The 72,089-nt window shown below is 41.5% G+C and overlaps 2 protein-coding genes and 1 long non-coding RNA gene across 5 annotated transcripts; all 3 read right to left on the reverse strand.

The window, feature by feature from the left end:
- Positions 1-7,321: 7,321 nt before the first annotated feature.
- Positions 7,322-36,201, reverse strand: eif2d (eukaryotic translation initiation factor 2D). Of its 3 annotated transcripts, XM_034207619.1 has the most exons (15): positions 35,931-36,201; positions 34,562-34,752; positions 34,397-34,480; positions 34,216-34,306; positions 34,028-34,135; positions 33,394-33,665; positions 32,981-33,098; positions 32,858-32,903; positions 32,659-32,765; positions 32,379-32,534; positions 31,384-31,473; positions 30,060-30,155; positions 17,021-17,141; positions 16,430-16,604; positions 14,903-16,198 (listed from the first exon to the last, which is right to left on the reverse strand). In XM_034207619.1, the coding sequence occupies exons 1-15, from the start codon at positions 35,984-35,986 to the stop codon at positions 16,128-16,130; spliced, it is 1,782 nt and encodes a 593-aa protein (XP_034063510.1). In that variant the 5' UTR covers positions 35,987-36,201; the 3' UTR covers positions 14,903-16,127. The 3 variants fall into 3 exon arrangements, with proteins under 3 accessions (XP_034063511.1, XP_034063512.1, XP_034063510.1); XM_034207620.1 differs by lacking the exons at positions 14,903-16,198; positions 16,430-16,604; positions 17,021-17,141 and adding an exon at positions 7,322-7,580; XM_034207621.1 differs by lacking the exons at positions 14,903-16,198; positions 16,430-16,604; positions 17,021-17,141 and adding an exon at positions 10,797-10,965.
- A 29,811-nt stretch (positions 36,202-66,012) lies between these two features.
- LOC117540745 (chromodomain-helicase-DNA-binding protein 8-like) lies at positions 66,013-66,620 on the reverse strand. The gene is made up of 2 exons (XM_034207550.1): positions 66,398-66,620; positions 66,013-66,268 (listed from the first exon to the last, which is right to left on the reverse strand). Exons 1-2 carry the CDS (start codon positions 66,470-66,472, stop codon positions 66,068-66,070), a joined length of 276 nt encoding a protein of 91 aa, XP_034063441.1. The 5' UTR covers positions 66,473-66,620; the 3' UTR covers positions 66,013-66,067.
- A 139-nt stretch (positions 66,621-66,759) lies between these two features.
- On the reverse strand, positions 66,760-68,822 carry LOC117540746. The gene is made up of 3 exons (XR_004568211.1): positions 68,714-68,822; positions 68,428-68,526; positions 66,760-66,819 (listed from the first exon to the last, which is right to left on the reverse strand). It is a non-coding gene; the product is annotated as an uncharacterized LOC117540746 (long non-coding RNA).
- Between the last annotated feature and the right edge of the window lie 3,267 nt (positions 68,823-72,089).

Genomic DNA, 72,089 nt, shown 5'->3' on the forward strand with positions numbered 1-72,089 from the left:
GCCTAACGGTGCGTTTAAATCGCGCATTGAAAAGAACAGCTGACATTGAGCGTTTTCTTTTGATACGAACAGATCTACCGCGGCTCGGCCGTAACCCACCCACAGCTGACTCACAATTATTGGATGTAGAGTCCAGTCTGCATATAGTGGTGCACCTCTGGACAGCAGATTTCCCCCGAGGTTCATCACTCCTGGTATGTGCGTCGCTCTCAGAGAGAGGAGACGTCCGCAGCTCCATAAGATCAGTTTGCGTGCCAGCATGTGTAACTGGAGAGAACGCAAACCCCCTTGGCGGTTTATATACGATATTGTGGTCGTGTTGTCTGTCCTCACGAGGACATGATGTCCTCTGAGAAAAGGCAGAAAGCGTTTCAGGGTGAGGAACACCGCTAGAAGCTCCAGATAATTTATGTGTGACCGTTGGAGGTCTCTGCTCCAGAGACCCCTCACAGGTCGACCTTCGTATATACCCCCCCAGCCCGTCAGACATGCGTCTGTGGTGACCACCTTCCGCGATAGGACAGCACCCATAGGCACGCCCCGTACCAGAAAAGTCAGGTGCAGCCAGTGGCGCAGTGCCATTATGCATTTCATAGTGACCATCGCTCTCCGCGCGCCATGACGCACAGGGTCCAGTCTGAGGGCAGCTACCCAGCGCTGAAACTCCCTCATGTGTAAGCGTCCCAGTCGTACCACCAGGATGGCTGACGCCATGAGCCTCAGTAACCGCAGACATGATCGGAAGAGAACATATTTGCGTGGCTGGAAATGAGCGAGGCAAGCCCTGAAGGCTTTCACTCTCTCTGCTGACAGGCAGGCTGTAAAGGGCACCGAATTCAGGCGTAGGCCCAGGAAGAGTACAGTCTGGGCTGGGGACAACATGCTCTTTTCTGTGTTTATTACAAAACCCAGGTCGAGCAGGTGTTTTACGAGGACATTCGTCTGCGTAATAGCCTCTTGATCCGACTGTGCGAGAAGGAGCCAATCGTCCAGATAAGTTGCCAGGCGAATACCCTGTTGTCTTAACGGGGCTATCGCGATAATATACTGGGATGTGGAAATACGCGTCTTTCAGGTCGACTGATGTGAACCAATCGTTTTGGCGCACGAGACGCAACAGAGATGTGTGAGTGAGGATTCTGAATTTGTATCTTTTGAGATATTTGTGACATGTGTTTGTGTGACTTAAACGAGCAGCGGAGCTTGCTGTCTTTGATGTTAAGTCCTTTTCCCTCATGGCGCGAACTTGAGGATGACGTTCTGACATCACTCGAGGCGGCGGGAAGATGGGGGCATGGTTGCATCCCGGAAACACATGAGCATCTAACACTGGAACGTGTTCTGGAGCTGGAGAACAGGGAACTTCCAGCTATTTTATCGAGGAGAGGAGAGGAGGCTGTCAGGCCGCCCTTTTCTTCTTCCTCGTCTGGTGGCTGAAAGTCTGGACCGGCTGTGCCTGAGCGGCTGCTGCCGGAACCGGAGACTTTCTTGGCCAGCTCGTCTTCGCCTTGTGTCTGGGCTGGAGACCCGGGGCGGGCTGTGGCCCCTGCTGTTTCGGGATCTTGAAACGGGCAGGACGTGAGGCAGCCAGAGCGAAGGACTGCCACGGGGCCGTTGAAGGCGGCGGCTGGACCCTTCGGGGATGACAAAGCTGGAGAGCCTCATCCTCTTTCTTTTTGGATTCACACCGCTGCTGCATCGAAGCTAGAGTGGAGCCAAATATGCCCTCGGGAACAATAGGCATGTCCAAGACGTCCTCTTTTTCCCGGTCTGGAAGGTTCGTCAGGGTAAGCCACCTGGCTCTCTCCTGTACCACCATTATCCCCAGTGCTTTGCCCGTAGCTTGGACTGCACAGCGCTGCACACAGAGGCAAATGTCCGTGATCGCTGCGATCGTCCCATACGGCAGGTCCTCTCAGAGCTCCGCCTGGTAGGCGGTCAGCAGCGAGGAGACGTTGAGCGCCCTGGCGGACAAAGCTGCGGCTTTATAGGCTCGTTCGGTCATTGCTGACTGGAAGCGGTCTGCCTTTGCCGGTAGCGTGGGGTTCCTGCTCGGTGCCGAAGCCAGCCACGGTTGGAGGTGGGCTGCCACCAGCGGCTCCATGGGCGGCATGCGGAGCAGGCCGAGCTTCTCCATGCCGTCACAGTCCAAAGAGGAGGCACCCTGGATTGGGGCCTTGTTGCTGAAAGGGCGGTCTCTCCACGAGACCGACACCTCGTCCAGCATCTCTGGAAAGACTGGGAGAAGCTGCTTCTTCATCCTCGCTGCTTGGGGCAAGTTCTTCCCCTCATAGCGAGATCTGGAGGTCTCCTTGGTCACTTCAGGCCAGGGGATGTCCAACCTGGACGCAGCGTGTTGGCACACGGCCTGCAAGTCCATGCTGAGGCAGGGCGAAGCTGGTGTGCTTTCGCCCGAAAGAGCGGACATCAATTCCGGCTTGGCAGCCTGGGCAGATGAAACGAAGATGTCATCTTCGTGCTCATCCGAGTCGGATAAGAGGAACTCAGAGATATCCTCTTCATCCTCCTCCATATAATCCAGCTGTAGGACATCCTCCGCGGGTGGAACCACGGTGAGGTCCAGTTGGGAGCCCCAGCTTGACACAGCGCGGGGCTCCGCTCTCGCGGCTCTTGCCGCCACCGGGCCCCAGCCTGACACGGCGCGGGGCTCCGATTCCGCGGCTACCGCCGTTGTTGAGCCCCAGCCTGACACAGCGCGGGGCTCAATCTCCGCGGCGGTCGCTACCATGTCCAGATTGCCGGCCGGCGAATCAACGGACATGAAGGGGTCCCGTCCCGACAGGCTAGCTTGGCGCGCTAGCCGTCGGAGGCTCTTGATGGTGAAGCGGGCACAATGCCCGCACGAACCGGGGGTATCGATAGCTTCCTGGCCGTGTTCCAGCCCAAGGCAGGACGAGCAGACCTGGTGTGAGTCCGTGCCCGAGATCTTAAACCCGCAGCCGCAGAGCCGAGCCTCCGACTCCTCTGGTGTGAGGGAGAGAAGGGTCCATCCTTGTTTGCCGGGGTATCGGCGCGGAGGGACAAGCTAGTGACAGGTATGTTACTGTTTGAAGAAAAAAAATCAAAATCAAACCTTACCGTTATTTTGAAAGAAAAAACGGCGGGGCAGATTACAATATTAACTGGTGTGTTAATATTTGTTCAATTCTTCTGCAAAGCAAAAAAAGTAACCGGCAAGCGCCCGTCGACCGAATGTTAGCTTGGGTTCAGTCTGTGGACCGTTAAGCTAGCCCGGCTACTGATATTCGAGATGTGCTCTGAAGCGAGAAGAGGTGTTTGAATGACGCTGCGACGTAGCACAAGCTACTTAAAGGGTGGGTGGATTCCCTGACGTAGACGTCAAGATCACCAGCCAATCAGGATTGGCGTAATGAGATTGATGCTTCTGTTTGCATACGCGTTGAGGCGCATCCCATAGTGAGACATCGAACGGAGTGTTATGAATGAGAACACAGAACATTCACAGTATTAACGAGCACAACGAGTAAGCACAGCAAGAGGCTAGAGGCGTCTGTCTCACAACACAGAGCCTCCAGAGTGGTATTTGTCCTCAGGCTTTGTAGTCATCTGCAGCTGGTGTGCACCGGCTGTGCGCTGTGATTGGAGCACGTCTGGCCCGGCATGCTCTAATCACCATCTTCAGGAGGCGGACCAGGAAATGGGCAGCCAATGTTGTCAGGGCTACCCATGGATGTATAATAAGAACTGGATACAGCGTGGGAGGCGATGCCTCATTCATTCCTATGAGAGTTGCTCATTGGCGGATGATGATAAAATGGCCCAGCTTTTGAGAGAGTGAAACGTCACAGATTACCCGGCATGCCTGAGAAGTACCCGTATGTGCGCTCATAGCGCATGCGCAACTTTAACCAAAATGCTCGTTCACATCAAGCACGTCAATTTGCGTACACGTAACAGCACCGCGCGTTCTTGACAGCATGGTAATGATTTGTTATTATGATGGATTTGATATTAACGAGGCGGCAGTTAGCAGCTAGCGGCTAGCCAGTAATTATGTACACATCAATCGTTATTATGTACTTATATTACGCTGTAACAGGATCTAGTGATATCCAAGCAACAGTTTCATTTACATTTAGCATGAAAGAATTATTGCACTGTATATATATATATATATATATATATATATATATATATATGTGTATATATATGTATATGTGTATATATATGTATATATATATGTGTATATATATGTATATATATGTGTGTATATATATATATAGACTACTTTTAAATCCAGGCTGAAGACTTTTCTTTTTGCCGCTGCTTTTAATTGAACTATTTACATCTTAAACTGCACTGTAACTTTTATCCATGTATTTTTTCTTTTAATGTTTATTTTATTATCTTTTCTTTTTAATGACTGATTTTAAATGCCATTTTCTTAATGTCTTTTGTTTTTTGTAAAGCACTTTGAATTGCCTTGTGTTGAAAGGTGCTATATAAATAAACTTGCCTTGCCTATATATATATGTGTATATATATATATGTATATGTGTATATATATATATATATATATGTATATGTATGTATGTGTATGTATATATATATGTGTATTTATATATGTGTATGTATATATGTGTATGTATATATATGTGTATATATATATATATATGTATATGTATGTATATGTATATATATATATTTTTAAACTTTTTATTTTAGTTTTTTATCAACAAACAGCCAGACAGACAACACAATAGCAGTTGGCAAACAAGTTAGGATGACAACAGTGTGATTTGAGTCCGACAGGATACAAAACAGAGACAAAACAAAAAATAAATGAATAAAACAAAACAAAAAATGGACTGCGACAGGACAAAAAAAACAAAAAAACAAAGTCAGAATCTAAAGGCTCTGAGTCTAAGTCCATTATTAATTCCATAATGCAATTTAGAGATCAAATAATGTGTATAAATGGAACAAAAAGACCAAGTGTATATCAAATAAAATAAAAACACAGCACTTGTTGGTCAGTCAGCCACCCGCTAATCACAGTTTAACACCGCAGGTCCACCACCCTATTGTACAGAGACATCCGGCATGTCCAGCTCCCGTATATACTTGTAGAAGGGGTTCCACATCTTGTGGAATTTCCCCAAGGAGCCCCTCACTATGCACCTTATTTTCTCGAGTTTGGCTGGATTTAGGACTTCTTTTAACCACGAGGTGTGTGAAGGGGATGTTGGAGACTTCCACATGAGCAATATCAGGCGTCTGGCTAGTAAGGTAACAAAGGCTATGTAGGCTGTCTCCAGAGAAGAGAGTGGGCATGTGGGTGGGGTTACACCAAACAGTGCAGTCATGGCATTAGGAGTGACCGGTTTTCCAGTAATTTCTGACAGTGATCTAAAGATGTCAGTCCAATAAGAGTGTAAGACCGGACAAGACCAGAACATGTGTGCGTGACTCGGCGGTGCTTGTCTACATCTGTCACAAGTTGGGTCCACTTCCTTATATATTTTAGAGAGCCTAAGCTTAGTAAAGTGTGTGCGATGTACTACTTTGCACTGAATCAGTCCATGTCTAGCACAAATAGAAGATTTGTGTACATTAGCAAGGGCTTTTTCACAAAGTTCTTCTGAAATCTCCTCCCCAAGATCTGTTTCCCAAAGAGATTTAATGGAGTTCAGGGTAACCAAACGAAGAGAGTAAATCTGAGCGTAAATACACGTCATCATTCCCTTCAGAGGTAACGGCCTAAGGAGTGTGTCTAGCGGCGAATCAGTTGGGTGATTAGGAAACTGAGGAAATATATTATTAATAAAACTGCGAATCTGTAGATAGGCTACCTGAAGAAATGTTGCCTAGGTAGTATATGTATATATAGTGCAATACGCTTCTTAGTGCAATAAGAAGCTACAGGGACGTTAATCTAACGTCGGTAATATTAACTTTATTTAATACAAAATTACGGTACAATATTTAATCATACAGCCCATGTAGTATAATAATGAATTACAGCAAACATGGGCAATATATCCATTATTACAGCTCCGTGGGATGGCAGTAAGACGATATGGGTCCGTTCTTATTGTGCATCCATGGGTAAAGATAAACGCAACTCACATTGGTTTCTCATACAGCATCTCTGTAAACTACATGTATTGTATTCACTGAATGTCACTCTCTGCCTTTAACGGCTCGTTGTAGCTCCAGCCCCCACCCTCCCTGTGAGCACAGTGTGCTCTGATTGGTCGGGACCATGCTGAACACGTAACGCCGTTTGGCCACCACGAATATTTTCATCTGAGTCCGGCGCACTTCCTGGGGGCTTGGGGCTACCGCACAGCTCATCCACATGTCACACACACACCGCTGAAAACACTCACAGACAGATGACCGAGCAGATAGAAAACAGAGTCCGTAACACACACACACATGGATTAACATCGATTTAATACATTAATGTAGCCTTTGTTTCTGCTAAAAGAGGTGTCAACCAGCTGGGGAAACAAGAAAATCGGCGAAATCGAGCGTGACTATTAAAATATAAATAATTATTATATTAATATTGACAATAACATCGGGGAGCGTTCTCATGGCGTCGATTATCAACGCTATGGGAGGTATATGAAGGTCTATGGGACGCCCTGCCCGTTGAAAACTGACTCTCAAGGGGTACCCTGTCCGAGTGATGGGGAGGGGCCCTGACCGACCGTCAATATGTGACGGGTTGGGAGTGAGAACGTGTTGGCAGAAAATATAAAGCTGACGTCAGCAAAGGTAAGCTCACGACTGTTTAAATCAATGGTTAAACAACATGTTTAACCATTGATTTTTCAATTAAGGGCACTAAAGCACAATCAAAATGAATAACTGTTCACCATAATAGAAACCATTTGCACAACCCTGTAAAGAAATACCATCAGTGTAAGATTCACATTATTCATATAATGCTATTAAAATGTTTGGCCCAGTTCCAACTTGTAATGTTTTCAAAAGTCCTTTTATTACAGGCAAGGAAATATTATTGTTCGGGCCTTGTGAAAACTAACGCTGCGTGTACGATTGCTTCTGCTGCTTTTGGGATTTGAACCGTAAAGAGTTCCTGCGGTGCTGGCTGATGACCAACAGATGGCGACACAGACTGTGTCTGCTAATTCCCAAGCTAATCACTGTGGATTTTTAGCTCCATTTCATTTAATTACCTTTTACTTACAGTAGTTCATAGTCCTAGTGCAGGTGAACACACTTATATTTTATGCTTCGGTTTTCTTGTAAACACATTTTTCAGGTATTTTATTCATGCTTTGTTTGATATTTGCTCCCTGTGAGTTTCTGTATTTGGGCCCTCAAGACAGCGTATTTGAATACGTTGTTGTTTTAAGACAAGACACAAAACAAATACATTCAGTGCATATGATATATGTATTGGCCCTTTTTATATTAAACGTATAGCTTTTAGATTTCCTGCAGATTTATTTTATTAGCCACATGAAACATATTTCTTTTTATCTCATGGAAAATAGCCAAGTGTCTCCTCAGCATTGAAGCAGATGGGGCATCTGGTGTGAGAGGGGCTTGATTGGGAGCCTCTGGAGAGAGAAAGCAGATTGATTGTGAGCCTTAAAGAGAGAGTTCATCTTCGTCAAAAGAGTGTGGAGAATAGGTCGGTTCGTCAAATATATGTATTATTCGGCTTGTGGCCCCTCTGTCTGGCTATTTCTAAAGTTAACAGATGTTTAGGTTTTCCAGCACCAGACAATGATGATGTTTTCAGCGAACATAATGTGAACAGCGGTGGGAAAAAAATGCTCTCCACTTACTGGGGTTTATCCTAAAAGTCAACTGTTTTTGCAGAGCTAATCCAAATCAGACCTCCAAATATAACGATAATGGGATTGGGATGGGTTTTGTCAATAAGACATCTGACTCAAAATTAGGCAGCCCTGTAATTAGGCTAAATCAATTGTCTCAGACAATGAATGAATGTCAGACTTAAACTTTCTAAGCCAATTGGCATTTCCAATGTACAGTTCCTCGGCTGACTGTTGGCCTATACAGAGTTTTAGCCAAATTGGAAAAGACAGGTTGGAGCCATTTGGGTTTGAGGTAAACAGACAGACCACAAAAAAACAAAAACTGTAGAAGTGCATTCCTGAAGTGCATGTTTGATAAGCATTAGGAAGAATGGAACCAAACACAATTAATGGTGAATTTTCTGGGAAGATAACAGGACCATCTTCTCTAACATAACAAATGTCAACATAAGGCAAGGCAAGGCAAGGCAAGGCAAGGCAAGGCAAGGCAAGGCAAGGCAAGGCAAGGCAAGGCAAGGCAAGGCAAGGCTATTTATATAGCACTTTTCAACACAAGGCAATTCAAAGTGCTTTACAAAAAATGAAAGACATTAAGAAAATGGCATTTAAAATCAGTCATTAAAAAGAAAAGCTAATAAAATAAACATTAAAAGAAAACATACATGGATAAAAGTTATAGTGATAAAAGTTACAGTGCAGTCTAAGATATGAATAGTTCAATTAAAAGCAGCGACAAAAAGAAAAGTCTTCAACCTGGATTTAAAAGTAGTCAGAGTTGCAGCGGACCTGCAGGTTTCTGGGAGTTTGTTCCAGATATTTGGAGCATAATAACTGAACGCTGCTTTACCATGTTTAGTTCTGACTCTGGGGACAGAAAGCTGACCAGTCCCTGAAGATTTTTTAGCCAGCAGTTTAAAATCTCACGATACATGGCCCCATTCATTCTTTCCTTTACACGGATCAGTCGTCCTGGTCCCTTTGCAGAAAAACAGCTCCAAAGCATGATGTTTCCACCCCCATGTTTCACAGTAGGTATGGTGTTCTTTGGATGCAACTCAGCATTCTTTCTCCTCCAAACACGTCTCGTTGAGTTTTTACCAAAAAGTTCTATTTTGGTTTCATCTGACCATATGACATTCTCTCAATCCTCTTCTGGATCATCTAAATGCTCTCTAGCAAAGTTCAGACGGGCCTGGACATGTACTGGCTTAAGCAGGGGGACATGTCTGGCACTGCAGGATTTGAGTCCCCGGCGGCGTAGTGTGTTACTGATGGTAGCCTTTGTTACTTTGGTCCCAGCTCTCTGCAGGTCATTGATTAGGTCCCCCCGTGTGGTTCTGGGATTTTTGCTCACCGTTCTTGTGATCATTTTGACCCCACGGGGTGAGATCTTGCGTGGAGCCCCAGATCGAGGGAGATTATAAGTAGTCTTGTATGTCTTCCATTTTCTAATAATTGCTCCCACAGTTGATTTCTTCACACCAAGCTGCTTACCTATTGCAGATTCAGTCTTCCCAGCCTGGTGCAGGTCTACAATTTTGTTTCTGTTGTCCATTGACAGCTCTTTGTTCTTGGCCATAGTGAAGTTTGTAGGTGACCAAATACTTATTTTCCACCATAATTTGCAAATAAATTCTTTAAAAATCAGACAATGTGATTTTCTGGATTTTTTTTTCTCATTCTGTCTCATAGTTGAGGTATACCTAGGATGAAAATTACAGGCCTCTCTCATCTTTTTAAGTGGGAGAACTTGCACAATTGGTGGCTGAATAAATACTTTTTTACCCCACTGTATATTCTTTAGGTGATAGTAGGTTGATTTAGTAACTGTTTTAATGTGACTGTTGAAACTCAGGTCAGAGTCCATGACTACACCTAGATTTCTGGCTTTATCTGTTGTTTTGAACATTGCAGACTGAAGTTCAGCAGACTGAAGCTCAACATAAGTAAAATATGTTTTGCCTTACTTATTAAGAGGGAGTAAAATAAAAAAACCTTGACCAACAACATCACCAAAAGAGCATGGACTATCTCTAGCAGCCATGGGAATCCCCTCTAAGTACATAATTGAGTGTAAAGCTTTTTGCTGATTTATCACAAAAATACCGGTTTTATTATGCAGTTAATTGAAAAGATAAGTGTGTTAGATCTTAGTTGGATGCCTTTATTGACACAAATATTTTTCCTAGCCAATATCATCACCGTTTTAAATTATCTGCATAATCTCCTGGCCTAGCACCTTGTAGCTGATGGTCATTGCTGTGGCTGAAAACATTGTTCTGATCTTCATTGTGGTTCTTTAGCTTTTTGACCACCAGCAGGAGCCATTTTGAAGTGACTAGCCATGGTGCAGCCTGAGGGACATTTACAACTAAATAGCGTACAACGGCTCAACGTGGCTGGCGTGACGTTTTTGTTGTGATTCACACAAGGAAATTGAAAACTAAAATCTGCACTTCAAGATGTGCAGCATGGACTTGGACAGCAGCAAGTTTTCTCTTAAATCAGCTTTTTGACCTTCCTTACTGACTGGTCTAATTCCCTAAGTCTACCAGAACAACCACACCTGATGTATTTACAAACTGGAGGCCCAGACTCAACACATTTTTGCTCTGGGTTGGCTTCAAAAGCTGCAAGCCTATTGCTCTTCCTCCCACTTAAAAGGTAACTTATTATGCAAAATCCACTTTTTCATAATACATAAACATGTGTCCCCTCTGTGTAAAGAGATTCTGAAAGTTTCAGGAACAAAAACCCCCTCTCTTTTTGTCCTGGTCCATTTATATTAAAAACCTGTCTGAAAATTAGCTGAACAGATTTTGGCCACTTTATGATGTCATAACGATTTTTTGGCTTGTGTAACCATTAGCCGATAACCAACCAAGGTAATATTAGGGTATTCATTATTCTCGCGTCCAGGAGAGAAGCTTTAAAAGTAAGAGACAATGGAGTCTCTGAGAAAGGTTCAAATGGGTACTTTAATTAAAAATGGCGCGGTAATGTTACAGGCAGAAGATGGTTTTGAGAAAACAGCTGTGTTCTCGGGGTCTCGAGAGCGAAGGAGAGAGACCCCAAACACGCACGTCGGCTCGTTATGTACCCTCCGTTAGCTCCTCCTCATCTGCCGGATGACGCAGTAGGGGGTCTTCCCTCCTCCGATCTTCAATGTCCGTTGTTGCGCATAACAGAGGATTCAGACATTGTACATTCAATACATAACTAAACACAACACGCCTTTTCTCCTCATATTCTCTTTCATGACTTTTCATTTATTGCATTTTAACGGCTGTAATCGTTTATTTTAATAATACTGGAAATACTTTACGGCAGTTATCATTTACGGTAGCCCCGGAAGTCGTCATATCTACATCATGGATGTATAATAAGAACTGGATACAGCGTGGAAGGCGGTGGCCTCATTAATTCCTATGAGAGTTGCTCATTAGCGCATGGATGACAAAATGGCCCTACTTTTGAGAGAGTGAAACGTCACAGATTACCCAGCATGCCTGAGAAGTACCCGTATGTGCGCTCAGAGCATGCGCAACTTTAACCACGCCCCCCAAAAGGCTCGTTCACATCAAGCACGTCAATTTGCGTACACGTAACAGCACCACGCGTTCTGGATTGTTATGATGGATTTGATATTAACGAATAACGAGGCGGCCGCGGCAGTTAGCAACTAGCAGCTAGCGGCTAACTAGTGTAACGTCCGAGCCATTAGTAATTATGCTAATGTGGACATACATCGTTATGTACTTTTATATTACGCTGATGTAACAGGATCTAGTGATGGTTTTGTTCAGCATTGCCAGCTTCACTGTTGAGCTTTATGTTGTGCCCAGCATTCTCCTGTGCTCTGAAATCAAAATGTGGATAAGCATAAAACAACACTAAAATAAACACTACAATACAACTTGTTATTTGACACACACAAGGTTGTTCATTTGTGTGTATAAATATACAATGTCAAAGAATATTTCTGTCTTTACTTTAGATATTTAACCTATTCTGTGTGTTGACGTTTAGGACCAAACCCTGGCTCTGTTATCTCTCTTAAGGAATGGGAGGCTCCAGCTATCTTGATAAACCAGTTCAACTCTCGGTCACAAAATGGTTTACGACTGTGAGAACGCTGGCTTTCTAAGCTCCACAGATGTGAGAGACATCTCCGGTGTCTACAGATGTTTATGTCTCCCCCAATATGCTCATTAACTCTCTGTAAACTAGTTAAAAGGTCTATCGAGAGAGAGGCTGGTCAGAATTGACATGACAACCCACCCGTTTAGTCAGAACCTTTTGCTGCTGTGACTTGTGATATGAATTCTCCGGCCGTTGACTTGTAATAAACATCATTGTTTGACATCAAAGCTCCAACTCTCCTCGTGTCTCTCTGAGTCCTGACTCTCCATTGCTGCAGAAGTTTCCCTTACATACAACACAGGCTATATACATATATATATATATATATACAAGTATAATTAATACAACTGTTAATTTGATTAGAGCTTTGACACATATATCTTTATTTATATATGTATAAGTATGACGACTTCCTCGGGCGATATCATATGGTATAGCTAATTAATCTGGGTCAAAACGTGTTGTGCCCACATGCAAAGGTTGTAAACTCTGGCTTATCCCTGCGTGGTATTATAGTAATAGCAAACAGCAACGTTCAACTCCTTTAATGGTATATTGCAAGTGCAATAAGAAGCTACAGGGACGTTAATCTACGTCGGTAATATTAACTTTATTTAATACAAGATTTACATCATACAGCCCATGTAGTAGAATATTTCACAAATGATGAATTACAGCAAACATGTGCAACAGGGGCGTCGCCTGGACCTGAAAACATTCGGGGCTTAGCCCGCAATGGCGGCGGCCGTGGCGCTACAGTGGAATTTTCTACTGCAACACTCCCCACACGCACACACAGTACACCCGCGACTGTTACAATGAAGGCTCGATAATCAGCTCACGGCATATAGGCAGGGGTAAAGTGGTATTTTTTTATGAGTGGGGGGCGGACCTCACCTCCTCTAGGGGGGTTCCCGGGGCATGCTCCCCTGGGAAGATTTTTTTTAAATATTGAAGTTAAAAGCATCAATCTGGTGCACTTTGAGAGCAACATTAAGAGATCTATGGATACATCTCAACACCCATATGAAACAGAACTGTAAACAGATTTTCTTTTTCTTTATGGATATTTTACAAATCACTCCTCTTTTAAACTCTATTCTTGTTTTACTGCCATATAGACTATAATGATCATATGAAGGTGTGCCGCGGAAATAATCTTTTGAATAATTTGTGACCAAACCGTTTGAGACCCACTGAGATAACGGCGCATTCACACCAGCCTTTTATAGTCCAGTTGAATCTAACCCTGGTGCGGTTCATTTGGGTCGGTGTGAACGCAGTCCGAGACCTCTGAAGTGAACTAAACAACCGGACTCTGGTCCGCTAAAAGAGGTGGTCTTGGAACGCTTGCTTGCGAACTCTGGAGCGGTTAATTGCTGGTGTGAACGCAGTCCGCTCCAAAACATAGGAAGCGTAGTATTTACGTGTCACAAGAACGCGGATATCTTCAAAATCTTTAGCGAATGAGTCTTTCAAGACATCCGCGGTTGTTAATTTAAAGAGTGAAGCAGAATTAAGTGTTGAACAGTGTCGTGTAAAGTAAAAATGCTCCGTCAACTACATAAAAGTAAGAATACCTGTCGTCGGTGAAAGGCCCCTCCTTACTGCAGAACGTCTCTCATTATGTTATAATGTTTTTTAACGGACGTTGTCTGATTATATAATCATATGCGCGGCAGCGTGGGCCGCTAGTGTCTGTTGATCTCCAGATTAACAGCAGCATGAGAATAACCTGCCGAAAGTGCCGATGCTCCATGGCGGAGGCTCCGGTAGAAATTGCCGGGATTTGCGTTTTTACCCCCTTAATGTCTCACCAATTGTTGAACAGCATTTCCGTGCACATGACTTGTGTTTAAAGTTTATAGTCCGTTTTACTTTTGCCCGTGTGAATGCAAACCGAACCTTCTGAAAAATGAAACAATGTAACAAACTGTCGTCTGGTGCGCACCAGAGAAGCGGACTATTAGGTGTGAATGCAAGACTAAAGTGAACTATCTAAACACTCAGAGTCCTTTAGCTCACCTGAGTCTCTCAGTCTGAGAGGAGAGGATCCTCCTCCAGCTTGTTGAACAAACAGCTCCTTATGTCCGTTAGTGCAGCTAGCTAACCAGATGCTAACAACACGGTCCCTGCTGGCACCGGTCCCTCTCTCCCTCTCTCTAGAGGCTTCTCAATTCTTAAATGTTCCCTCCTCGACTCCCCTCCTCGAGACTTAGTCCCGCCCACAGGAGATGCGAGCGGAGGACTGAGGAGGGGAACCGAGGAGAAAGGAGGGGAAGCAGCAGGCAGTTAGAGAAATGAGAACTCCTCTCCTCTGAGAGGTCATTTTAAAGAGACGTCCATTAATGATGACAGAAGGCACAGCAGCCCTCTGTCTGATGGACAGATGTGTTCATGACCACTTATATATTTACTTTGAATTAATTGAGAGTGCGGTATATTTGAGACAATAACAGGCTACAGATGTGGACACACACACAAATGTTAGCTTGTTGCTTCTGCCCTCGACTACGGTCTGGGAGCCAACAGGAAAGTTCAACACACAGATGGCCAGACCGTCCCTTTGTAGCATATTATTTCGATGAGAGATGAGCAGATCGCCACTGGGCTTTCAACTAAATATACAGTCACGCAAAAAATGCGGCATTTGGGACATGTAGTTTATGGGCAACCTGCTTCTGTAAAGTGGCTTGTAACCGTATAATAAACGTATTATATTCTTTGCAAGCTCTTGCGGGGCCACATAAAATGAAGTCGCGGGCCGGATTTGGCCCCCGGGCCTTGAGTTTGAGACCCCTGATGTAAGGCCTATATTTTTCTAATTATTTTTGACTCTATATTACAGTGCTGCCATAAGGGAGTCATTAATGCCCTCTCCCAAGTCACCTGGTCACAAAACTGTATTTTTCCACACAAAATAACATTTTTTTAAAGAGGCATCAGACATCATCTAAAATTACTTCATTTATTGCAATCATTACTAATCACACCATTTTTTTTTAACACAAAAATATTACCAAATCTACAATAGGTACAATTTGATTGGGGCGGTAAAGTATCATGGCTCAACAATCCGTAATTGCTGATATATTTTGAGGAAAATTAACTGTAAATAAAAAGTATTTGGGGTGCACGGAGTAAAAACAGCTTGTATTCTTTTGAGGCTGCATAAAGCAACCGCCATCTAAAGGCAGGGCAGCCGAAGCTAAAACAAAAAATAAGTAAAAGTCTGCACATTATTTTAACCACTTGCTCCAGGATTTCAAAAAGTGAGGGAAATATGCTTCCCCCATCCCCTGCTTAGACTATGGTTGTTCAGGATCTACACAATAAATACATCTGGATTGCATACAGGGAAAATATTGGCACTCTTCTCCCAACATCATCATCCAAAAAACCACTAACATGATAAAGACTTGGAAAGCCAATGTGCAGATGGAACACTAGCCTGGTCCCCAGAGGCCTGACCTCAACATCAGCAGTATAACTGCACAGAGCCTTAGTTTATCTATCCATCAGAAAAAAGAAAAACCCTTACAAAAACAACTTTGATGCGGTTATGTAATACGTATGTTTGATGCCGTTGCCTTGCATTCTAAGAATAACAGCAGAAAAATCGCTTGGTTAAAACAGGTTTGTTACTTTCGTAATTTTTTATTTACATTTCTTTGTTGACTGCAGTGTTTTAAACAAAACAAAAGCTACAGATCTTGAAATGTGTTTGTAGTTGGCCTACCAGCCCAGGTATAAACCACAGTTTGCATCAAGCTTTCACATGTTGTTGCCCATCTAGCCCTCACTTCCTGTCTGTCATCTCTCCACTGTCTGTAGATGTCTAAAAATGCCATCAAATGTCCAAAACGGTAAATGGGGTATAAACAATTGATTAGTTTAACTTAATGCTTATCTGATTATACTGATCTATTAACCTTGTAGAGGAGTTTTCTCCAGAAATTCTCAAATCACTTCACAGGGAAACAATGCTGGTGAGGTTTAATTGATCCCATCAGTACCCTTTTTCCAATATCTCTGGGAGCCAATAATAATCGCACAAAAGATTACAATAAACCAGCTTTACTAACGGTTCATGAATAGCCAATAGTTGGTCGTTGTTATGTTGACATACAGTTAAGCAGCAATAAAGATAGTAGATGGTTAGTATAGCAAGTTGAAATGTTACTTCTTCTTTCCACCTTTCGGAGCTTTTTCTAGTCCATTAATGTACTTGCGAGGAATTTGATAATGATCTGAAATAGAACAAATAAATATTAATAAAAAGTATTTGCATAAATAAAGCAATTTATTTATATGAGTATTATATTAAAAAATTATGAAAGTCAAAAGTCAAAGTCAACTTTATAGTCAATCTCAAAATATGTCTGTACACACAGAAAGATCGAAGATGTTTCCCACAGTCCCGAGGTCTAAAATAACATTAAAATACAAGAACACTCAATAATTACAAAAACTTTTCAAACCTAGCAGCAAATTGCCAGCTTGATGAATCTGGTTGCCTTGGATCTGGACCAGGACTTTGTCCTTGGACCCGGGGATGGGTTGTAAAACAGAGCTGGCCTGAACTCTGTGCTGCAAAGCCGTGGCCACGACCGCAGGATCCAAACCGTAAACTTCCAGATTCTTTATCAAAGTCACCTATAGTAAGCATATGGAAACAATTAGAGCTAGAAAAATACAATATCAGTTTACCGCATGTGTCAGCCAGTGAAAAAGATATACTGCAGTATAAACATGCTAAATGTATGTTTAAGGTCACAATGTCTCATTACAATGTTTGTCCAAACAAATGTAAACAGATCATTTCACAATATAACACACTTGACTAAGATGGTAAACATGGCCGATGATATCTGCTAAACATTGGCATGAAAGCATGTTTATTGTGAGCATGTTAAAATGAGAATTTAGCTCTACTTCTGTGCCATCGTTCAGCCTCACAGAGCAGATAGCATTTCTCTAGACTCCCTTAGCTATCCTTCATCAGTTTTGGTAGACGTAATCCCTGCTAATCTACAACTTAGAATTCAGGATATTTCAGTAAAGGTTGTAACCTTCTTATTGGAGCCTCGAGAAGACACAGCAATGTCTATGGGCTCGATGTGGCCCTTCTTCTGTATGGGTCTCTGTCCAGGGTACACAATTTGATAGCACTCCTGCATTCTTCCCAACGTCCTGTGAAAATGAGGAGGCATTGTTAAACCTACAGCAAAAGTTAGATGATGGAAAGATGGATACATGGATGGACAGGGAAACCATTGAATTGGGTAGTGATGTACAGAAAATGATCACCAAAGACATAGTAAACATAAGCTGTATTTTTACATTGTATATTCACTTGCACATTGAGATCAACAATGTGAAGGTTTGCACAAAAAATGTCTCACAAAATTCTAATGTTTCAAAGAAGATAATTACTAAGCCACACGAGTAACAAGTAACAACCGTAATGTTAAAGGTGTTGCTAGATCAAATACAGATTGGGTTGGTTTTACTAAGAACAAAAATACACAAAAATACACCTTGATCCGTGTTTTCATCTTCATCACCAATTTCTGCTGCTGACCAATAACCGGAAAAACCTGTGGCAGCTATTTAGCACCCAAAACGTCTTTTTTTCTTTGCATGCAATTATAGTGTTGCTTCAAACACTGCAACACCTTAATGTAGATGTATACATGGCATTTTCTACCTAAAATGTGAGTCTTACAGTGTTGAAAAAAGCAATGCAAGGATGGTGTTTTCCTTTTCCCCTACCAGTGCCTCAAATTCCTGCTGAGATTTAGGTGCATTTACACCACACCTAATAGTCCGCTCTCTGGTGCGCACCAGACGACAGTTTGTTACATTGTTTCATTTTTCAGAAGGTTCGGTTTGCGTTCACACGGGCAAAAATCAAACGGACTATACATATGGAGTCAGATTTGGGTCAATATTCTAGCGCGCAAAACAAGCTACTCACGAGTGGAAAATGTGCTTTTACACGCGCATTATTAGACTCCCGCGCGCAGATTAAACCCCCGCGAGCGGCTATGCGCTCGCTCGCGAGAGAGACAGCCCTCTTGCTCGCTCGCTGGAGTGTCAGCCTCACTTGCTCGCGGAGTCTGTCTACGCACGCGTGAAAAGTTTCTGACACTTTGGGGCGGAGCCACTAGACTTTGATTGACAGCTGCCAGGAAGCCCGGAGTTGCCAGGTTTGATAAATGCCTGAACTACCAAGAGCCGAGGAGTGACAGCTGCAAGATCAATTGGACGAGACTGAATGGTAAAGTTGTCCATAAAAAACTATTATATTCGTAATTTATATTCGTAAAGTGTACAGCTACATATATATAAATTAATTTGATATAAAAAAAATTACACATTAATTCTAGGAATGCAATACTTTTACAAACACTATAGTAATAATATGCATTCATTATGACAACGTCATAGTATTACTATAGGAGTGTTCTATAGTGTGTTCAAAAAACAACTACAGAAACACTATATATTATACTATAGTTATACTATTTAAAATAATATAGGAATACTACAAAGATCTATACATAGTATTACTATTGAAATATTATAGGGCTACTATAGCTAATAAAATGGCACTACATAAAAAACTATAGTAATACAATAGCTGGTGAAAAATACAAACTTACTAAAGGACACTATACAACTCTTATAGTATACTATAGTAATACTATAATTCATTTATAGTTCATTTCGTAAGGGAGGTGCATACAGCAGACAGCAGTTTTCGACAGATACAGCCCACTCAAAAATATATTGTTTTATATAAAATTCATTAAGATATATATATATATATATTAGCTGTACACTTTACGAATATAATAGTTTTTTATGGACAACTTTACCATTCAATCTCGTCCAACTGATCTTGCAGCTGTCACTCCTCGGCTCTTGGTAGTTCAGGCATTTATCAAACCTGGCAACTCCGGGCTTCCTTGCAGCTGTTAATCAAAGTCCAGTTGCTCCACCCCAAAGTGCCAGAAACTTTTCACGCGCGTAGACCATGGATGTATAATAAGAACTGGATACAGCGTGGGAGGCGGGGCCTCATTCATTCCTATGAGAGTTGCTCATTAGCGCATGATGATAAAATGGCCCAACTTTTGAGAGAGTCAAACGTCACAGATTACCCGGCATGCCTGAGAAGTACCCGTATGTGCGCTCATAGCGCATGCGCAACTTTAACCAAAATGCTCGCGGCTAGCTAGTAATTATGCTAATGTACACATCAATCGTTATGTACTTCTATTACGCAGGATCTAGTGATATCCAACAGAGCTTCATTTAGCATGAAAGAATTATTGCACTGTATATATATATATATATATATATATATATATATATATATATATATATATATATATATATATATACACACACAGTGCAATAAGCTTCTTAGTGCAATAATAAGCTACAGGGACGTTAATCTAACGTCGGTAATATTAACTTTATTTAATACAACATTTACGGTACAAGATTTAATCATACAGCCCATGTAGTATAATATTTTACAAATGATGAATTACAGCAAACATGTGCAATATATCCATTATTACAGCTCCGTGGGATGGCAGTAAGGCGATATGGGGCCGTTTTTATTGTGCATCCATGGGTAAAGATAAACGCATGTAGTGCTGAACACGGAACATGAACGTGCCGGGCGGCGCGGTACCGTGGGTTAGATGCGCGTTCATAATGCAGAGGGAAATAACTCTCAGCATAACGTTATTAGCACATTTTTACAACTTGAGGAACAAATGTTTTTAATAAGGGCTATACAAGTGTTCATACTGGGTTGTTTATTTAGTTTAAAAAAAATTATCCAACAAGTTACAGACCACTCTTTCCCAATGTAAGTCAATGGGAAAAAGTGTTTCCGGGCCCAGCAACCTAAAGAAAGTGTAGTACCGCCGTTTGGCCACAACGAATATTCTCATCAGACTCCGGCGCACTTCCTGGGGGCTTGGCGTAGACAGACTCCGCGAGGCTGACACTCCCGCGAGCGAGCAAGAGGGTTTAATCTGCGCGCGAGGGTCATTTTATGCGCGTGTAAAAGCAAATGTTCCGCTTGTGAGTAGCTTGTTTTACGCGCTAGAATATTGACCCAAATCTGACTCCATAATACACTTTAAACACAAGTCATGTGCACGGAAATGCTGTTCAACAATTGGTGAGACATTAAGGGGGTAAAAACGCAAATTCCGGCAATTTCTATCGGAGCCTCCGCCATGGAGCATCGGCACTTTCGGCAGGTTATTCTCATGCTGCTGTTAATCTGGAGATCAACAGACACTAGCGGCCCGCGCATATGATTATATAATCAGTAGGGGTGTAACGGTTCACAAACATTTCGGTTCGGTACGTACCTCGGTTTTTTGGTCACGGTTCGGTTCGGTACAGCAGAATTTTTTTTCACAAAACAAAACATATATATACATATTTTTTTATTATTATTAAACTGTGAATAATGTATTCACTCAAATAAATACAAAATATAATAAAATAAACATTAAGGTGCAGCATTTCGATGAACTGAAATAATCTGTATTTGAACTTTACTGTACTAGTACTCACAAAACATAAACTATTAGTTTTGGGTTTTTAATTATCAGGGTTTCCCACACATAGACTATACTTGGGCGGGCCGCCCAGGTATATTAACGGCCGCCCAAGTATATTTTACGACCCATTTAGTTTTAAAAAAAAAAAACTAAATTAATAAACAAGTTTCAGTGTTTTTTTCATATTGGAAATGGGATGTTGTTGGTTAAGGCCTTGATTTTATGATTATTGAAATGTATACAGTTCTGTTAAATATAGGTGTTTCCATAGATCTAGTCTCTTTATTTTCCCCTCAAAATGCACCAGATTGATGCATTTAACTCCAAAATAAAAAATAAAATCTTACCGGGGGGGCATGCCCCTGGACCCCCCTAGAGGATTTGAGGTCGACCCCCACTAAAAATCACATGGATAGGTTCCTAAATACATTAATAAATACATTTATTTGTTTAAATAGTAACCCATTTCCATATGTTCATGTGCGGGTAGTAGATTTAAACTATAGGGCTATCATTATGGACCCTGCCTGTACCTGTTCGCTCTGCCATCGCGTGAAGGGTCTGCTAACAAGCGACCAACAGAAAGGTTAATGTTGTTGCACGTCACCTCAACCCCCCCCGCTACCACCACCCCCCAAAGTATATTTCAGATCTGTGGGAAACACTGGCAGTTAATGGACCAGCACCAGAGGCATTCCCATACACACAGGCGTTGGAGCTGTTCTTCATGAAATCCCAGAAGGATGAAGTGCTCTGACAAACAGTGCCATCTTTGCGCAAAATGATTATACAGGAATGAAAAGTCAATAAATAATGTTGTTAAAACTTTTTTTTTTTACTGCGCCCTCTCAATGAAACGAAATACTTCGGGAATCGTCGGGAATCTTCGGGTGATGACGAGAGCATAGGAAGACGGGCACAAACAATGGCGGACATTCAATAGCATTTGCATGTGAATAGCCGAGTATATTGCCATAATATATGATTGATTATCAGTAAAAAATTCTACGTGACACAACGACATTGGATTAACCTTAAAATGCGTTTTTATTCCGTTGAACACAACTTTTGATCACAAATCAAAAAAGGTAAGACGTAATTATTGTAATATTTTTGGAACCGGATGTTGTTTACTTTCTCTTTTCTGGCTGATAGCTATAGGAATTCGAGGTCTTACAGTGATGACATTACATGTGTGGAGTCTCAGCTTTAAATCGTATATCTTGTTTGTGCAGTTAAGATAGTAATAAGGGCATTTCTACCGTGTGTTGTGTGTAAAAAAGCGTTAGCATTAGTTAGCATTGTTTCGCTCAATGCTAATTCAAAGGCTTGGTATTACGCTTGTGTTTTTTCTAGCTAACAATTGTTCTTATTGTCAGTTAGCGGAGTTTCTTACCTTTAAAAGGGTATGAAACATTAATAGTTTCATAAATGTTAAGAAGCCCTGAGACATGTGAGAGAAAAAAAACTGTGGGAGGGGTCCACTGGGGGGACCTTCGGGATTAACTGGTTAACAATGATTAATATTTGTAAAGGCTACAGGTGATCTTAAGATGCGTGAGCTATGCTTAGGGACCTACCAGTCAAGATTATTTGTGCGTAGGGGTGCATCATCTGGCGCCTGGTCCTGGTCATCCTCGCCATTGCCCATGCCGTGAACCATCACCTCGGGCTCGAACAAATAAGGACGTAATGGTCCATCGTCTGGCTCAATATTGTCATCGTCGTCGCTTACTGAACCGGATTCAGATTCAGTTCCTAAAACGACATTTTCGTAGGAAAGCCGAGAGGATGTTTCTGACTCGCTATCATCACTGGATACCTCGTACAATCCTTCTTCTTTGTCTGGTATATTTGCCCTTCCACGTTCATTCTGCATAGACGCCATGGTTTGTTATCGTATCGTCTTCCTAAGTTTTCGTCACTTCCGGTTTGGCTGAGTCGAACATTTCGTTTCTAAAAAACTTCGGGGAGGAAGCTGCAATAAAGTGCTTCTAACATGCGTAAGGCATTTATTATATTTTTTTAATCAGGTGTGATTGTTTTGGTACGTAATTATGCTTGTATATAAGTTAAAAACGAAACTATTGAGGTTCCATTTCCACTATCCCTTTAAATGCTAGTGGGAGTTGGGTTTGCACTTCAGTCTTTTTTCTTTTGGTACCGGTGATATTCACGTTCGAGTGATGCCTTTTCAAGAGTGTGCAAGTTTGATGTATTGCCAGCCGCGTAACCAATTTTAGTTGAACAATGCCGACAAACAGCTTTGGTTCAGTCCACCTGTCTTTGTCCGTCATCCTTGTACGTAACTGCAAAACCAAAATGTTCCCAAACCGTACTCTGAATGCTGCGACGCAGCACCTGAGATTACTTCCAAAAAGTTGTTCACGTTCTCAATTTTTTACGTTTAACGTTATATTCGTTCGGTACACACCTGTACCGAACCGAAGGGCCCGTACCGAATAATTTCGGTACGGGTACGTGTACCGTTACACCCCTAATAATCAGACAACGTCGGTTAAAAAACATTATAACACATAATGAGAGACATTCTGCAGTAAGGAGGGAAGTTTCACCGACGACAGGTGTTCTTACTTTTATGTAGCTGACGGAGAATTTTTACTTTACACGACACTGTTCAACACTTCATTCTGCTTCACCCTTTAACTAAACAACCGCGGATGTCTTGAAAGACTCTTTCACTAAATATTTTGAAGATATCCGCGTTTCTTGTGACACGTAAGTACTACGCTTCCTATATTTTGGTGCGGACTGTGTTCACACCAGCAATTAACCGCTCCAGAGTTCGCAAGCAAGCGCTCCGAGACTACCTATTTTAGCGGACCAGAGTCCGGTTGTTTAGTTCACTTAAGAGGTCTTGGATTGTGTTCACACCGACCCAAATTAACCGCACCAACCGGATAAACGCACCGGGGTTCGATTCAACCGGACTATACAAGGCAGGTGTGAACACACCCAATTGTTCCCATCAAAACTAGTTTCTAATTAAAGTCTTAGGGTGCATTCACACCTAATAGTCCGTTTTCTGGTGCGCACCAGAAGACAGTTTGTTACATTGTTTCATTTTGCAGAAGGTTCGGTTTGCGTTCACACAGGCAAAACTCAACGGACTATAAACTTTAATCACAAGTCATGTGCACGGAAATGCTGTTCAACCATTGGTCAGACATTAAGGGGGTAAAAACGCAAATCCTTGCAATTTCTACCGGAGCCTCCGCCATGGAGCATCGGCACTTTCGGCAGGTTATTCTCATGCTGCTGTTGATCTGGAGATCAACAGACACTAGCGACCCGCGCATATGATTATATAATCAGACAACGTCCGTTAAAAAACATTATAACACATATAATGAGAGACGTTCTGCAGTAAGGAGGGGCGTTTCATCGACGACAGGTGTTCTTACTTTTATGTAGCTGACCGAGAATTTTTACTTTACACGACACTGTTCAACACTTCATTCTGCTTCACTCTAACTAAACAACCGCGGATCTCTTGAAAGACTCTTTCGCTAAATATTTTTAAGATATCCGCGTTCTTGTGACACGTAAATACTACGCTTTCTATGTTTTGGTGCGGACTGCATTCACACCAGCAATGAACCGCTCCAGAGTTCGCAAGCAAGCGTTCCGAGACCACCTATTTTAGCGGACCAGAGTCCAGTTGTTTAGTTCACTTGAGAGGTCTCGGATTGTGTTCACACCGACCCAAATGAACCGCACCAAGCGGCTAAACGCACCAGGGTTCGATTCAACCGGACTATACAAGGCAGGTGTGAACGCACCCTTAGACAGTGGATGAAGTGGATTTTACTTAAGGCAATAGGAGAACAGAAAACATTACGGGATGTGTCCTCGTTTCTCAAATATGGCATCTTGTTTTTTCATAGCAGCGGTTACAAACCAGATGTTTTGATGGAAAGACTTCAGAGCAGCTGAATTATTGTTTGTAGATCAGATTTGGATTACATATTTGTATTAGGATGATTATTTCATCCTGCGTCCTGCAATAACGATGCTGAACCTCTCCCTCAGCCCACATGACAGTGTATTCTATGGAAGCAAACAAGAGACAGAAGTATTTTAATTTTATTAGACACCGAATTTATAGCATTGAAAATAAATACTTTGAAAATCATGTATCTCAATGTTTTTGCTCCGAATTTGCAATCAAACCGACTTCTGGCCTATCAGAGCACGGCTTTGTCAGTCATGTGATCACAACAACCCGGGATGACGGAGAACAGTGGGGCTCGCCGCTCGGTTAAGTATCAGTTTGTGTTCTTTATTTTACAAGCAGTGAGGGCTCGACAGCATTTGTATCTTACATTAGCTAGCTAAATGAGTGAAGTAGTCTTGTGCCTTGCTGTTAGCAAGCTCTGTAGTTATCATTAATTGAAGTGAATCACAACGTTACCGTGTCCTTTTGTGTGTGTGTGTGGGGGGGGGGTTGACGGTTTGCAAAGTAACGTAACGATCACTTCGGTTAGATAAGTCAAGTAGACCATGCTACACTATACGAAATACTCTCTTACAAAAGCCCTGCATTTAAACATGTGAATGTTACTTTAGTAAAAGTATGCTAGTATAATTAGGAAAGTGTTGTTAAAGTATTTAAAGTAGACACAAGTTATACTATTATATTATAACATTTGTTGTATTGTTATTACCGATGCAGTTGACTTAACTGTGTGTAGTCGGAGCTCATTTTGAACAATGAGCTAACTAATGATTGCTTTCATAATGGTTTAATGTGCTGATTATTTTCTACATTAATAGATGCAGGTCTGGTTTGTTCAAACTCTCAAAATAGTAGGACATGCTGTCATAATTACCCAGAGTCCGAAGTGACACCTTTACAATGTTAAAGCTGTTAGATAAATGTAGTGATGTAAAAACTAAAATATTCAAGATAGTGTAGTGGAAAAGAGATAATGTTTTTAATTTTTTTTTACTAAAACAAAATCTCTTGCTTTGGACTGACAGTAATGATTCAAGAAATAGTAGATAAATAAATACACACATCAATCTGTGTGCATTTGTTGTGGATGGAACACAACAAATGGTGCTCTTACCTGTGTTGCCTCCTCCAAACATTATAACCAGACTGTATCATTCAAACTATAAGTAACAGTTCTAGCTACTTGACTTTAGACAAACAATTAAAAAGACAAAATCAAACACAATTTATTGAAAGACCAATCTTTATTTTACGGTGCCTCTCCTTTTGTTTGTATTATTAAACCCTGTAAATCTAAAAAAAACTGAGCAACTCAACAGTTAACTTTATATTTCTTATTGTCCGAAGCATCTATTACACTATTTGTTCCCCTCTCATATTCACAGGATGGATCATTAGAGACTTTGGGGGAGACCTCAGCTTTCTGAACGTCCCGTCTGTTGCTTTGGCCAGAGAGGGCTGAGGGTCTTTCCCTGCGAGGAGGACCAGGCCTGATGGAGGAGGACCTTACCAGCTGCACCTACATAACTTAGCCCATGCTGGGCATAGCTGTTACCACCTGCACAGGCCTAGCCTGTCACTTTATTTGACAAAATGTGTTTACTTATCAATTAACAGATTAACATTTAGTGTAACTTAAGTATATTATTTCGTTTTTATTTAAAAAAAAATTATGATGGTTCATGCTTGATAACTTTTAGTTCACATTTCAATAAATTGTATTTGCACTCCTTTTGTCTGTTATTCTTACTGAAAATGTTAAATTACACATTCACATCTGACTGAAGATTGGCACCATTTATTTGGGTATACCCAGTCTCTGATAGTGTTACGTTATTATGAGAGTGCTCTGTTTGATTCTGAAATTGTATATATTTATATAAATATATACATAGGCTATATATATGTGTGTGTGTGTGTGTCCCCGCATCTGTAGCCTGTTATTGTCTCATTATACCGCACTGTGAATGAATTAAAAGTAAATATATAAGTGGTCATGAACACATCTGTCCATCAGACAGAGGGCTGCTGTGCCTCCTGTCATCATTAATGGACGTCTCTTTAAAATGACTGCTCAGAGGAGAGGAGTTCTCATTTCTCTAACCGCCTGCTGCTTCTCCTCCTCTCACCTCGGTTCCCCTCCTTGGCTCCTCCGCTCGCATCTCCTGTGGGCGGGACTAAGTCTCGAGGAGGGGATTCGAGGAGGGGAATTAGTGAAATGAGAAAGGGCCCAAGTGTCTCATTTACCTCATTCACAACAACAGTGTTTCAGGGCCGGTTCGGAGCTGGAGCTTGAAAAGCACCGGGTTTTCCTGTTCACACCGCAGCGGAGCAGCCTCTTAGCTCCGGAATCCGGTTCGTTTCAAGCACCAAACAATTGTCCGGCTAGAACAAAAGCACCGCATACGTCACGCTTACGTCGAGGCGGGGCAAAAGTTGCAGATCAACACCTGAACAACAACAAAAAGCCGGTGTTTTATCCAGTTTGTACACAACGATGGAAAAACTTAACAAGCAGTAGTGGTCCACTGAAGAGACCAGCTACCTACTGGGAATCTGGTCTTCCGAAGAGGTACAGAGGAAGCTGGAGCACAATCGGCCATTGTTGTTGTCTGTGTCAGCTGTGAGGGGTTTCCGCTTGGTTTGGCTTTATGAAGCAGGCACGCAAACGGTTACGTCATGACGCAAACGATGACGCAATGACGCAGCACCAGTCGGACTCTGGGCAGTGTGAAAAGAGCCGGAGCTAAACCGAAGAACCGGTTCTGAACCTGAAAAGCTCTAGCATGGAGCTTGAACTGGAGTTGCGTGTGAATGAGGTATTAGTGAATGTCCTGTACTGATCTTAAATCTCATAACATCAGCTTTTCCTTTCCCTCTTGGATGTTCTTCTCGACCCTCAGAGAAAGAGAAAATGGTGAAGCAGTCCTGTCTCTCAGGCATGTCCTTTCCTAACAGAAATATCAAAAAACATATTATTGCAGAGCAAGTGTGTTATTTAAGATAGGTGTGTTTGTTTGTTCAGGGGCTATAAATATAATGATTTTTTTATTTTAATGTGTTTTTTAAATCCAACAGTGTACTACAAAGATAAACAGATTATGAATAAACCGTTCTAAATTCATCAACATTGAAATAAATGTATTATTAAAATAATATTTAACTGTTATCAAAACTTAGTGCAACTGTAGAAGCTTGCTATGTTCGGTTGTCTCACTGAAATAATCACTTTTAACATGTTTTTTACAGTCAGTATGCAGAGACAAAGGGTCGCAGTTCTCATATGTTCAATAATATTTGCCTTAAATACATTGAAATGTGAAAGTTGAACAAAAAAGTTAGGTTGCTTGGTAAAATGTAAATGTAACCTTTTGCTAAGAAAGTACACTCAACATCACTGATGTGTAGGTGATCTAGTATTCAGTCATGTTTAATGGAATGTATATCAGTGTATTAGAGTCATTACTTTATGCATTCTTTGTAAAGTATGAAAAAGGTGTATGTACCTTGGAATCCGTGCTGAAGTTCTCTGCTGTTAGGAATCCAGATCTGTCTCTCCTCCTCTGGTCCAGCCTGTCTGCATCACCTTAAGGAGACTTTGAACAAACAGATGTAAAGTTACATGCGTGGGTTACAGACTTCTTTACATGCAAACAACGTTTTATCTTTTAAAAACAGGTCATAATCTTATTGTTATACTTAAGAAATTGCTGGATATCACAGTCCTTATACTGTATCAGTTTGAGTAGGTCCTTTTTATTTTGGATGAGTTTTTCATGAGTCAGTCAAATTAATTTTTTTTCATATGCCATATTCATATGTATCACACACGTAAGGGTAAGACACAAACCTATTGAACAAATGCAATGCAATGGATAAGCTTAATTTTCACTGAAGTCACAGATAACGTCATATCTAATATTTAAACAAATAATTTCCTTGTCACTAAAGCATTGACTACGCTATTCATCGTCCTTAAATGCAGGAATTAAGTTACATGTTCCGTTCTACAGTCACGATAAGGCTGTTTCTCAAGTGTGATGATAATACAATTAAAAGAGGCATTGGTAATAATATTAAAAACAACAATGTTTGGGTCGTTCGTCGGATAGGCGGTTAGCTGCAATAAATAACTCCAGTTCAACAAACCATATTACAATATCTAAGGGAGCTTTATTTCTGGATCATCTTGAAATGTGACGTTCATATTTTAAAGAGACACACATTTCATTGTGAGGTTGATTTAATATACACTAAGCCTCTCTTCAACAATACGTTGACGTTAGCTAGTCTATTGTATGCTATAGTAGAGCATAGCGAATTTAAACGAACCAATGCATACAGTAACCTAACTAGCAAACTAACTATCTAACGTACAAGGATGACCTTATTTTAGCAACCTCGCACAGAAGCCTTTTGGTATACAGTAGTATCCCACTTAATGTTTTACACTCTTGGATGCTACGCATAGCATCGTTAGCACAGATGGAGCTACGATTGCTCAAATGCTAAGCCAACTCTAAACATTCATTAACGTTAGCTTAATAAAAATACCAGTAACATAACATAAAGTACGCAGGGTTGACTTACCGAAGAAACTGCATTCATGGACGGTCTGTTTTAACCGCAGATAAATCCTATATTTGCATGACGAATAGTCCACCAGGAATCAACACAACGAACACGGCAGAGTTCAAGTAGTGTTCTCCTCATGAGCTGATCCCCTGTAGCATCACGGAGCCAATGGAGCTAACGGAGCTAGCAGTGAGACAGAGGAGCAAGCAGCAGCAGTCCCGTTGTCATGAAGGGGGAATCTAACTATACAGAATATGTTTTTGTAGATCCAGGCTAGAAACATGTTCATTTTCTGATGTTAAGTTGGACATTTTAACATAGGGTCTACGGGAATGGCTCCCATCTGCATCCATCGCCTACAGTTTGCAGCATTGGGCTTCACCGCACTGTCCCAGGGTTCGCCGCTTGGCTCTGATAGGCCAGAAGTCGGTTTGATTGCATTCGGGCTCGATTGCTTATCCTGTCTGAGTAGCCCGGATGATGCTGCATCGCAATTTTTTACGTCGAATTTTATACACCGAATTTTTTGACATTGAATTTTAAACACCGAAATATTTTTTTCACTTGAATTTTTGGGATCTGAATATTCAAATTTTTTTAACTTGAATTTTTACATTTTTATTTCACATAGGTAAATTCGGAGCAAAAAAAATTCAGATACATGATTTTCAAAGTAATTATTTTCAATGCTATAAATTCGGTAAATTTCAATTCTGATAAAATTCAAATACTTCTGTCTCGTTTGCTTCCATAGTATTCACATGTTCGTAGAGAGGATCAATGGATTTATTTGTATTGATAAATAGTTAATCTATACAAATCCACATTATAGGTATGTATACAGTCCTATATACAAGACTTTAAGCATGTGTGATAAAACTCATGAAATGACAACAATTGGTGTTTTAGATTGCAAAAAATACCTAAAAAACTGACAGATATAAAATGATTAATCACCTGCTAAAAAGGTCATCCCACTTTAGGGAGCCGATCTCCTGGTATTCCGATCTCTCCAGCAAGCAGTCACAGAGAATAGGGTCAACAGTCACGTAGCTGTTAAGATGGGAGAAAACATAAAACAAAAAAAACATTGGCTTGATGGCACTTGACAAGAAATGCTCTGCCTTGTAAAAGGGATAGTTCCAGTCTAATGGAGCGGGGTTGTGTGAGGTACTCATCTATATTATTTCAGTCGATGATGGTTGGAACCAACCTGGTTTTAAAAAGCAGGTAGGAGTACCTACAATGAAACTAACAACTGATGTGTACAGATTTAGCACCAACAACATTTAAGCCACCTAAAAGTTTTGTGTATACCATATTTACTTTATTTTTGCCTTGCCATCAGACAGCCTTTTCCAATGAGCAACTGAAGGCGTTATATCCGTTGATGCTCTTTAAAGCCACCAGACTCCATTGATACCATGCATAACAAGAGTTGCTGGTGTACCGCTGACTCAATCAGTTAGTTAGTTAGTTATTGGGTAATCCAAACAAACTTCTACAACACTTAACTCACACGATAACAACAAGTATACCAAACATAAAGCGGTGACCTCCTGTGTTCTGTGAAGAGTCTGGGGGCTTTACATTAACATAAATAACGGCTTCTGTTCCTGGTCAGAAATAGCAGAGTAAAGGCGAGGTAAAGATTATAAATATAAAAAATATATTATACATCTTTATTCCTTGTTTTAGGTAGTTAAAATATGTTTAGCTGTTCCCCCCTGCCTCAGTACATTGCTCTCCTTCCGTGCGGTAACTCCCGTCTGCCTCTCAAACAGAGGGGCATGCAAACCGCCGAATACTGAAGGTTGTACATTGACTACAGTTAGGTACCTCATAAAACTTCAAAACATCTAAATGATCCCTTTAAGCTATGCCAGTTGCATGGCAGCTTTTATTCAATTTTCTCCCATTCCTGATGATCAATTTGTTTCGGAAGATGCACAATTTCCACTCCCTAAAAGGGAAACATGAGATGTCTCTACTTCATCCAGTCACATTTTATGCATTTTAGTTCATTATGATAACATCACATGCTAAGCTTTATATTAGCTCAGTGGCCATAGATGCTGCCTTTTTAGCATTGCAAAAAGTATTAACTAGGAGAGCTGGTACGGTTTTTATGTTTCAAACTCAAACTACCCTTAAAGTCAGCTAACTAGCACAAAGTTTGGTTGTGAGATCAATTAACATATCCTTATGATTTATGAAGTCAAACATTAAATGGTACCAAATCATAGCTTTACGAGATGTTCTGAAATCTGTTCTTACTTACTTCTTATTATTTTCATCCACCAGTTCATTTTTCTTAACATACTCTGTGACAAGATGTTTCACTTCAGCAGGCTGCAGTATTGTTCCTTTCCTGTCAGGACATTAACACATAAGTACAAGAGTAAATGTGCACATGTAAGTAATGTAATATTGTTTTCAGCTTAGAGACTTAATAAAAACTGTTGTCATGCTTCTGCCTTTTATACCAATTCAAAACAATGACACAGTTAACCAAAACAGATCCTTTACTTTATTTTTGTCAACGTTTATTACTATAGGGAGAAGCAGCCTATACCACAGAAGTTAGAATGATACAAAGAGATAGCACGCCTGCTATTTACCACTAAAAAAACACTCTTCCCGTAATAAAACTTAAAACAAATGAATAAATTACAACTACTACTCCTCCGTTGTTTTGAAAATACAGATCATATGAATATGAAAATATGTTTAATTACAAACGTTTTAACAATTAGTGAATGAATTGTTGGATTCATTCAATATAGCTGCTTGAGCATGCTGGTTTAAGACACTAGCATAGAAAAGAGCCATTGTTAAGGTTACACGTGCGCTTATGTACTTTCTTTGCTCAATATTCAATCATGTTTCAGAGTTGCCAAAACACTACAGATATCAGTGAAGACGCGAAAGGATGATGATGATTCATGAGTGTCTTACAAGAGGATTTACTGATAAGGAGAACACAATTTAGTGTCTTTTGGGAGAAGTAAAGAGACGACAAGGGAGTCATTTCAATAATGGTCTAAGATTAAGTATCCTATGTCATGAGAAAACTGTCTTATCCTCTCACGGGGAGGTCAGCTACAGAACAAACCTCCTGGAGTGGCTAGGGATTCAGTGTTATATCCAAGTGAACATCAAATGGATGCAAGCTAGCTGATATACTAACTTCAGCTCTCCCTGCTGAGGCCCTGCTGCCCTAACCATGCAAACATGTTGATGCATAAAGTAACCGGGTTAGGAAAACAAACACACCTCTTCTGTACATCGAGAAACAGAGGCTCCAGTCGAGAGGACACAGAGTACATAGTTGTGATCTCAGGAGGATGGTACAGAGATGTTCCTTCCCCTTCATCCTGCACCGGAGCCACCTCCCCTTCTGTCTCTTCAGGAACATGGAAGGAACGCAGTCTATAAAGTGTTAAAAGTAAGAAAAAAAGAAAAGAAAAAAGGGCTAGTCAGTCTGAATGTAGGCGGGTTGCAAGTTTGAATCTTCACCAATCATTTCTATAAGTTAGGACAGGGTTTGGCTCACTGTCGATTTTTCCAGTCGACCTCTACAATGCTCTCCACACCCTTTGTCAGTTCTTTCATTCGCACAAGGTTATGCTGCTTCTGCATGGCCTGTAGAAACTTGGACAGCTGCAAGGAATAATCATTGAATAAATGCATACAGAGTTATAAATGAGTGTATTTTTATGTGTAAATTGTCACAGTCTAGACATTTAATATACCTTTTTGTAGCTGGATTTCTTGATATCAATTTGCTTTCCACTTGGGCTGAAATAATACAATATGTTCTCAGTACTGAATTTAAATCCTTCTCAACATGTCTTGAAACATTAATTGTACTTTACCAGCAGGCGAACATGTGGTTCCGGAGAAATGTACTGGTCAGCAAGGGGAGCTCTGACTTCTTCACCTTGCTCTTGAGAGCATGGAGAAAACACTGCAACAGCAGGGCATCCATTGTCTCTGTGAAATCAGGGCATGACCTGGGTCACATCCTCTTCTCTGTGAACAGGCTCCAATTTTGCCAATCAGATTTTTTCCACAGTTTTATCAACAAAACGCACCCATATGGGCTCTAAGTTAATTCAATGAGCAAGCTCTCATGCCTGCCCTGCAATCATTTAGTAGTGAATGTCTACATTTAATTTGATCAGGGATAAATGCTACCAGGACTGAGTTAAGTACTTCAATAACTTGACATAGTTGTTATTTTAAATACATTGTAACACATATGGTGGGCGTGTAACTAATTTGGTACCTTGTGGCATTTTCTGGTCATCCTGGTTACCATCCTCTTCCTCATTGTCCCCTTTCTCTTCCTCCTGCTCAGCCAGACTTAGTGCGTCAACACCAGAGCAGGCTTGATCTGTGACCGTTTCACCGGGACATTGCTCTTCCTCCACACATTTTTCCACCACCTCCTCTTCCTCCATTTCCATCTCATTAACCTCATATTCCTCTTCGTACTCCTCTTGTCCATCACACTCTGCATTTGGTAAAGAAGGAGGACCTGACTTATCTCCAAAAGCCCTAAAAGGGGGAAAAGAAACATGTGCAAAGTTTAGGGCTTCATAATGAATCAAAAGACTGTGATCATAATTGGAAAAAGCTGTATTGAGATGATTTACTTTAAAAGAGGTACTGAGCATTAAATCAAAAAGAAATAACTGGAAAATATGTATCAATAATACTGTGATATAAATAATAAAGGAACTGATGATAAATTGGAGAACATGCTCATCAGACTTCTTGCAGGGAGAACGAGATGAGAAGATTGATTTCACTCTTTGACATTAGAAGCAGTCAATCTAACTTTTCATCCAACGCCCTTTAAACCAGAACCTGCTCAAAAATATATTATTGCAATCTCCAGAAAGATGGATATTACTCACCAGAGATGATCCATGTACGTGTGCAGAACACACACTCCTCTTCCTTTCATGCCCAAACTGTGCATCTCTCCTGTGGAAACTGCAGCCGTGCCAACTGCAACAGGAGCTCTGAAATCAGCCAGGAGTGTCATACATAAATCTGTGATGAACGTGCAAGATATCTTTCCAAACATTTTATAATAACTTACCTATTGTTAACTAATGTAACAGAACAGTAGTCACCGTGTTTCACATCGGGGAGACCACTTGAAGGCACCACTACACCCGGCAGCATGAGATCTTTGGGGAACGACATTATTTGTTACTTGATATCAATCTAAATGTAAAGTATTACACATCTTTCCGGGTCTTGATCGTAAAAATGTATACCTGCCCCTCCAACCATCTTCTGCAGCACAGGAGGCCATGTCATGAATGTTGGCAGGAGAGCAGGGTAGCGCCAAAGAACATATACTGAAAACATAATATGACAACACACAGTTTAAATAAGTTACTAAAAATAATTTGTATGTAACTTAACAGCTAGCTTATTACCTGTAGGATAAAGGCGTTTCTCCAGTTCAAAGAAAAGTGGATTTTTGTGAAGAACATAAAGGGTCACAGCATCTCCCTTATGTGCATAAATCTTCACTACATTCAATTCCTCTTTGTTGGGAACCAGCTCAGACAGCTCATCAGCAGACAATGAAGGAAAGGCTGTAGACAGGTCAGCTTTCAGTTTTCTCCTAAAAAGTAAAGACAAAAGTCTCAGTCAATGGGTAACGTCATACAAGCAAAAACCACTGCTACAGATATATAATAGATAAATGCAGCATGTTGAATATCTTTTATTTTAAAAAAGTGTCTTGCAATATTTATATTTAACCGAACACGGCACACATTTAACAGGCAGAAATAATTGTTTGCATGCCATGTACTGTATGTGTATTTTCTTAAATTGCAACCCCAATATTGTCACAATATCATTTGAAGTATTGGTTAGAAAAAGTTTGATATTTGATTTTCAGCAATAGACTGATTAGTAATACAGTCTGGGGGGTTCTGACTGATAATGGCTTGGCAATGTTGGATTAGATTAATGCAGAGGTGTCCAAACTACGGCCGCGGGCCATTTTGAATCGGCCCTCAGCAAATTAAAAAAGTATAATGGAATATGGCCCACAGATGAAACTTGTGCTTGTCTTTTATTGTACTTCTTAAACATATATGTACAAATATATTATAGTATTCATGTGTTAATAAGACCACTTTTCAAATAAGTTCAGTCAATTAAAGTTGGAAACATGTTCTAACATATCTTAGTTGATAAGCAAAAAGGCCAATGACTTACAGTATTTAAATAACAAGCTTGAAATACATCCTTCCTATTTCTCCTTATTATAATAAATCTGAGGCTTCTGTTTTAAGGAATGAGCTGCCAACACTCACAAGCATAATTTCCCTACATGTGATTGATTTTGCCAACTTATAACTGAACTTATGAGGCGATATACCTCTAGTGAGTTGCCCAGCCCTTCGTATATTCTTCTGTATGTGGCCCTCAGTGAAAAAAGTGTGGACACCCCTGGTGTAATGCATGAACAAAAATACCAGTATACTATTTGTACACTCAGTATCTGGCATTCAATGGTAATTCACAACAGCTAAAATTAGCTCACTGAGAAAGTGATATACTCCTGGGGTCTTGATGCTTCCAGAGGGGAACATGTTACTTAACATTAAGAAACATTCTGATTCACGACAAGTGAGGTCTAATATCTGGGCAGGTCTCTGAAAGGCTTAAAGTTGAGCTTGAGTAATTATAAACAAACCACTAAATACATAAAATAGAAATAAACGGTATCATGTAATACATGGAGAGAAGCACAGAAATAGTTTTGAGTTGACAGCAGTTCTTACTCACCTGTCTGATCCTTTGATTGCTGTATTGGATTTAACACGGATTGGTCTGGCAAACATCTTCTCAGATAATAAACAACTTCTGTGACAAATGCAGGATGTTCGCCTCCAAAATAATATAAATGTTCATTACATCAGGGCACACATTCTCAAACGACGTCTAATTATTTGCGAAATAGCCTAATAATTATGTATTTTGGGCTTTACAGTACTCAGATATTCCTCGTTGGGTACGATGGTCCGACACATATTTATGTCCGACGTGAAACTACCGCGGCAGATCTAGGGAAACGTTAGTTCCGCAGTGCGAAATAAGCACATGGATGTATGATAATTAAATGATGATAATGTATTATTTTTAGACCCGTCAGTAATAACTTGAGAAGGGTGCATACGCTAGGAAAACTTTAAATTCACACTCGGAGTTGCCTACTTCAAATTGCTAATTCAATTGATCCAGCATTTAGGAACCAGCCAGCAAAGAGATAAATTAATGACAATGTGTATTGACCCCCATAACCCTGTTCATGTTTATGTTCATACTGTGTATGTTATAGCACGTTTGAAGGTCAGTGAGGCCTGCCTCTGTATTATCCACAAATATGTAAGTTTGATTTGTGACTTCACTGTTAACTAAGGCTTACAGATAATACTATGGAAGCAAACAAGAGACAGAAGTATTCGAATTGTATTAGACACCGAATTTATAGCATTGAAAATAATTACTTTGAAAATCATGAATCTGAATTTGTTTTGCTCCGAATTTATCTATGTGAAATAAAAATGTAAACATTCGAATGTTCAAATTCAGATCCCAAAAATTCGAGTGAAAAAAATTCGACGTCAAATATTTTGGTGTTTAAAATTCGATGTCAACAAATTCGGAGTGTAAAATTCGACGTCAAAAATTGCGATGCAGCCTCATCCGGGCTACTCAGACAGGATAAGCAATCGAGCCCGAATGCAATCAAACCGACTTCTGGCCTATCAGAGACAAGCGGCAAACCCCGGGACAGTGCGGTGAAGCCCAATGCTGCAAACTATAGGCGATGGATGCAGATGGGAGCAATTCCCGTAGACCCTTTGTTAAAATGTCCAACTTAACATAAGAAAATGAACATGTTTCTAGCCTGGATCTACAAAAACATATTCTGTATATAGTTAGATTCTCCCTTCATGACAACGGGACTGCTGCTCCTAGCTCCTCTGTCTCACGGTTAGCTCCGTGATGCTACAGCGGCTCAGCGCATGAGGAGAACACTACGTGAACTCGGCAGTGTTTGTTGTGTTGGTTCCTGGTGGAATATTCGTCCTGCAAATAAAGGATTTATCTGCGGTTGAAACAGACCGTCCATGAATGCAGTTTCTTCGGTAAGTCAACCCTGCGTACTTTATGTTATGTTACTGGTGTTTTATTAAGCTAACGTCAATGAATGTTTAGAGTTGGGTTAGCATTTGAGCAATCGTAGCTTCATCTGTGCTAACGATGCTATGCGTAGCATCCAAGAGTGTAAAACATTAAAGGGATAGTGGAAATGGAACCTCAAATAGTTTCGTTTTAACTTATATACAAGCATAATTACGTACCAAAACAATCACACCTGATTACAAATATATAATAATTGCCTTACGCATGTTAGAAGCACTTTATTACAGCTTCCCCGAAGTTTTTTAGAAACGAAATGTTCGACTCAGCCAAACCGGAAGTGACGAAATCTCAGGAAGACGATACGATAACAAACCATGGCGTCTATGCAGAATGAACGTGGAAGGGCAAATATACCAGACAAAGAAGAAGGATTGTACGAGGTATCCAGTGATGATAGCGAGTCAGAAACATCCTCCCGGCTTTCCTACGAAAATGTCGTTTTAGGAACTGAATCTGAATCCGGTTCAGTAAGCGACGATGGTGACAATATTGAGCCAGACGATGGACCATTACGTCCTTATTTGTTCGAGCCCGAGGTGATGGTTCACGGCATGGGCAATGGCGAGGATGACCAAGACCAGGCGCCAGATGATGCACCCCTACGCACAAATAATCTTGACTGGTAGGTCCCTAAGCATAGCTCACGCATCTTAAGATCACCTGTAGCCTTTACAAATATTAATCATTGTTAACCAGTTAAGCCCGAAGGTCCCCACAGTTTTTTTTCTCTCACATGTCTCAGGGCTTCTTAACATTTATGAAACTATTAATGTTTCATACCCTTTTAAAGGTAAGAAACTCCGCTAACTGACAATAAGAACAATTGTTAGCTAGAAAAAACACAAGAGTAATACCAAGCCTTTGAATTAGCATTGAGCGAAACAATGCTAATTAATGCTAACGCTTTTTTACACACAACACACGGTATAAATGCCCTTATTACTATCTTAACTGCACAAACAAGTTATACGATTTAAAGCTGAGACTCCACAGATTCCACACATGTAATGTCATCACTGTAAGACCTCGAATTCCTGGAGATATCAGCCAGAAAAGAGAAAGTAAACAACATCCGGTTCCAAAAATATTACAATAATTACGTCTTACCTTTTTTGATTTGTGATCAAAAGTTGTGTTCAACGGAATAAAAACGCATCTCAAGGTTAATCGAATGTCGTTGTGTCACGTAGAATTTTTTACTGATAATCAATCATCATATTTATGGCAATATACTCGGTATAAAGTATTGACACATCTATTCACCATAATAAAGGTCGGCTATTCACATGCAAATGCTATTGAATGTCCGCCATTGTTTGTGCCCGTCTTCCTATGCTCTCGTCATCACCCGAAGATTCCCGACGATTCCCGAAGTATTTCGTTTCATTGAGAGGGCGCAGTAATATTGAAAATAAAATGAAACTAGGCCCATGAAATTAAAAAAAATTGTTTATTATGCTTATTTTTAATAAAAATACATAAGTTAAACCCAAAATTCGGGGATTTCCACTATCCCTCTAAGTGGGATGCTACTGTATACCAAAAGGCTTCTGTGCGAGGTTGCTAAAATAAGGTCATCCTTGTACGTTAGATAGTTAGTTTGGTATTTAGGTTACTGTATGCATTGTTAAGGTTCATTTAAATTCGCTATGCTCTACTATAGCATAAAATAGACTAGCTAACTTCAACGTATTGTTGAAGAGAGGCTTAGTGTATATTAAATCAACCTCACAATGAAATGTGTGTATCTTTAAAATATGAACGTCACATTTCAAGATGGTCCAGAAATAACGCTCCCTTAGATATTGTAATATGGTTTGTTGAACTGGAGTTATTTATTGCAGCTAACCGCCTATCCGACGAACGACCCAAACATTGTTGTTTTTAATATTATTACCAATGCCTCTTTTAATTGTATTATCATCAAACTTGAGAAACAGCCTTATCGTGGCTGTAGAACGGAACATGCAACTTAATTCCTGCATTTAAGGACGATGAATAGCGTAGTCAATGCTTTAGTGACAAGGAAATTATTTGTTTAAATATTATATATGACGTTATCTGTGACTTCAGTGGAAATTAAGCTTATCCATTGCATTGCATTTGTTCAATAGGTTTGTGTCTTACCCTTACGTGTGTGATGCATATGAATATGGCATTTGAAAACAAATTAATTTGACTGACTCATGAAAACCTCATCCAAAGTAACAGTAAAATAAAAAGGACCTACACAATAATACTCAATCAAACTGATACAGTATAAGGACTGTGATATCCAGCAATTTCTGAAGTATAACAATAAGATTATGACCTGTTTTTAAAAGAAGATAAAAAGTAGTTTGCATGTAAAGAAGTCTGTAACCCACACATGTAACTTTACATCTGTTTGTTCAAAGTGTCCTTAAGGTGATCCAGACAGGCTGGACCAGAGGAGGAGAGACAGATCTGGAGTCCTAGCAGCAGAGAACTTCAGCACGGATTCCAAGGTACACCTTTTTCATGCTTTACAAAGAATGCATAAAGTAATGACTCTAATACACTGATATACATGCCATTAAACATGACTGAGTGAATACTAGATCACCTACACATCAGTGATGTTGAGTGGACTTTCTTAGCAAAAGGTTACATTTACATTTTACCAAGCAACATCACTTTTTTGTTCAACTTTCACATTTCAATGTATTTAAGGCAAATATTATTGAACATAGTGAGAGCTGCGACCCTTTGTCTTTCAGTGAGACAACCGGACAGAGCAAGCTTCTACAGTTGCACTAAGTTTTGATAACAGTTAAATATTATTTTAATAATACATTTATTTCAATGTTGATGAATTTAGAACGGTTTATTCATAACCTGATTATCTTTGTAGTACACTGTTGGATTTAAAAAAACACATTAAAATAAAAAAAATCATTATATTTATGAACAAACAAACACACCTCTTTCTTAAATAACACACTTGCTCTGCAATAATATGTTTTTTGATATTTCTGTTAGGAAAGGACATGCCTGAGAGACAGGACTGCTTCACCATGTTCTCTTTCTCTGAGGGTCCAGAAGAACATCCAAGAGGGAAAGGAGAAGCTGATGTTATGAGATTTAAGAGCAGTACATGACATTCACTAAGAGACACTTGTATTGTAACACAAAGATCTGCACACTGAATAGTTTTCTAGTCTAACAGGAACTTCATTTGTGTTGTTTTGTGTTTTACGTTGCACCTCAGAGACAGTGTGATTATTGTCAGGCCTATAAAGTTTGGCAAAAAAAAAAAGTCAGCTGATCAAATGCATTTGCCTCACTTTGAGCTTCACATCACTTGTGCCTTGTACCGCAGAGTTTGCAAAGTCATAAATAAATGGTGCCAATCTTCATTCAGATGTGAATGTGTAATCTAACATTTTCAGCAAGAATAACGGACAAAAGGAGTGCAAATACAATTTATTGAAATGTGAACTAAAAGTTATCAAGCATGAACCATCACCATTTTTTAAAAATAAAAACGAAATAATATACATAAGTTACACTAAATGTTAATCTGTTAATTGACAGGCCTGTGCAGGTGGTAACAGCTATGCCCAGCATGGGCTAAGTTCTGTAGGTGCAGCTGGTGCAGGTCCTCCTCCATCAGGTCTGGTCCTCCTCCCTCAGGCCTGCAGGGTCTTTCCCTGCGAGGAGGGAAATACCCTCAGCCCTCTCCGGCCAAAGCAACAGACAGGACGTTCATAAAGCTGAGGTCTCCCCCAAAGTCTCTAATCATCCATCCTGTGAATATGAGAGGGGAACAAATAGTGTAATAGATGCTTTGGACAATAAGAAATATAAAGTTAACTGTTGAGTTGCTCAGTTTTTTAGATTGACAGGGTTTAATAACACAAACAAAAGGAGAGAAATAAAGATTGGTCTTTCAATAAATTGTGTTGATTTTGTCTTTTGAATTGTTTGTCTGAAGTCAAGTAGCTAGAACTGTTACTTATAGTTTGAATGATACAGTCTGGTTATAATATTTGGAGGAGGCATCACAGGTAAGAGCACCATTTGTTGTGTTCCATCCACAACAAATTGATGTGTGTGTATTTATTTATCTACTATTTCTTGAATTATTACTGTCAGTCCAAAACAAGAGATTTTGTTTTGGTAACATTTTTAAAAAAAAACATATCTTTTCCACTACACTATCTTGAATACTTTAGTTTTTAGGTCACTACATTTATCTAACAGCTTTAACATTGTAAAGGTGTCACTTCGGACTAATTATGACAGCATGTCCTACTCAGAGCCCTAGAGTCTCTAGGGCTCTGGTCCTACTATTTTGAGAGTTTGAACAAACCAGACCTTCATCTATTAATGTAGAAAATAGTTGGCACATTACACCATTATGAAAGTAATAATTAGTTAGCTCATTGTTCAAAATGAGCTCCAACTACAACAGTTAAGTCAACTCGTGCATCGGTAATAACAATAAATCAAATGATATAATATAATAGTATAACTTGTGTCTACTTTAACAACACTTTCCTAATTATACTAGCATACTTTTACTAAAGTAACATTAACATGTTTAAATGCAGGGCTTTTGTAAGAGAGTATTTCTTATAGTGTAGCATGGTCTACTTGACTTATCTAACCGAAGTGATCGTTACGTTACTTTGCAAACCGTCCCCCCCAACCAGGGTCGGCTCTAGAACAAATCGAATGGGGGGGGCAATCATTTACCAAGGGGGGGCACACACTGCCGTCAACAACCAACACACAAACACCAACGCAACTTCAATTTAAAAAAACATGCTGTAAAGTCTATTGTCTTTCACACACATTGCAGGGTGTAGTGCTATTGTATAGCGCACCTATGACTTGTGCATACATGCACGGTTGTGGCTGGCACGACCACCAAAACAGAAACATATAAGGACAGAGGGTGTCGTTTTCTCATACTGATATTCTGCACAAACTGTGCTGTTGTATTTGCTGTAAAGTGTCTTTACTGTAGGTTATTTTTTTATTATATGTACAGCACTTTGGCTCGACCAAAAATCGTTGAAAAATGTGCTATATAAATAAAACTTGATTTGATTTGATATGGACATAGGCCACCATATAAAAAGTGTGCAAATGTATTTAGTATCCTATCCATGTGAACATGTTTTAGGTGGGGGTGGACCTAACCTCCTCTAGGAGGGTCTGGGGGCATGCTGCCCCGGGAAGATTATTTTTAAAATATTGAAGTTAAATGCATCAATCTGGTGCACTTTGAGAGCAAAATGAAGAGATCTATGGATAGCCTACACTCAGCATCCATATGAAACAGAACTGTACACAGATTTACTTTTTCTTTATGGATATTTTACTAATCATTCCCCTTTTAAACTGTATTCTTGTGTTACTGTCCTATAGTATTTCATACCCGTTTTTCATTTATTCTCTCTTTAATAACTATAATGATCATATACAGGTATTCCTCGAAAATACTTACATAAATGGTGACCAAACCGTTTGAGACCCACTGAGATAACTTACACTAAAGTGAACTATCTAAACACTGAGAGAGTCCTTACCTCACTGAGCTGACGTTATAAGATCCTCACAGTCTGACAGGAGAGGACTCTCCTCCACCTTGGTGTAGAAACAGCCCTTTATACCCGTTAGCATAGCTAGCTAACCAGATGCTAACAACATTCCACGTTACCGCTCGCGAACTCACAAAATGCGCTCGTGCCACACACACACAGAGCCGAGCTTGAATGAAACACAGAGACCCATGTACTTGTACTGTACTGTATATCATATTATTTTCGATGGCTTTACTCTGTATAATCAGTATAACAGATGAACAGATCGCCACTGGGCTTTCATCTAAACACACAGCCACCTAATGATAACAAAAAAAAGGTCGGGGGTCATTGGTCAAGCAACACACCAATCAGAGAGCAGCAGTGAGCACACCTCAGGCTGTGTTTTATATTTGTATTCTTTATTTCTGATGTATTTCACACAAAAAACCTTTAGTGGAAACGTTTTCACTTATATGATTACAAAAAGAAAAAAACGGCAAAGTGGCAAGGCTTGCCAACCCTGCGTTGGGGGGGGCACAGTGACTCATTTGGGGGGGCATGGCCCGCGAATGACCCCCCATGACGCCGACCCTGCCCCCAACCAACCAACCCACACACACACACACACACACACACGTTGTGATTCACTTCAATTAATGGTAACGGAGCTTGCTAACAGCAAGGCACAAGGCCACTTCACTCATTTAGCTAGCTAATGTAAGATACAAATGCTGTCGAGTCCGATATTCAGAACTGTATGAGAATATTTTAATCTGATCTGTTTATAGAGCTTCTTATAGTTTTTTAGAATCTGTGATACTGCAAACATCTGCTTGTAGTCACTCAAAGACTCCTCTATAAGTTGAGGTCACAGGTCAAACGCTTCTCCTATATCCGTGGGGGAGGTTTGAGACCTGGCTGCATCTCTTTGAGACAAGTAGTTCATTGTCTGCCATCGGCTATTGATTAGGTAAACGTGGGCTTTCTGTGGGCCGGCCTCTCCTCGTGTAGCAGCGATGTTTGTGGCTTTGGGGGCAGAGATAAGCAAGGTGGACCACGGGACGGTGGGAAACTAAGATGATCTCCCGGCCGTATGTAATTAATGTACTGTGATCAATAAACTCTCAGTGCTTTGGCTAACGACGGTTCCAGACTCCTTCATTCTACCTCAACATTGCAACAACAGAAGTTTACCTTCACAAGAACAATAACATGATTGTAATATTTGCTATGTGAAAATGAAGTGTAATAACCTCCTGTTGGTGATCCGCATTAACACCAGCCACTGCCTGAATTGGGTTGCTCCTAGAGCAGGGTCGATCGCGGGGAGATTCCCCGGGCTGCTTCTCAGGTCGACTATTTTCATTTCCTCGCTCCTCGCTCCTCGGTCTCACCGGAAGTTGATTTGCCTGCGCCATCTTGAGTACCGTCCTATGGCTCTTATTTCTGCCGGAGGACCGAGGATCGAGGAGCGAGGAGCGATCATGGAGGAGCGATAACCGAGGAACCACCAGACCATCCTCCGATGAAATCCTCAGATACTCACCCTGCCCCCTTACTGTGTATCACTCACTGATTGGACGAGGCAGTGCATGCACTGATCTGATGCTTCTTGACATGAGAGCAGAGTGAAGAAAATACATGAACCTCACGGGAGTCACTCCTCAGTTTATACCGTGTTTTGTTTCAATTCATGTATCATTTAGTTACAAATATGTGATATATCTGAACAACAAAGTGGTCAAAAATCATTTAATTCATTTTTTGGAAACATTTTCATGATCGCTTTTTTCGTTTTACATTTTCATTTATTGTCATTTCCATTCAGTCAGTCATTAAGTGCTATTAAAATGTTAATATGCTACATATCCACACAAACACACAAAGTGTGCAATCCAATGAATGTTAATCTAACTGGGTTTTGATAGATAACATATCTCTTTTTCTTCTCTCAATTATTGTATTTCTATTGTGCACTCTAATCAATATTAATCAAACTATTGTTCGTTTATAAATTTTAAGAATGGCGTTTATCTTTTTTGAGAATTTGTTCTTATTTTATTTTTATTTATTGGGGTCTACAACAGATGATACAAATGTTTGTGTCAGTAAATGTGTACTAACAGAGGCGGGGGGGTGTGTGGAAATAACGGGGACAGAGCTGCTGTCAGACGATCAGCTGTGCAGCGTCATCACAAACGGACGTCGCTTCACGTGACGCTCCGGAGGAAAGGACGTCCCATTGCTCTTAAAACTCATTTCCCTGCTTCTCGTGGTTTCCTTGCGTCCCTCCATGCTTCCCTGGTGGGAGGGACTACACCCAGGGAAACGACGCAAGTGAGGGAAGCAAAGATTTCATTTAATCGACCTGAGAAGCAGCCCCAGTCGATCGCGAGATGTGTCTAAAAATCGAACAACAACATTCTGTTGTATGTTAATGTCCTGAAACATAATCTTCCTGTCCAGAATAATTTACTTGAACGCATCAAAGCTTTGTGATTGGCCGGCGTGACCCCATGTGTCGGGGCGTGGCTGGTGGGCATTGGGTAGTATTTCGCTGACGTTGTCCGTGGCCCTTTCTCATTTCATCAAATCCCCCCCCTCGACTCCTCGGTTCTCCGGTAGTGACACGGAAATGAATTTTAGCGTGCCATGTTGAAGGACATCTCATTTCTCTCAATGCACTTCGAGGACCGAGGATCGAGCGTCGAGGAGGCTCTCGAGGATACACTGATGGGTCCTCCACGGTCCTCCACGGCTCCTTCGTGGATGCATTTCCGGGAACAGAGATGTTTCAAAGCGTCGTGACGCACGGCCGGACTTATCTCAGCCAATGACAGCTCTGCATGCATCCCCTGGATATTATTTTATTAACTGCTCTCATCGCAACGCGATGTTTACAGAGAGAACAGCTGTGAGGTCCGTGCAGAAAGCAGAGCAGTGTGTAAAATATATATCACTCAGTATAACAGGCCTACTCTCTTTATTTGCTGTAGTTTAGTAGATAACTACAAACAAAGAGTCGATATTTTTCTAAAACCATTTAGTGCTTCACATAATAAAATACACAACGGCTGTAGCCTGATTATATGCTTTAGGAGCTGTTGGTGTGTGTGGTACAGTGTGTTGGTGTGTGTGTGGTACAGTGTGTAGGTGTGTGTGTGTGTATGTATGTGTGTGTCCGCATCTGTAGCCTGTTATTGTCTCATTATACCGCACGGTGAATTAATTAAAAGTAAATATATAAGTCGTCATGAACACATCTGTCCATCAGACAGAGGGCTGCTGTGCCTCCTGTCATCATTAATGGACGTCTTTTTAAAATGACCGCTCAGAGGAGAGGAGTTATCATGTCTCTAACCGCCTGCTGCTTCCCCTCCTCTCTCCTTGGTTCCCCTCCTCGACTCCTCCGTTCGCATCTCCTGTGGGCGGGACTAAGTCTCGAGGATAGGAGTCGAGGAGGGGAGTTAGAGAAATGAGAAAGGGCCCGTGTCAACAGGAGTGACAGTCCGCACACACACAAGACCGCAATTATGGCAGAAGCAAAAAAGCCCAACATAGGCCTATATAATTTTCACTCCGAGTGGGAGGATGATTATTTTTGTATCTATTCCAATTCAAAGTCCATCTGTCTCATCTGCAATGCGAGCGTGGCTTTACCGAAGAAGGGTAATTTAGGAGTGGCATTTCAAAACAGTGCACAAACGCTACGAGACGGAATTCCCTCCTAATTCTGACCTACGCTCCCAAAAGGGGAGGGGCCTGAAAGGACAGCTAAATGCACAGCAGTCCATTTTCACCAGGCCCAACAACAAGAGCAAGGCTGCTACCAGAGCATCTTATCGTGTCAGTCACGTTCTTGCGAAACACATGAAGTCTTTCAAAGACGGCGAAGTTGTGAAAGAAGCTTTCCTGGAGGCTGCCGACGCGCTTTTGGGGGACAGTAAAAATAACAGAAGTATTTCAACAGGTTTTTGATATAATAAAAACTCAAGTTAGATACTGTTATTAATCAGCTGTAAGTTTTAGTTTGTTTGAACTTATTCATTATAATTATTGTACACAATGGTATAAAAATGCAAACATTCAGATCTGTTCTGTTTAAATTGATTATAGTCTATTATCAATTCAGGTTAAGAAGCTAGTGTTGCTTGCATCCTATTTTAAAGGCATTTATTTTTATAATCTACTAAAATGCAACAAAAAAAGGGTTTGATTCTATTAATTTTGTCTTTTTTATTGCACTTTGGCAGCAGATTCCTGTGTAGCTTCAGATCTGAGTTGTCTTATTAGTAAGCCTAATTTATACTTTTGTAGCAACACTAATTTTATATAATGGCAAAGAAAGGGTTCAGAGTCTTTTCTTTTTTTCCTGTGTCATATGTGGCAGCACTGTTCAATGTTTCTTGAAAACATTACCCACTGTAGTATGTGACGTGTGAATAAACTCCAACTCTGTATCAACAACAATTGTGTAACTTCAGTTAAATACTTGTATGTGTGTAGATTAGAAAGAGGTAAGATAAAGGATCTGCAGTATTTTATGAAGTATTCATCGTACAAAGGTCAGTTTTATACAAGTAGAAGTGTGTATTTACCTGGTAGTAGGCTGTCAGTAATGGCTATGCCTCTCTATTTGGATTGGTAGATCTCGGTAGACTGGCAATTTTAAAAGTAGCTCTCGGTTCAAAAAAGGTTGGGCACCCCTGTCCTAGAGTATTGTTATGGTTATATTGGCCTCTGAGCAATGCAAAGGTTGCGAAAGAAAGCACAGCATTTCTAAGGTTTTGCACTCAGGGGTGCAAAGTCTTGGGTTGGCAGGTGTGAGTGGGCGGCAAGCTGTCATTTAAATGCTATATGCAGCCAAAAATCTACACACTGTACTTTTAATAATTGTTGATCTCCCGGATATTGGCAAATCCATTATCATCCCCAATGTAAAGCAAAGTTTCTTTCAACAGCACCAACTCACACAAGCCAAAAGATGTTCGTAGTTATTGCACACATTTCTGGATATCTAAATTGGTTATATGCAGCAGTGGACTACTTTGATAATGGTATGTTGCATTCAAGATTTGAATAATTGATTTTACAAACTGAAAATGCACACCTCATTTGCAAGCCCTCAACATAGAGCATCAATTGTGTTGAAGCACCTTCTCTTAAAAGAATAGTATGCTTTTGTTAAGAAATTAATGATATGCACTCTGTTACAGTTGAAACTGTGTCCACAGAAAGAAATAACCATTTTAATCAGGCAAATAATTTGAAGAAAAAGTCAACACTCTCTTGGCTACAACAATATCCCTGGAAATGATGTGTCTAATGTGTCTAGCAGAAGGTCAAGCAGAGGGAGACAATCCAGGTCATCTGTTTTTATTATTTCATCCGCACGGAAAAGACAGCTCAGAAAGAAACTCAGACAGAAAAAAACCCATGAGGGAAATCAAGGATTACTTGGAGCTTGAGACAAATAACACCTGTTGCTCTCTTTTTTTAAAGGAAGGAAGTACAATTGTAGGAAACGCCCTATTATTCAAATGGCATTAGTTCCTATATTAGCAAAAGACTAAACGATCAAGGACATTAATTCAACCCAAATTCCAGATCGCTTTTGATGAAACACAAACTAATTAGTATTTGGATCAAGGCTCAAGAGCTCCACCCGTTTTATTCACACTTGATGTACAACCAAAATTGCAAATACACACATAGGAACAAATACAGCATCTCAAAGAAATGGACGCTTATTATCCACATAGAGACAAAACCTTATCATCTCACTGTGTCTTACCCATTGTTTTACATTTTTTGAGAATTTTGAACATTGTTTTGAAGAGCGGACCAGCAGTTACAAAAACTGTTTGTATTTTCTGAAACAATTCACTATAGGGAGCAGCACATAAAGCCGTCTCATGACAGGTATTGTCATATAACAAGGATATCAAAGGGCAAAATGTATTTTTGAAAGAACACTTTGGCAATGAACACAGAACATCTTCAGCCTATGCGGACAAAGCATTTGGGTGGCCTGTTGTTAAGCAGGCAGACAACTCCATCACATGTATATTCCCGCGCTTGCGGATATAGTACATCACAGTGTAAGCCTGTGTCAGCATGCAGTTTACTAAAGCGCCAACAGGCGTCACTAAATAACAGGCATTAACAGATGCCCATATCTGTAACATCTCCTTTCCTTTAGCTGTAAACAACATCAGCATATGTCACTTTAAAGTGCAGGTAAGTGCTACATTGTGTAAAGCTAACACTTTAACATTGTCAACCTCCAAGATATGAAAACAATTACAATACTGTTTAACCATGCAAGTACCGATACAAAACTATAATAATATCCAACAATAATATCCAACAATTCTTTTTTTTTTCTTTTTTTCTTAAAGGTCACATGTCATGCTTTTCCGGTTATTACCCGTCCCTTTGTGTGTTATGAAGGTTTTTATGCATCAAAACCCTCAAAGTACACCATGTAGCGAGTAAACTCTAATACAGAAAATACCTCCCCAAAACGCCTCGTTGGTGAAACGTCATCATTCATTTGATTCTTCCGGGGACATCTGATGTCATATCGTACCCGGAACGAAATGGACCAATCCGTGGAGCCGTTACGTTACGTCCGCGGAGCCGTTACGTTAAGCCCCCGCTGATTGGTCCAAATTGACCAATTGGTCCAAATTGACCAATCCACGGACTTCCTCACACACTCAGTGCATGCAGCTCTGCTGATTTCTCCTCCCTGGCTGCAGGCTGATAACAGACAGTTGGGATCGCGGCGAAATTCTCTCTGCAGACCCATTCTCACAGCGTTTATCAACCTTTTTATTACTCAATATCAAGCCACACTTATTGTTTTTACTTCGGCTGTGACTTTGTGTGTGCTCAGGGTGAGTTTGGCTGTGTTTCGCTGTGTATCGCTAAACAAGGAAATCACACCTCCACGGAGCTCAGCGCGATTCACAACGTCCTGACTGGTCCCGACCAATCGGAGCACACTGGGCTCACAGGGAAGGGGGGGGCAAGAGCTGCAACGAGCCGTTTAGTGGAGAGAGTGAATACACGTAGTTTACAGAGATGATGTATGCGAAACAATGTGAGTTTGGAAAATTGTACGGTATAAATCTATTCTAGTAGACCTCAACAATGGAATTATGATCAGTGGAAATGGCCATGACATGTGACCTTTAACAGTCCAACAGACTTAGTGACAATGTTCCCAGTTGTATCACAGGTTCAGTCTCTGCGGCAGCCGTAACAGGCGACCACACCGCGAGTATACAGCTTGGCTCTCTGTACTCACTGGCTTCCCTGGTGTCAAACACCGCCCTTGCGCCGGGACCCCTGGAGAGTGAGGAGGCTCCCCCAAACCTGTGTCATCCTGGACCGGGTCAGTTCTGGCTCCACCTGCAGCCCTCTCTGTGTTGACATGGCCCCGGTCCCTGTGGCTGCTCTGCTCCGGACCTACCAGCTGTCGCATCCAGGCTGAGCGCTCCGCACCCCGCAGATCCACCCGGTTTCTCCTGTAGAGCGTGCCGTCCACCTCCATTACGAATGAGCGAGGAGCGACTTTCTGGAGGCATTGACCCAGTTGCCAACGGCCTGTGCGATCTCCTGGAAGAGGCCTCATCGTTATGTGTTCCCCAACATTCAGTTCTGGTAAGTCCCTTGCCGATATGTCGTAGGCGGATTTTGCAAGCCGCCGTTTCAACCGCAGCTTCTCCGTCACTCCAGTCACTAACCACGGTTGCAGCAAGCTGTCCGCAACCGGCAGCGAAGTCTTCAGCCTTCGTGACATTAAGCGTTGGGCTGGACTGCTGTCCAACCCCTCTGTGGGCGTGTTGCGCCAATGGAGAATGGCCTGCCATTTATCCGTGCCATCCAACTTTGCCCGCTTGCAGAGTGATTTCACTATCTTGACAGCTGACTCAGCTTTGCCGTTTGATTTTGGATATCTGGGTGAGGATGTGACATGGTTAAATCCCCACTTTGCTGCAAACTTCCTGAACTGTTCACAGGCAAACTGTGGGCCATTATCTGTGAGCACTTTGTCTGGCTGTCCGTAGCATGCAAATTGAGATTTACAGCGTGTGATGAGAGTGTCAGCTGATAGATCCGGCAGAAGATCAATCTCCCAGAAGTCTGAATAGTGGTCCACTAGGACGATGAAATCTTGGCCAGCGTAAGAGAAGATATCCATACTCACCGTTTGCCATGGACGTGTTGGGATATCATGCGACATCAATGATTCCTTCTGCTGGGCTCGTGCATATTCATTGCATGCAGAGCAGTTCGACACAGTCTTTTATCTCTGCTCTCATGTTTGGCCAGAACAGTGTATCCCCGGCGTGCCTGTAACATGCCTCCCCCCAATGTGGCTGGTGTGTGTGCGTCTTAACAACTCTGCCCTCAAGGCCTTAGGGATAACAACGCACTGCCCTCTGTATAGCACACTGTTTTGCACGTTGAGCTCATCCCTGAAGGGCCAGTATTCTCGCACAAACAGGGGGGTGTCCTCTTTGAAATCAGGCCATCCCCTGAGGATTACTGATGTCAAAGCTTGTAATACATCGTCCATCTCTGTGTGCTGGGCAATTTGGCGAAACCTGAAGTCAGTAACATCCAAATGCTGTGCCTGATCCAGCTCTGAGTCCTCCGCCTGAAAGCTGTCCATGTCCATGTCGTACATAGGGGGTGTCGGAACCACGACACGGTGGAGTGGCCCTGCTTAGAGTGTCACTGACATACATCTCCGTGCCTGGTTTGTAAACAACATCCAGATTGTACCCCTGGAGCTGCAGTAACATGCCCTGAAGGCGTTTAGGCAGCTCATGAGGGGCTTCTTAAAGATGGTAATCAGTGGTTTGTGGTCTGTTTCTGCAGTGATTGTGTCCCTGCCTTATAGGTACTGGTGAAATCTCTGGCATGCAAAAACTATGCTTAAGCACTCTTTCTCTATTTGAGCGTAGTTTTGCTCAGTCTGTGTCAGTGTGCGTGAGGCAAAGGCTATGGGCTGCCCCTTTTGCAGAAAGCAGCACCCCAGTCCATTCATGCTGGCATCACTCTGGATCGTTACAGGCTTTGTGACGTCATAATATTTGAGAACCGGTGTGTTGGTGACCATCCGCTTTATCTCGCGTATTGCATCATCATGTTTTGGCAGCCAGTGCCATGCCGTGTCCTTATCCAGGAGTCTGCGAAGAGGCTCACAGATCTCCGATAGCCTTGGCAGGAACTTAGCCAGATATGTCACAAACCCGATCATGCGTTGCACTGCCTTAGCATCCGTGGGCGTCGGCATGTCCAACACTGCTTGAGTTTTCTCTGGGTCGATTTTCAGTCCTTCTGTAGACAGTACATGGCCGTGGAAATGTACAGCTTTGAGCTTGAACTGCAGCTTGCGTTCACTCAATCTGAGCTTCACAGCCCTGCACCGTTGCATGAGAGCTCTTAAGTTGGTGTTGTGGTCCTCTTCAGCCTCTGCGTCCGTATCCCCACACCCGACCTCCAGGATGTCATCCGCAATAGGCTCGATGCCAGCCAGGCCTGATAGCAGCTCATGTTGCTTGCGCTGATAGATCTCTGGCGCCACTGAGACTCCAAACGGGAGTTTGAGCCATCTCATCCGACCCCATGGGGTCCAGAATGTCGTCAAGCGGCTGCTTTCCTCATCAAGCTTGCACTGGAGAAAAGCGTCACGAGCATCAACCAGTGTGAAGACACGAGCCTTGGGCAGTTTGTACAAGACGTCTTCTAGCGTTGGCATTTGGTAATGGGACCTGAGAAGTGCCTGATTGAGAGGCTTTGGGTCAATGCAGATTCTTATCTTGTCCGGTTTAGCTACTGTCACCATGTTGCTTATCCACGCTGTTGGCTCTGTCACTGGCGTAAGGTTGCCTGCTTTCACATGTTTGTCCAGCTCTTCCTTAACCTGGGCTTTTAGCGCTACAGGGACATTTCGTGGTGAGCACTGGACTGGTGTCACTTCAGGGTTCAGATCGAAATGAATATTACCTGGGACTGACTCGATCGGGTCATGGAAAACATCATGAAAGTCTTTCAGTAGCATTTATTTTGTGAGTGGCATAGACTGGCTTGCATCAATAGTGTTTACCTCCGCTGGCAGTAGTTCTCTTGGAATAGTGAATTTCACAAGGCCCAGATCAGTGCATGCAGCACCACCTAGCAGGGGCTTTTGTTTGGTGTTCACTATCTCAAACACAAGTCTGTGTATTTTCCCCCTGACCACACAGTCAGTGTGAAATTTCCCTAGGGATGGCATGTATGTGTCAGAGTACAGCTTTAGCCTTGTTCTGGTCGGCTGTAAGCAGGGGCGGACTGGGACTAAAATTCAGCCCTGGAATATGACCCAGTCCGGCCACATAACATGTCATATGTCATGTCAACGGGGGGGGGGGGGGGGGGGGTGGTGGAGATCAGAGATCAGATAAAATAATACAGTACTATTAGTTATTATAAATCAGCTGTTTATTATGCGGTTCAACGGATAATTCTCCCCTAAAGAGAATAGGGAGGACACTCCTCAGATGTCTTAACACATGGGACATCATATAACAGTACACACACACAAATCAGCTGTTTATTAGGCTGCAGTTTAAGGGATAATTCTCACCTAAAAGAAATAAACAAGATTGTCTGAGGCGGTTTGTAAACCTAATGTTGGGGAATCAGCAGTTTCTTTAGTAAGTTGCTTTTTTCTGCAACTCTGTCGATGACCAAGTCATTGTCGAGGGACATGAGGATGTCTTTTTCTGTTGACATAAGCATGAATGCTTCCAGGTGTTCTTGTGACTGTGTGCTCCTTATTCGGCTTTTGATGTGCTTGAGTACAGAGAAACTTCTCTCACAAGCTACCTGTGTCACAGGCAGAGTGAGAAGAAACTTGTATCCTAAACCAAGGAGCTGATAGGCATCTGTGAAGAGGTTGTAGCATTTCAGAAGTTGGTAGCAACATATTGAGCATTCTTTACAAGAGTTGCACTGTTTGTTTAAAACCTCTGTCTCTTCTTCCTCACAACCAGAGCAAATTCGTACTCTGTACTCTTCAAGTGCAGACATTTTAAGCCGTGGCCACTGGGCTGCCAGACACTTCAACTCAGACTGCAAATTTGCAGCAGTTGCCCTGCTGTCAAACCTAAGCAAGCATTTGCTTAGATCTTGAAATGTAGAGTCAGGCAGAGCTTCTGCTGAACACACTTGGGGAAAGTTTCTTGGATCAAGGACAGCCAAGTCAGCATACAGAGTGCCGTGGGTCATGAAGCGTCGTTTGATACTGTCTGTGACAGTATACAGGACCTGGTTATGGACCTCTACTTCATAAGCCCTGTTTGCATCTGTCAATCTCTCATCACTTGCCATTTCGCCAGCCATCATCTTCCTTTTCCTGTTCCTCTTCAGTGGAAGTGTTGTTTCCAACTCAAGCTCACAGTCCTCTTCTGCCTCCAGTTTTGCATTTGCCCACTCAACAAAAGTATCAGCAGCTGTCTTCACTGTCATGAAATCTCTTGTCATGTTCATCAGTGCATGTTGAGTGTCCTGAACTATCCTGTGAGCAGAGAGGATATCTAGTCCACATGTCTGCAAGTATTTTGAAAGAGGTGTTGTCACTTCAAAAATCCAAAGGAAAAGCTGGGCAGTCAACACTGTCTCGTACCTCAGGAGCGCCTCTAGGAATCCTCTTGCTCTGACACGCACTGCAGTTTTCAAATTGGCCTGACTTTGAAATTCACTTAGTGTCATGAAGACATCAATGTACAGAGACTGGTCTGGCTTTCCAAATGAGCCAAAGATCTTCTTCAAGGCTACATCTTTAGCCCACCACCGTGTCTCTCCAATTGGGGAGAGGCGTCTGTGTCGAGTGTCCTGGCTTTTATGCTCCCACACATTCATTATTTTGTATGACTCGCGAATGAACACAGCAATGTCATTCATGAGGGAGACAAGGGACCCACTAGCTATGGACACTTCAGTTGTATCAGACAGAACGAGGTTTAGCACATGTGCATAGCACCAAACATATACATGGTTTGGGACTTTGGATGACAGGAGTGCGGAGAAGCCTCGATATTGACCCTGCATGTTGGATGCACCATCTGTAGCATTACTGATGCAGTTGCTGATATCCAAATCAAAACGATCCATTACATCTGTCAGCATCTGGACAAAATATTGGCCAGTGGATGCTTCACATTTGACCACTGCAAGAAGCCTTTCCTGGACAGTGTCTGTGACGTATCTCAGAATCACAGAACACTGCTCATGGGACGTAATGTCCTGGGTTGTATCTATTTGTACAGAAAACATACCGCTTTCAGCAACCTCTTTTGCAATGGTCTCCTGAATTAGCCTCTGCACTGTGGAAATGACGTTGTTTACAGTTGTTTTGGATAGGAATGTTACAGCAGAACCCCGACCTTTAGCCTGTGAGTGTGACTGGTGCATCTTCTTACTTTTTTCTGTGCACTCAGTGATATGTTCTTTCAGACACACATCATATTTTCCAAGAAGAATGATGAGCTCTAGAAAATTCCCATGGTCAATGTTGTCATCATCTAGAGTGTATGCTGCCTCATATTCCTTCCCTCTGTAGCCAAGTCCTCTCTTTCCTATGAACTTTACTACATCTACCACACGTTCCAACACCTGCCGTTTCTTCTTCACTTGATCTCTGTGGGCCACTACTTGTGATCCATGTAGTAGGCTGGCTATGTCTGATTTGGATGCCCTCAAAAAGTAGGCCTCCGCACACATTCTATGCATGATGGTCCTTTCGTGTTCCTCTACTCTCTGACTGATATGGTTCCAGTCCTGCATGCCACTTACAAAGGGATTGTTTTCAGATGGCTTGGCAAATGCTAAACATACTCCACAATACAATGTGTGGTTCTCTTCACAGTATGTGAGCCATTTTCTATCTGTGCCGTTCATGCGTTTAAACAGTCTTTGTACTGTCAAATATTTTGTTTTGGTCTGAGGGTGATAGGAAAAAAAACGATTGAGACTGTGATTGTCGGAATTTGGGCGTTGGAAATACCTCAGGCTTGAGCTGCCGTGTGAGTGGCTGTCATCCTCAGTCCTTGTAACATCCTCAACCTATAGACAATTATAAATTAATATATAATACTATAGGCTACTACTTGAATTAATACTTAAATGTTGACAAGTAATACACTTTTGTTTAATCTATACTTTTTTTAATATAGTCTATTACACCTACTCTCAGTTGTATTTATTGTATTGCTTGCATGAGCAACACACCACACACTAACTGGAAACACTAGGTTGAATATACTTGTCTTCTCTATAGTACTTACCACCTCTTGCTCTTGCCCTGCACTTGCATGTGCCAGTTGAGCTGGTTCTTCCACCAGCTCAACTCTCTGTCCCTCATGAACGCAGGAGGCTGGCTGTATATATGAAATCGCGCCCTCATCATTCTCTTCATCATGCACTTGTTCTAAGCTGCTGCTGGTGATGATAGTGCTTGTAGTTGTAGCAGCGGCGCTGCTGCCAAAAAGGTCTGTCAATTTGCAACATTTATTAGCATTACCTGCGAGTGACTTCACCTTTTTTTCTCTTGCCTTCTCGGCCCCACCTTTTTCTTTTCTTTTTCTTTTATTTGTATCCATTTTTTGTCATTCTCCCTGTCTGCCGCGGCGTCTGTGTGGCCGGTCTTTTTTCTTCTTCGTGTGTGATTTTTTGACAGATAAGAAACACACAACTGCATTAGCGGCCGCTGTCGCCCTCTGTCGGCCGGAAGCGCAACTTAAATTATGACGTTAAACAAAAAAAATTAAAGGGCCGGCCGTCAACGGCCCTTGTCCACCGGCCGTTCTGTGGTTTTCCAGATTCTACAGATGGCCAGTCCGCCCCTGGCTGTAAGGCTGTCTTTGGTGACAGTTTCTCTTTAAACTGGTGGCCCATAACATTGCAAGTGGCCCCTGTAACTAGCTGGCATAGCTGTCTTTTCTTATTCAGGTGTAGGTGCACAAACCATTTGCGTCCAGGTGCTTTCACATTCCCCACATATTCAGTGACATTGTATACAGTAGGTGTTCACTTGTATCTGAGTCCCCTTCAGTTTGCTGGACATCGTCAACAATATTAACTTTTCTTGTTTTCTCTGCTCTGCTGCTGGCCTGACATACTTTTGCAAAGTGATTTGAAACGTCACATGCTCGGCAGGTCTTACCATAGGATGGGCACTGCTCTCTGCCCCGTTTGTGTCCATTTCCACAGTATTTGCAGGTCCACTGCTGCTCTCTCTCAGCCGCTGTGTTTCTTTCCGCTGTTTTCCACTGTATTTTGCGTCGTCCGCCTTGCCTGTCCACCATAGCATTAATACTGTCTGCCTGTGCCTGCGGGCTCTCAATAAGCCTCATGTGTGACTCCGTCAATTCTGCAAGGCGGCAAATCTTCACAGCTGTTGGCAGCGTTAGGTCCCGTTCACGCAGCAGTCTCCGTCTGGTGCTCTCGCTGGCAATACCGAGTACCAGCCTGTCCCTAATCAGTTCATCTTTTAGGTCACGGTACTCACATGATGATGCTTTTTCCCTCAGCTTTGTTATAAAGCTATCGATCGGCTCGTCCGGTCCTTGTTTGCAGCATCCGAACGTGTATCTCTCATAAATCACATTTTTTGCCGGCTTGAAATAATCCCCCATCCAAAATTGTTTTGGGGTCTTTCTTTTGTTCCTCGGTCAGCGTGACGTTGTGCATATATATATATATGCCGGCACTCGTTCCCCATAAGCCGTCTCAGTGTGGCTGCCTGCACCGCATTCGTCTTTTCGGTCAGACCTGTAGCGAGCAAAAAGTCCTCAAATTCTGCTCTAAAAACCTCCCAGTTTTTGCCTATATCCAACCCAGTCTCATGGCATTTCGTGTTCACCAACACGATTTTCCCCTTTTTTTCGTGTTGCACAGCACGATTTTAAAAGCAATGTATTTCTACTGGTAATGACGCTCATGGAAGAACGGCATTCGTTTGTGTCGGCTGCCCTTAAAGGCAATGTGAGCGTCCATTCTCATTGGATAACGGAGAATTGTACACCCGGAAGTAAGTATTCCCCTTACTGTCGATTGATTTTACAGTGATATCTGCACTACTCATCGACTAAAAAACACCAGATTATCCTTGTTAATTACACAACATTGATTGGTTTAAATTGTGTGCAATGCTTTTGTATTTTTCCCCTTCGATTCGGAGAAACAAATATGTTTTCGGAGTAAAGGATAGCAGAAGACACTACACTACCCAGAATCCCCAGCTATCGTTTGGACTACACCATGTGCTCTGTTTGACAAACCCTGTGATAGTCCTCAAGCTCTGTGATTGGAGAGTGTGCTCCGAGGGTTACGCCAAGCCTCGAACAGCACTTGAAATGGGATGGAACCACGGCAGACTGTCCAAAACTGGATTTGAACGGGTCCACCGCGTCCCCCCTCCCCCACCCCGTCCCCAGAACTACACATGCTGGCTATTCTGTTTCGCAACATGTTCTTTATCTATGGCACGTCTCTACTGGGAGTTGTAGTTTTAAAAGACGTTTTCGTATTTCCCAAAAAACACAGTATTGAACTGTGTACATCCCTGGAGGTTTAGGGGGTAGGAAACACTCCAATTTAAAACATATAATTAATAAATGGGTGAAAATTGCTTGTGCCCATAATGGGCAGCATTAATATATATACACACATGCCAGCTAAGGTCAGAAGAGCTTTATTTAACAGCTGGTCTTATGTTTGTGACCCCTGTTGTTAATTGATAACATTACATTACATCACATTAATTGATAAGCCTGAAACATGCACTTGTCAAGGTTCAGAGGCAAATTTTGCAAATATGGCAGTAGCCATCGATCAGCTTAAGATAAGATATACTTTATTGATCCCAAGTTGGAACATTTGCGTTACATCAGCATGTGTAACAGTTAAATATGCAGTGGTGTTTATTTGTAAATCATTTAGTATAATCACACAAATTCTGTGTTTTATATTTAACAATTCTGTGTTCTTTATTTATTGATTGTTCAATACCTGACAAGGCCGGAGATGAAATATCTACATACATCTTATAAGAGTATAATACATTATGTATAATATCAGTTAAAATAAGTGCTTCAACATAGTTAACATTGCTGGAGGTATGCACAAATATTGATAGATGTCTTGTAATGCACTATTGAGGAACCTGCGACCCAAGCTTTTCATTCAATGCATAACTACACCATAGTTGTGTAGGCCAATATGATATGTCAATAAACCTTAGAAAATCTTGAAAGGGATGTGCAAAATAGTCATTATATACAGTCTTTAATTAACTACTAGTAGAGAATAACGAGTAATGAATATACTTTATAGGGATCCTATTAATATCTAATAATAAAAATAATGAAATTCAATAACCTGCTTTAACCACTAGGTGTCCCTTTATATCTGAGGTTACCTACTGTAACCCAGCTTCTATGAGTATTGGCGCAGCCCTCTAAGGCTATCGCTATTGGGTTTACCCTTCTGCGCCCCCGCGCAGTACTGAAAACACATGTAGTCCACGCCCACCAGCTAGGTGGGCCCCACCCTCGGGCCTCCTTCCGGTATAAATAGGGAGGTTGCCCGGCGATCTGCTCCCATACAATATAACTTTTCTTCAGCTATTCGTAGAGCCAGTGGGGCCCAGCGCTTAGAGGGCTGCGCCAATACTCATAGAAGCTGGTTTACAGTAGGTAACCTCAGTTCTATTTCGTATATGGCTTCGCCCTCTAAGGCTATCGCTATTAAGGGCAGAGATGGGGTCGTTACTAAAAAAAAAGTAATATATTACATATTACATATTACTTTAAAAAAAAGTAATATATGACACTACTTCGTTACTCTCTACATAAAGTAACTCGTTACTTTACTCGTTACTTTACTCGCAGGGCCGACCCGCCCCTCCCTACAGGCAGATCACGCAGACTGCGGTGCACCTACAGTGTGCGCGCCACAGTTTTGCCTCTGCGAGACTCCACTTGCACCCCCAATTACTATTGCATTAAGGAAGACATAACACAAGTCTTTCTATTTATATGCTCTCAAATAGGCTACCAGCCACACAACTATGGAATGCCATTTAAGCCAATATTAAATAAATAAATATATATATACATAAATAATTAAATAAATAAATACATATATATATAAATATGCCTATGAAATAAATTATAAAATAAATAAATTAGGCAATAAATATGTATACATGTACATTTAAATACACATTTATTTATTTCATGGGACTTTTATTTCATAATGACACATTTATTTATTTCAAGAGACTTGTATTTCATAATGACACATTTATTTATTTCAAGAGACTCGTATTTCATAATGACATATTTATTTATTTCAGATGACTTGTATTTCATAATGACGCGTTTCTTTATTTCAAGAGACTCGTATTTCATAATGGCTTATTTCATGTGACTTGTATTTCATGATGAGACATTTCCATTCCTTATATGCAAATGAACGGGGCGTGGTTAGCTCACAGGTCCAGAGACCCAGACCAAAGCAACAGCACCACACTGACTACTCGAGAAGAGGAAGAAAATGGAGGAGAAGGACTATAAGGCAAACTACTAAATTCTCAGAGTCAGACATCGCATGTAATCTGATACTCTAAATTTCACCTGCCAGAAATGTTCGCTTCTTCTTCTTCGGTGTAAATTGTCCGTTGGCAAACCAGTTGACTTCTTCTTCTCTCGGTTTTTTGGCGGATTGCAAACAACTTTAAGGTGCATACCGCCACCTACTGTACATGATTGTGAATCATCATATCATTCCATCTCTTAACTCATGGACGTATCTATGATCTAATCCAAAAATAAATAAATTAGGGCTGTCAAACGATTACAATTTTTAATCAGATTAATCACAGCTTAAAAATTAATTAATCATGATTAATCACCATTCGAACTATGTCCAAAATATGTCATTTCTTTATGTATATTGTTGTGGGAATGGAAAGATAAATGAAAGAAGGCGGATATATCCATTTAACATGTTTATTGTAAAAAAATTCTGTGTGTCAAAATGAAAGAGAGCACCTATCAATCATCAAACTGTGGGGTCTTAATTCATTACGTATTGATTTCTATCTTACTTAGAAACTTCAGGAAAGTCGACGGGGGGGGGGGGGGGGGGGGGGGGCGCGCTAGTGGAGTGGAGTACTTCGTGACCACAGAGTGTGAACGTTGTGATCAGCTGTTTTAGCGCAGTTCTCCAGTGAAGGGAGGGGGTCTCCCTCCGCAGCCGGTTGGCGTAGTTTTGGCACAATTCCGTTGTACAGACCGACGTTAACAGCAGCCCTGTCTGTGCACACGGAGACCGACTCTGTCGTCCGGTGATCTAACCGCCTTCTGGAAAAGCTTCACAAATACGTCGGTACGCAAATGCGCTTTGTGACACAAGTGACGGTACGCATTTCAGATTACGCACATAACCTGCGTACCAGTTATGTGTTACCTGTACTCAGTGGCGGCAGGTCATTAGGGGCAGGTGGGGCACAGCCCCACCTAGTGTCAGAAGAAAGTATTACAAATAATGATTACAAAAAAATACTAAAAAATAAATAAAAAAACATATAAAATATATTTTAAGGTCATGTTTAATAATCTGATTCGTCTGTACATTTCTGTTTTAGTCTGTGTTCTTCTAATTAGTGTCTAGAGTGCCGTTTTGAGCTGTTTAGAGCCATGTGGGACAAAACCCGATCCTGCCCCTCCCTCTCACAGTCTAAGTGAACGGTGATTGTAAAAACTACACTGCGCATGCTCAGAGTATTTTTCTATTTAATGTGTGTGGCAAAAAAATAATGACCGTAGGGGCATAGTGCTCCCATCCCCACCATACGTCATCTCACATAATTCAGAATTGATTGGCTGTAAGTACTCACGTGTGCAGTGCTGCGAAACGTCACGTGTAGTTTGAAGAGGAGACGAGAGAGCAGCATATAGCTAACATCACCAGCGATTAAAAGAAGTAAAAAACTGAAAGAAAATTAATGAAGTTGACCATTTACTGGAGCACACATTTGAGACACTTAGTCTCGGAGAGAAACTGGAGGTAAAGCGCCTCGGTGCCCACCATCCACCGGATTTCCAAATGGTCCAGACTGCGGGCAAAGTTAAACGTGGGTTTAACGCTGAGTGGTTTGCTAAAAAGAAATGGCTAACGGCGAGCATCCAAAAGAATTCCCTCTTTTGCTTTCCTTGCCTGCTTTTTGGTGAAGATCAAGGTACTTGGTCGAGGACAGGTTACAAGGACTTAAAGCATCTTTCGGAGAGGACAATGAAGCATGAGAGCAGCAACAGTCATTTGGAAAATGCCGTAAAATTGGGATTACTTGGAAGGGTGAATGTTGCAGCTCAGATTGACAGCGCCTACAGACGCGGCATTGATTCTCATAATAGGAAGGTGGAAGAAAACAGGTACGTGCTTGGTCGGATCATCACCTGTATTAAACTGTGTGGGAAATGTGAGACAGCACTGCGGGGCCACAACGAGTCGGCGGACTCTCTGAATCCAGGGATATTCAGGTCAATTTTCGAGACAATGTGTGAGGGCGATTCCAGGCTTCAACGGCACTACGAAGCTCAGCTTGTTTTCAAAGGGACATCAAGCACCATACAGAATGAACTCTTGTACTGCATGTATGATGTGTACAGGGAGGAAATAGCCAAGCAAGTGGACAACACATCATTTGTTGCCGTTCAGGCCGACGAGACAACCGATGTCTCCTGTAAATCGCAAATGGTGATTGTGCTGCGATACATTATGCCTGACCTCACAGTTACAGAGCGTTTTTTGGAGTTTGTGGAAGTAAAGGACAAAACTGGTGTAGGTCTCTCTAACAGCATCAAGGCTGTTCTGGAACCCCTGAAGCTGAAAGAAAAGCTAATCGCTCAGACCAATGACGGGGCGGCCGTCATGAGCGGTAACGTGCGCGGGGTACAGACGGTGATGAAGGAGACGTACCCAAACGCTCAGTTTGTTCACTGCTACGCCCACCAACTGAACCTGACCCTGCAGCAACTGTGTTCAGCAAGGATGAGCATCCTGAAGGTGTTTTTTGCAGATCTAACTGCTTTTTCCACTTTTTTCTCCGGTGCTCCAAAACGTGTTGCAGCTCTTGCAGAGGCAACACAGAGACGCATCCCACGGCCACCGGCTGTGAGATGGAACTTTAAAAGCAGAACTGTGAACGCGGTTTGGGAGACCCGAGATGCACTACTTCAGTGTATGAAGCATATACGCGCACAACCAGGATGGGATGCGGTCACCATAAGTGAGGCATACGGCCTGTCAAAGAAACTGCGGGACCGAGCATTTATGCAGCTCCTGGAGTTTTTTTCGTTGCTTATGCCAGAAGTGGATGTTCTATACAACACTCTGCAAAAACGAAGCATCGATGCACCTGGGATCAACAGCGCGCTCTGCCGTTTCAAGGAAAATGTTCAGAAAATGAGGCAGAAAACTGATGCATTGGCCGCCACTGCTCATGATGGAACAGACGAGCCAGGCCGACGAGTCAGCAGCACAGCGCCGGTGATGAAGGAGGCTTGTGACACAGTCATCTCACAGGTGGAACAGAGGTTCTCACAGAGTGACCATTTGATCGCTGCAAAGCTTGTTGACAGCTCATTCTTCCCACAGCATGTCCTGTAATTTCCTACACCTGAGCTTGACTGCACCGTGAAACTGTGGCCTGCGTTGGGAAACAAGGAGAAGTTGAAGTCTGAGCTGACCACGCTCTACCGCCACAGTGAGCTTCACACTGGAAACACTGCCCTGTCTCTGTTGAAATCCATTCACGAGAACAACTTGGAGGAAACGTTTGCTGAGACTGTTATTTTGGTCAAAATAATAGTGACAACTCCGATGACGACATCCAAGTCAGAGGAACTTTTCCACCCTCAAAAGGATAAAGACTTTCACTCGCAACACCATGGGACAGCCGCGACTTAACGCATTGGCCATGATTTCAATTGAAAGCCAGTTGATCCAGCAACTACAGGACTTCATCCCCAAAGTGATAGACACATTCTGTCAGAGGAAGGACCGCCGTGCCGCTTTTCTTTTCAAGTGAGCCTTCAGCTTTGGTAAGTTCATTTATGTCATATATTTTGTTGATCTTCTGTGTTTTGCCTCTGCTGGATCGATTGATATTGTGACCTCGATGATGAGTGTCTGTGTTTTCCTTATATTTACAGTCTATGGTGTTTTAATGCTAAAGCATTACGGTTGTTGTTATTGTTAAGAATTACTTTGTGATGGTGACCTTTACTCCATGTATGAAGGTGCATTACTATGACATCCCCACGCTGTGTACGTAAATGTATGCGCTCACAGTGTTGCTCCTGTGGTCTTCAGTATGTAATTTGACACTCCCCCTCTCTCTCTCCTCCCCCCCCTCTCTCTGTCACCCCTCTCTCTCTCCTCCCTCTATCTGTCCCCCCCCCCCCCTCTCTCTCTCTCTCCCCCGACCTCTTTCTGCCCCCCCAGTTTTGTACACCTAGAAATGCCACTGCCTGTACTACAGCTAAAGTATTCTCCGTCGGGACTTCCTGCAACAACACCACGCCGTTATCTTGATTCTGATTGGCCAGAAGACATTATCAAAGATGTTCTATTGGGAAGACGATCACTACGTGACAAAAGTTTTCAAAACCGTTTCTGGTCTTCCGTATTTCCAGACAAGTGGCTGCTGAAATCAATCTTACTTACAGTCTGTGCAATTTACTCCGCGCGAGTTGGCGGACTTTATTTTGCTTACTTTAACATCATTTTTCATGGTGGGGCTAAGCCATTTCTTGGTATGGGTGTAGCCTACCCCAGCCATACCCTGTCTTTATAAATATTTGTCTGCTGGCATACCAGCAGACCAGCATTTATCTATCACCAGCTTATGTTAGTATTAAATATACAATGTATTCTGGTAACTATCAAAATAAAGACATTGTATAGTGTTCATAACAGTATTTTTATTTAATAAATTATACTAATACAATAATATTACAAAAAAAACCTACATCTAAATAAATATATCATCTAAAAAAGATGCATTTGATTTAAAAATAACAAATATAATTCAAAATGTAAACAGCAACAAAGAAATTATAAACATTTTTTTTCTTTTTCTTGTTAATATCCATTATTTTCCACCTCAAGACCAAGCCCCCAGGAAGTGTGCCGGACTCTGAGGAAAATATTCGTTGTGTCCAAACGGCGGTACTACAATTTCCTTATCAGTCTGTGACGTCGACCGGCCCAGAAATACTTTTTCCCATTGACTAACATTGGGAAAGAGACATCTGTAACTCGGTGGATAATTTTTTTTAAACTAAATAAACTACCCAGTATGAACTATTGTATAGCCCTAGAATCATTAAGTTCTTAAAGTTGTAAAATGCACTAAAAGCCGAATCTAGATTTATTCTCTCTCTCCATTCTTTCTAGTGAGCCGAGAGTGTGTGCTCGGGGGGCGGGGCTTAAGGGGCGCATGCTCTGTGAGCGCACAAACGGGTTATTCTGCTCTGACAGCCAGGCATGACGGGTAATCTGTGACGTTTCGCTCTCTCAAAAGTTGGGCCATTTTGACTTCATGTGCCAATGAGCAGCTCTCATAGGAAAGAACGAGGCCCCTCCACCGATGCTGTATCCAGTTCTTATTAAACATCCATGCTCAAGACGGGTAACATAACTACCCTCGGGGCGCTTAGTTCTCTCCGCCATGTGTTTGTGTGCGCGCGCGTGCGTGCGTGCGTGCGTGTGTTGCATGCATGTAGCAGGTTCTGTGTGTAAACTGCCCCACCCCCCAATCATAGACGCACTTTGTAGTCTTATTGCATATTAGAAACGGAGTTGCAGTAAGACTGCGATATAATGTTTATGTAGATATAATAGATGTGACATCTATTTTTTAAATGTCTCCCGTAACGATAAAAAGATTGATAACATTGGACGTTAACGGTACCACGGTCTTTAATAATTCAGCCCCAGGGCCCCGTTAATACTGGGGCTCGGTACCCATCCCTAGTTTTAATTATTACATCATCAATATTACATTTCAAATAACCAAGTACTTGGTTACCAACACAAAGCGCAAGTGGCTAGTGCTGCTAAGAACATACCTGGTGATGGTGATGATGGTGGCTCTTCGCTGCAGGATCTGGTCGATGTCCTCCTAGCAGAAGCGATTGCCTTCGTCGTTCTCGTCCATGATGGCGGCGTATAGGCTCCTTTCCTCAGCAGGTCCTCGATCTCCTTCTTGGAGAACTGCTGGACCGGCTAAAGGCGACGCAGAGAGACAAGTGGATTTAGAAAACTCTTTTTGAAAATAAACTAAGCGTACTGCAACAGCAACTGACCCAAAAATGACTTGGCATCTAGAAATATGACAGATTTTCTTTTTCTCACCCCGTTGTTGTTGCCACTCATGCTCTGCAGGACGGGACGGTCCAGCCCGAGCTTCAGACTAGCTTTATCCAGCATTTTCCTCTCATAGTTTCTAGTGATCAGACGGTACACCTCCACCGCCTTAGACTGGCCAAAACGATGACGAACCGAGCTTGAGCCTGAAATAAAAAATTAAAAGAGGGGTCAAAAGAGCATCATGTGCAGCTGCTGTTCAACGTTTTTAAGCATTAAATGGGAAAATAATATACACTTAAAGAACCGAGGGAACAGAGCAGATATATATATATATATATATATATATATATTGTACCTGCAGGTCATTTTGAGGGTTCCAGTCAGAGTGGAATATCACACAGGTGTCTGCAGCAGTGAGGTTCACGAGCTCTTGATCAGGTGTTTGATGTGGGCTGGCATGATCCTTTCTGCAGCGATGAATAAAGAAAACAAAGAAGACATTATTAATAATAGTAACAACAATAATATTAGTATAACTATTTATATAGCACTTACACAATAATTGCAAAGTGATTCTCACAACAAAAATAAAGAACAAAACAATAAAAAAACTAATTATTATAGGAATGTTAAAATACAAATAAATGATAAACATTCTGAGAGGCCCACTACAAAAGGTAGACTCAGACCCCGGCCACACGAGGACGAAAACGGCTAAACGCATAGGATTAACGCAAACGCAAACAAGCTTCCGTCCACACGCAATAGTTATCCGGATAGTGTCTGCCCACACGCTCCGTTTAGCTCCAAAAGCTGGAGAAACTGCAGTACATATGCAGGAGCCTGTACGTGGCGCTGTAACTTCCTCCACAAAAGCAGCGAAGAAGCATGGTTGTCATGGTTGCCCTTCTGTTTATTCTCCGCGGTGGGGGCCGAGGGAACCGGGCAGAGTTTTTCGCCAGTCAACGTGTATTAAAGTTTAAACCTTCCGACAAAATTATAAAAGTGCCGGTCAAAGGTCTTCTTTGTTATTTATTGAGCTTTAAAACAAATGAATAACGACTCTATATAATATAATAATAAAAATACACGGAGCCTCTCTTTTTCCTCCCTCTCTTCGGACAGCGTCAGTGTCTGTCTCATGCAGCAGCTGATCCAGTAATGAGTGACCCGGCCGACAGTAAAAATAAACATATTTATAACTAGTTTAGGTAGTTTGAGAGGTGTCTCCGTCCTGTCAGATTAGACTTCACTCGCGTTTATGTCCATATCGAGAGAAAGATAAATAATCTGAATTCAGTGTGCAGTTTACTTTGACGCGGGGGTGAGCAGCAGAGGTGGGGAGAGGCGGGGCTATTGCGCAATCATTATCAGAAAATGATCGCTGAAGCTGCAGTACATATCCACAAAAGCAGCGAGTAAGATCCCCCCCGGATGTGTAAGTCTGCTGTAGATGTTGCACAAAGAACTGTAGCATGGTCAGTAGCGTCCGGAGCACGATAGAAACTCTGCGATCCGCCATTGTTGTTGTTGTTGGTGGCGAAACACATCAGCAATGGCGCGGGGTACGCGGAGGTGAGCAGCAGAGGTGGGGAGAGGCGGGGCTATTGCGCAATCATTATCAGAAAATGATCGTATAGGGCGTACACACGGAGCTGTTCTATCCACCTTGGGACCCGTTATCGTTTCCTCAGTCGTTTAGTGCCGTATGCGGTCGTCCTCGTGTGGCCGAATGGTCTATATGACACGAAACAGTAACGCAAACGGCCGTTTTTGTCCTCGTGTGGCTGCAGCCTCAATGGCTCTTGATGACATCAATGAGCAGTCCCAAAACATGCTGCTGTATAAAAAGAAATAGGTCCAGATTTCTTCTATTTAGTGTTGGAGTATTTGATGTATTGATTGCTGATGGATGTTAAGACATGTTTTACAATTATAACAAAAAGATTATTGTAATTGGAATCAAAAAGTTTACAAATCGTAGTTTTAATAAAATGACTAGCAATATAGGATTTATTCAACAGCGGTAAAGTATTAAGTTACTAAATTAACGTACACTGAACTGTAAAACTTACCACTATTTAGGAAAGGACCTGATCAGAAGGATTGACTAGTAAGACAGCAAAGAGGCGGAGGAGGTCTCTGTCATGTACAACCATTGGTAGATGTTACACCTGAAAGAAAGATAAGGAAATAAGAAAACACAGGAGGACAAACATCTTCTTAAGTAAAAGACCAAATCATGTCAAGCTTTAACTTGAGGCTGTTTTTTCAGTCTTTACAATGCACAGTTGGAAATTACATTCCAAAAGCTAAATTCAAACTCAACACCATAAATAACTGGGTACCAAAGTGCTTTACCTGATAGGACACGTTCCACACGGAGCAGCAACCATCCGGCTGGGCCGTATGCTGCATATCATCTCCTCCCTCTCCACTGTTTCCAGTAGATCTCTACTGCCTGTCCAATTAAACTGAAATGCCCCAAAACAATCATATTTCAAAAGTTAAAACAATAACTTGCTTTTGGCATTCAAATGTATTATAATCTCACCTTTTTCCTGGATGTCAGGAAGGCGTTCCCTTCAAGTCCGCAACCAGTCATAGGAGTTCAAATGCAAAGCCTGAAAGATGACAAGAGCAGGAGACTTACATGTTACAAAATAAGTAATACCAGAGCAGTGTTTAGGACATGCAGAGAACAGATCAAATCCCCTGACAGGCTCACACACTTTGGTGATGTCCTCATCTGATGATGATGTTTCATTTTTAGCAGCAAAGTAACATTACTCAAGGTATATGTTGGACCCAACTCATGTACAGTATGTTTTGCATCTCCTCAACAATGGTCTGTATAGTTGAGTAGAAACAAACTGTCCCTACAGTTTCAGGTAGATTAACAAAGAAAAGTTTGCAATGAAGCACAAAACCCCTCTTTGTATTAAGCTAGCTGCCACAAAAAGTACAGCTTAACATGCTAACCTGGTGGAGTTAGCTAACGTTAGCTAACTTCATGTCCAACACAAAACCTCTAACGTGCATTACATTGACGATTTTAAACACAACTTAACTCTCTCAAATTGTAAAATAACGTTAATTTAACATACCCTTAAATAACTACATCACGTTTTTCAGGGGCAACACAAACTGCAGAAAACGTTAGCTGCTAACTGTTGTTAGCTAAGACAGCTAGCTCGTAACGATAGCCTCCTAGCAAAAGTAAGGTTACGTTAACATTAACTTAACGTTGTAAGAAAGCAAAACGAACCTTCGAGACATATTTTACTCTCAGACTGGGTGTAATTGTGTAGCGTTGCTTACCTCCAGAAGGACTTTTAGCTGTTTCCCAGTAGAGACTAGAGAGAGCTGTCAGAGCGGTTGCTCTCAGAAGAGCAGCATTGGGCGGACCAGAGAAGATCATATAAGAACCAGTTAAGTCTTGGAGCCCACCGACGTCTTCCATGTTGTTATTTTCATTTAGTAGTTTGCCTTATAGTCCTTCTCCTCCATTTTCTTCCTCTTCTCGAGTAGTAAGTGTGGTGCTGTTGCTTTGGTCTGGGTCTCTGGACCTGTGAGCTAACCACGCCCCGTTCATTTGCATATAAGGAATGGAAATGTCTCATCATGAAATACAAGTCACATGAAATAAGCCATTATGAAATACGAGTCTCTTGAAATAAAGAAACGCGTCATTATGAAATACAAGTCATCTGAAATAAATAAATATGTCATTATGAAATACGAGTCTCTTGAAATAAATAAATGTGTCATTATGAAATACAAGTATCTTGAAATAAATAAATGTGTCATTATGAAATACAAGTCTCTTGAAATAAATAAATGTGTCATTATGAAATAAAAGTCCAATGAAATAAATAAATGTGTATTTAAATGTACATGTATACATATTTATTGCCTAATTTATTTATTTTATAATTTATTTCATAGGCATATTTATATATATATATGTATTTATTTAATTATTTATGTATATATTTATTTATTTAATATTGGCTTAAATGGCATTCCATACACAACAAGCTAACAGTCTGTGAAACGTCAAGACCAGGGACGTCGCCTGGGGTAGGCATCCGGGGCTTTAGCCCCGGATGTTTTTTCTTTAGCCCCGGACAAATTCTCCCTCAATAATATAATACATTAACCTACTTTACCTATAGGACGGACGGTATATTTGTAATTTCCCATGTTCAGTGAATGCAACACAGAGGCAAGACGACGCCACCAGACCAATCAGAGAGTTGCATGGAAATACACGTGTTTTATTGGCTGACAGGTACGTACCTCTCCTCTGTGACAATGTTTAAACTTTAAACTGTCAGCCCCGGACGCGGAGATTCTGAAGATGGACATTAGACATTTCTTTAATAAAAAAGACGGCAATTCTCAAGTGGTGGCTCACACAACAACCCCAGAGCCACCACCTGAGCCAGGTGAACAAGGTATGTACCTGTCAGTAAACTTACAAGTTATGCGAACATGTAAGCAAAGCATACATTATAGCTACGTTTACGTTGAGGCCTTTTTTCCTCATTATCATGTCAAATTGTACAGCTTTCCTTAGTGTTGAATGGAGAAAGAGGACTATATTAGAGTATTAAGTGAAAATGACTATATTAAAGTTTTAAGTAAATATATTAAGTGAATTACTCAAACTGCATTTGTATAGGAATGATTCTGTCCTATTGGCAGATAACTACTATAACAGTGATATCTACAAGAGATGTAAATGTAACTATTTTCAATTGGTTAGTATTACATTTTGTGACAGTGTGGTGACACTCATTTGAATGAAGACACATTTGTGTATCTTGAAATTCATTTATTTGACAGAGCTGGAAACTGATTGACTTACATACTTGTTTGTGTTTACCTACACAGTCATCACAGATGAGCCAAACAGAGTAGAGGATGAAGAAAGGAGAACAGGAGAAAGGGACACACAAGAAGGAGATACAACAGACAAGAACGACAATGGAGACAACAATGAACAGGAACACCAGAACAGACAAGAGTCAATGAGTAACATGACTGATTTAGGGACTGCAGATACAGGGCCAAGGCAAGTGAGACACCACTGCTTTCCATCCAGCATGTTTGGCCAGCAAGATCATTTCAACCGCAAACAGCAAGAGATGAGGGATTATTATTTCCTCCTTCCATCCCTTTTTTCTGTTTAATCTGATTACTAACTACTTCTAATAAATTGACATAGTTTATGATTTAATTGGAAAATGAAGTGTGTTTAAATAATAAACCCGTTTCTGATTCTGAGATTTATTTGTGACATATGAGTGTTGAGAGATGTATCCATATCTCTTGATGTTGCTCTCAAAGTGCACAAGATTGATGCTTTTAACTTCAGTATTTAAAAAAAGTCTTCCTGGGGGAGCATGGCCTGGCCCCCCCAGAGGAGGTGAGTTCCCCCCAAAAGAGCACTTTATCTCTGCCTATGTAACTCCGGTGTAGTGTCCCCTCGGCAACAGATCACTCAGAGCTGGTGATTACTTTCCTGCATTTCAATGGACAGCATATAAAAAGGACACGTGAGCTGCATTGCTTAAGAGATCCTCTCATGCTATCTCTTTTACAAAATAAGTGTCCAGTCAACAACAAAACATCAGTGATCGTATAGTGGTAGTATATTTTTCACAAGCAATGTGAAACATTAAACTTATACAAACTGGTGTACAAAACTCACATACCTGCGTTGGTCTCC

Source organism: Gymnodraco acuticeps, unplaced genomic scaffold (assembly GCF_902827175.1).
Source record: "Gymnodraco acuticeps unplaced genomic scaffold, fGymAcu1.1, whole genome shotgun sequence".
NCBI classification, from domain to species: domain Eukaryota; kingdom Metazoa; phylum Chordata; class Actinopteri; order Perciformes; family Bathydraconidae; genus Gymnodraco; species Gymnodraco acuticeps.

Excerpts from the sequence above, each read along its gene's own strand:
- eif2d (XM_034207619.1), bottom strand. The coding sequence starts at position 35,986 with ATGTTTGCCAGACCAATCCGTGTTAAATCCAATACAGCAATCAAAGGA. Across the intron at positions 31,474-32,378 it reads TTTCTCGATGTACAGAAGAG|GAAAGGAACAATACTGCAGC; the intron begins GTGTGTTTGTTT and ends ATGTCCTGACAG. Across the intron at positions 17,142-30,059 it reads TGGGATGACCTTTTTAGCAG|GACGTTGGGAAGAATGCAGG; the intron begins GTGATTAATCAT and ends TCATTTTCACAG.
- LOC117540745 (XM_034207550.1), bottom strand. The coding sequence starts at position 66,472 with ATGCTGGATAAAGCTAGTCTGAAGCTCGGGCTGGACCGTCCCGTCCTG. Across the intron at positions 66,269-66,397 it reads TGAGTGGCAACAACAACGGG|CCGGTCCAGCAGTTCTCCAA; the intron begins GTGAGAAAAAGA and ends CGTCGCCTTTAG.